Raw genomic sequence first — 72,089 nt, 5'->3', positions numbered from 1 at the left:
AGTTTTACAGTTGCAGGATTTTCAAACGCCCTACAGGCTTGACTATGCGTATAATAGTGATGTCCAATAAGCATAGTGTCTATTATTGAACAGGAATGCAGTAAAACAGTAAAAAAATTTTAAACACACAACTTGAGATCCTATAGGCATGCTTTCTAGTAATATTATTTAATGTGGTGTTGACGATGATTAAAGAAATGAGTAGGTTAGTTAATCTGATTCAAAACTTACAGGAATGAGTTAAACTGACTAAATTGGTTTTAGATCCTATAGGCATGATTTCTAATTGAACATAAGGTGAAGAAAGAAGAATTTATTTGACCAAAGAGAAATCCCTATAGGCATGATTTCTATTACAACTAATTTTAAATCCCATAGGCATGGTATCTAATTATTAAAAACAAGCGAAATTCATTGAAACCAAAGAAGATCCTATAGGCATGTTATCTAACAAACACATCTGAACCAAACGAGCCCATATAGGCATGTTATCTACCCAATTTTACCCACAATATACAATACCCTACCTTTTTCACTAATCACCGCACTGTTTGTTTACAATTAATTATTACAGACCAAGAATTGAATGAATTACATAAATAGAACAGAAATTAAGCTATAAAGAGCCTAAAGTAGGCCCAAAGTGGTTTCCAAGCCTCCAGTAGTCTCAAATGCCCAAAGTTCCATAGCCAATTTCATGTCTAGGTGTGTTAGAGTTCCCTAAGACCCTCAAGGATCCCGGGCAGTGCTCACACCTAGACCTTTCTCAAATAATAACTGATTATTGTGCAGTGTGGAAGTGCCAGTCCTGATATGTCAGAGTTCAGAGAGATCTCAAGGGTCTCTAAGCAGTACACATACCAGAGGGGCATAACTTAAATTATTTAGGAGTAAGTGAAAGTGCATAATGGTTTGAAAGAGTTTAATAGACAGTATAAAGAAAGGTCTTAGAAGTGAAAAGAATTTATGAAAACCAGTACTGATTTAGTGATAAAACAGTTTGAGGAAAGTATGAAAGAAAACAATTTACAATCAGACCACAAGTCATAGATCAAACAGTTTAGGAAGTACTTTGGCAAACAACTTTCACACAAGGAATGACGAGTTGGGAACACAGAGAATACACCTTGATGGAACACATAAACAACAGGATACATAGAGTTCTTAAGGGAATTTACATAACTTGTTAGATAGAATGCAGGTCATGCAATAAAGAATCACAGTAGAAATAGGTTGAGAACAACACAACTAGAGTCACTCTAGGGAGATTAACTAACATAGTAGAACAGACAAGGACTTAAATAATCATGCTAGGCAAGTATTAACAAGTGAAGGCCTGCTGATTACACAAAAGCAAAGTTTAGGCATGCTAGATAAATAGTAATCAATCAAATAGGCTAGTTACATATGTAGACATGTTAAACAAGATAGCAAACAAGCAGGTAAAAGTGGAAACATGCTGATCATAGATTTTAATAGGCAGTATTTGGCATACTGGGCAAGTAGTTAACAGAAGCAAGAATGGACTCAGGCCATATGAACTAAAGCAGTAAATAAACACATATGTTTAGATTCTTAAAATTAATCAGAAGCATACCTAGTTAAATAAATAAAACTCAAGATGTGAGAAAGGTATTGTGCAATTCCAGCCTTGGCTTGAAGCCGGCTAGAATGAAAGAGGTCACTAGTAGTAGAAAGACCAGAGAGAGCCTTTTAGAGTATAAAAGTGGTAGTTTCTAAACTATGATCGTGTTTTTGAAGTGAGAATAGGTAAGGGCATATATAGTAATCAAGAGTTAAAGAAAATAAGGTAAAGAATCAATTATGCAGCAATTAGGGAGATTCACAGAATCAGTCACACATGAAATCAGTAAGTCTTTCCCTTAATTAAGAGATAATCACTCAATGGCAAAAGTAGGACAGATATTAAAGGAAGGAAATCAAGTAACACTTGGGTACATAGTAGGTAATTTGGGGTGAATGGAAAGGAGTTCAATAAAGGAAATAATTATTAAGAATCAGCAAATAACAAATAAGGCAAGAAAAAACTAATTAATGCAAGAAGTTCAATCAAACTGAGTAGAGAAGCAAGAATCAAAGGTTTTGTTAAGGAAAAGAGTTCAAATAAACCAAAATAAGAACTTCAGAATAGTCAAGGGTTTAATTAAAAGAGAAAATCACGTAAAGAGTCAACAAATATCACAGACAATTCAAATAGGCAAGGAAGGAATAGTAAGGACTCAACACATAGGTTTCAACGAAGCAAATTAGTAAATCAAAAATTCAAAACAACCCTGCTTTAAGGAGAAAAATATAGGTTTACCATGAATAGCCAGAATAAATATAGACATATAGAGTCAGCAGAAAAGTTGAACCAAGAAACTTAGTAGAAGCGTATTAGGATAAAAAATCACAAGACATCTAATTGGCTAAAGGAAAAATCACTGGAACCAAATAAAGGAAAACGTCAGTACAAAAGTAAACAAAAAAAATGTCGAAAAATTAGGGCTTTTATCATAAACGAGTTAAGGTTAGAGCAAACCTTTCGAAATCGGTTAAAACATATAAGAAACAGGAGGTTAAACACTTAAAATTATCAAATGTTTTGGAAAAAGAAATTTCCGGAAAACCCTAGTTTAGAAAGATGGAAAACCATTCGAAAATCAGAGGGGTCTTATAAAAATCAGAATGTTATTGTAAAGCTCATATGAAATAGGTCCAAACCATCTCAGATCTATACAGATCTAAGAAGTTCGAAAGGATGAAATTAGGGTTTCGAGAAGAATAACATAGAGATGAAGAAGTAGGCTTAGGAATCCATAGATCTAAGGTGATATAGTAAGATCTTACTCGGAATCAAACAGAAATAGCCTGAAATAGGCGAGAAAGAGCCATAGATGCAAGCAGACTAACCCTAGTCCCTTGAGGACCCTAGAAATGGTAGTACAAACATAAGAGAGGCCATTAGAGGCCTGATGGTGGTGGATAATACCATGAACGGAAGCAGATTACCGGTGATGAGGGTAAGTAAGGGTTAGGGCTTGAGAGATTTTGAGAGAAGAGAGGATTAGACGTCGGCATGTGAGGAGGGAAATGAGAGGTTTAGGGGGGCTCATTGGGTTTAATTTTGGAAAGTAGGGGGATCTGGACCGTTGATCAAAATGATCAACAGCCAAGATTTGGTCGGGTATTGGGTCAGGCAGATGGGTATTGGGCCTGGGGTTCCTGGGCTAGTTTATAAATGGTTAAAATTGGGTTGGGCAATTTAGGCTAAATTTGAAAATAGGGGCCATTTGTTAAATAGCTTATTTAATTGATAAAAAAATTTTAAAACTATTTGTGATGCAATTTAGTGATTGTTTTATAAAATAATTGCAAGGAGAAATTAGTTAAAAATATTTAAAAATGCATAAATTGTATGAAAAATACTAATTGATGCCCAGGCATAGTTTTGAAAATATTATGGGAAAATTGTGTATCAACAGCTACCCCTCTTTCCCGAGAAGGATGAAAAGAGTTTTCGGGTATAGAAATGATGGCCAATTTTGACCGGATGGGATGTTTTGAAAGACAAATGAAGGACTCTGGTCTTTGAGCTGCCTACATATCCCTGGTTTTACAGGAATCATGCCACGTGTAGTTCTGGATTCATTGGAGAAATATACCAATGAAGTCATTACAAGAACGGACCCGAGATTTTGGAGTGGATACAAGAGTGGTTATGGTGAATGGTCCAGGTTTGAGATAGTTGAAGGAACTGGACCGAGTTCGCTCCTGCTAGGATAATGGTTGCTTGCTGGTCACCTACAGATTAAGAGATGTTACGAACATGTATTTGTGCGAAAATTTAAACATGATGCAGATTCCCTTTGCACCATGAAAGTTGTCTTCGGACGGTTAAGGATGACGTCCTTAGAACATGACGTCCTGGGCCATGAATTGTTTAGTGAAGGATTCGTAGGCCATGAAATGATGTTCTCGGGCCATAAAACTGGTGCCTCGAAACCATGACGCCTTTGAATAATGATGTGAAAATTTGAGATATCCTCAGGCCATGGCATGGTGTGTTTTGTCTTTGAGGATGATGTCTTTTAGACTATGATACCTTTGTATAGATTGGCGATATTTTAGCCCATGAGATGCAATAATATGATGCTACCAAGACAAGGCTTACTCTTGTGAATTGCAGGACAAGGCTTAGCCCAATTGAAAAGCAAATAAATAGTACTTAAATAGAGCAATATTTATGCAAGGAGGGACAATGCTTAGTCCCATGCAAATGTGGAGGTAGGGATTAGCCTCATGCAAATGTGGAGGCAGGAATTAGCCTCATGCAAGTGTGGAGGCAAGGATTAGCCTCATGCATATATGGAGGCGGGGATCAACCTCATGCAAATATGGAGGAAAGGATTAGCCTCATGCAGGTATGGAGGCAAGGATTAGCCTCATGCAAATATAGAGCCAAGGATTATCCTTATGCAAATAGGGAGGCAAGGATTAACCTCAAGAAAATATGGAGGCAAGGATTATACACATGTAGGTGTGAGGGCGAGGATTAGCCTCACGCAAATGTGGAGGCAGCGATTAGCCTCATGCAGGTATGGAGGCAGGGATTAGCCTCATGCAGGTATGGAGGCAGGGATTAGCATCATGCAAATATGAAGGCAAGGATTAGCCTCATGCAAGTATGGAGGCAAGGATTATCCTTATGCAAATATGAAGGCAAGGATTAGCCTCATGCAAATATGGAGGCAAGTATTAGCCTCATGCAAGTATGGAGGCAATGATTAGCCTCATGCAAGTATGGAGGCAGGGATTAGCCTCGTACAAATGGGGAGGCAAGGATTAGCCTCATGCAGGTATGGAGGCAGGAATTAGGCTCATGCAAGTATGGAGGCAGGGATTAGTCTCATGGAAATAGGGAGGCAAGGAGTAGCCTCATCCGGGTATGGAGGCAAGGATTAGCCTCATTCAAGTATGGAGGCAGGGATTGGCCTCATGCAAATATGGAGGCAAGGATTAGCCTCATGCAAGTATGGAGGTAGGGATTAGCCTCATGCAAATAGGGAGGCAAGGATTAGCCTCATGCAAGTACGGAGGTAGGGATTAGCCTCATGCAAATAGGGAGGCAAGGATTAGCCTCATGCAGGTGTGGAGGCAAGGATTAGCCTCATGCAGATAGGGAGGCAGGGATTAGCCTCATGCAAGTATTGAGGCAGAGATTAACCTCATGCAAATAGGGAGGCAAGGATTAGCCTCATTCAAGTATGCGGGACAGGGCTTAGTCCCATGCAAAGAACGAGTAGCAAATAAGAGTAGTATATTTCTTAGTTGGAAATATATTCGGTGTCTGATGGCCCACTTCATAGTGATTTTGTCATATGTATATACTTGCGGATGCTATCGTTACGTCAGATGTGCCTGCGTTCAAAGAAAAATTGTAAGTTTTATGAGGGGGAGGTTGGTTCGTGCTTCTATCCACTGGCCTTGCTTTGCTCCCTTCTGGAGGCCTTTTCAAGTTTCCCTGGGTAATACCTGACTGTTACGGAAATAGAGTTTTTGAAAATATGCAAATATTGATAAAAATAGAGTTGTTTTAGAAACGTATTGAAATATCAAGTAATTTTAGATGAACTAGTGACTGTAACACATTTCAGAGACACTGCAGCTTCCTCTTGTTAGAATTTTGAGGGTGTTTGGTAGATGATCCTTTGTCTATTTGCGAACTTTGTTGAACCTTCCTCGGATTTTTGAGAATTTTTCTCAAAATTCTGCCCCAGTTTCTGATTTTGGGGGAAGTGGAAATTTTATTATCATATGACCGAACTCATAAGGCTGCCTACGTATCCCTTCTTAAACGGGAATCAGGTCAAGCGTAGTTCAATTACATCAGATGAGTAAATGTAAATAGTCTAAGCATAATATCTCTTGACTGCGTCTGAATTGATAGGTTTCCAAATTTCTCCGGCCATTTCTGCATGTATGAGTGCTCTTCCTGTCAGCACCATGTGAACCATGTACGGACCTTTCCAGTTGGGAGAGAATTTTCGTTTGGCTTCATCTTGATTTGGGAAGATCTTCTTCAGCACTAGCTGTCCTGGTGCAAACTGTCTTGGTTTGACCCTTTTGTTGAAAGCTATGGACATCATGTTCTGGTAACGCTGACTGTGACATACTGCATTCATCCTTTTTCCATCTATGAGGGCCAATTGTTCGTAGACGCTCCTTATCCATTCTGCATCAGCTTCCTATATGATTCTTAAAGAAGGAATCTCTACCTCGACTGGGATTAGAGCCTCGGTACCATAAACCATCATGTAGGGGGTTGCCCCGGTTGATGTGCAAACCGTGGTGTGGTATCCCAACAGAGCAAAGGAAGCTTCTCGTGCCATTGTTTGTGGTTTTCTACCATCTTCCTTAGTATCTTCTTGATGTTTTTATTGGCGGCTTCTACGACTCCATTCATTTGAGGTCTATATGATATGGAATTGTTGTGTTTGATTTTGAAAGTCTCACACATGGCTTTCATCATATCACTGTTGAGATTGGCGGCATTATCCGTAACAATAGACTCGAGGACTCCGAATCGACAGACAATATGATCTTTGACAAAATCTGCGATGACTTTCTTGGTTACAGCTTTGTAAGAAGCAACCTCTACCTATTTTGTGAAGTAATCAATGGCTACCAGAATAAACCTGTGTCCGTTTGAAGCAGTGGGCTCAATTGGACCAATGACATCCATTCCCCAGGCAGCGAATGGCCAAGGTGAGCTTGTTGTATTGAGCTCGTTTGGCGGCATTTTTATCATATCGGCATGCACCTAGCATTGGTAGCATTTGCGGACATACTGGACGCGGTCTATCTCCATGGTCATCCAAAAGTAACTGACCCTGAGTATCTTCTTGTCTAATATAAAAACATTCATATGTGTGCCGCAGGTCCCAACATGTATCTCCTCAAGTAGCTTAGCAACCTCTTTTGCATCGACACATCTTAGCAGTCGCAAATCAGGATTTCTCTTGTACAAATTTCCTCCGCTAAGGAAGAAGTGATTGAACAATCTCCGTAGTTTGCCTTTTTGAGTATGGTTTGCATGCTCCGGATATTCTCCTTTCGCCAAATACTCTTTGATGCCATGGAACCAAGGTTTCCTATTTATTTCTTCTTCAACATGGGCCCAATATGCTGGCTGATTATGAATCCTCACCGGGATATGATATATATAATTCTTATCTAGATGCTATATCATGGATGATAAAGTGGCCAATGCATCGGCAAACTCGTTCTGAATTCTGGGCACACGTCGGAACTCTATATTTGTAAACCTCTTTCTCAATTCCTACACATGGTGCAGATATGGCAATATCTTCGAATTCTTGGGGGCCCATTCTCCTTGTACCTAGTGCACAAGGAGATCTGAATCACCGATTACCAGTAGCTCCTGAATATTCATGTCGATTACCATGTTGAGTCCTAGTATGCAGGCTTCATATTTCGCTATGCTGTTAGTGCATGGAAATCTGAGTTTAGTAGATACCGGATAATGTTGACCAGTTTCTGATACCAAAACTGCTCTAATGCCTACTCCTTTGAAATTTGCAACTCCATTAAAGAACATCCTCCAACCATCGTATGCTTCGGTAATGTCTTCTCCTACGAACGACACTTTTTCATCAGGAAAATATGTTTTTAAGGGTTCGTATACTCCTTTCACCGTATTTTCAGCAAGGTAATCTGCCAATGCTTGTCCTTTGATCGCCATTTGAGTTACGTAGACGATATTGAACTCACTCAACAATATCTGCCATTTGGCTAACTTTCCAGTCGGCATGGGTTTCTGAAATATATACTTCAAAGGGTCCATCCTGGATATGAGGTATGTAGTATAGGCATAGAAGTAATGCCTCAACTTCTGAGCCATCCAGGTCAAAGCATAACAACTGCGTTCCAGCAGAGACTAACGTGCTTCGTAAGGTGTGAACTTCTTACTCAAGTAATATATGACTTGCTCCTTTCTCCCTATCTCATCATGTTATCCCAGAATACATCCGAAGGCTCCATTAAATACAGATAGATAGAGTAGCAAAGGCCATCCCGGCTCTGGACGGACCAAGACTGGTGGTGTGGATAGGTACTTCTTAATCTTGTCAAAAGTTTTCTGACAATCCTCGGTCTAGCTTGTCTCGGCATCTTTCCTCAGCCTCTTGAAGATGGGTTCACATATGACTATGGACTACGCTATGAAGAGGCTGATATAGTTTAGACGTCCTAGGAAGCTCATCACGTCCTTTTTGCTCCTGGGTGGTGGCCATTCCTGAATAGCCTTGACTTTAGGCGGATCTAGCTCGATCCCTCGATGACTGACAATGAATCCTAGTAACTTTCTTGCGGGGAACCCGAATGCACACTTTGCGGGGTTCAGTTTCAAGTTGTACCTCCTTAATCTGTAAAAGAACTTTCTCAAGTATGTTATGTAATATGCGGCCCTATTGGATTTGATAATGATGTCGTCCACATACACCTCTATTTCTTTGTGTATCATATCATGGAAGATGGTTGTCATGACTCTCATGTAAGTAGCCACAACATTCTTTAGACCAAATGACATTATCTTGTAGCAGTATACCCCCCATGGTGTAATAAAAGTGATTTTCTCTGCGTCTTCTTAGTCCATCCAGATATGGTGATAACCCGCAAAGCAATCTACAAAGGATTGGAGTTCATGCTTGGCACAATTGTCGATCAGGATGTGTATGTTTGGCAGTGGAAAGTCATCATTGGGACTTGCTTTGTTAAAATCCCGATAGTCAACACATACTATAACGTTCCCATCTTTCTTCAGTACTAGAACAATATTAGCTAACCAGGTTGGGTTTTCAACAACCCTGAGGACTTTGGCTTTGATCTGCTTGGTAACCTCCTCTTTGATTTTCAGGCTCATATCTAGTTTGAATTTTCAGAGTTTCTGTTTCACCGACGGACACATGGGATTAGTAGGCAACTTGTGAGCTAATATGGACGTGCTCAAACCAGTCATGTCATCATATGACCATGCAAAAATGTCATCATACTCTTTTAAGAAGAGGATGTACTCTTCCTTCTCTGTTGGTGATAAGTGAATGCTGATGCGAGTCTCCTTTACAATCTCGGCGTCCCTCAAATTTACTGCTTCGATTTCATCCTGGTTGGACTTAGGCTTATTCTCAAAGTTTTCAACTTCCCTGCCAACTTCCTTAGGTATCTCATATTCTTCATCCGAATCACTATTCTCATGTTGCGTTGCCTTAATACATGTCACAGTCACCGGTTCATTAGGGAAAGTAACAATAATGTTGTAGAAAGAAAAATATGAAAGATAGTAATAAATAATAAAAAGCGATGCATTTGATTAAGACTTAAAACATCCAAGCGAGTACGACTCGATGAATCGAGCATTTATTTCGAAAAAAGTAAACAAAATTATTGAAAATTTTAAATGCCTAGAATGGCTATAGGAATAAAATCTGCCAAGCTACCCAAGGACTCGGCAGGCCTGGGATGGTGTAGCAGTCCAGTTCATGAGAACAACTCCCTTCTCCACAATCTGAATAGTGAGGCCTTCTTCCTCCGCCTCCTCAATTATTGCATTGTAGTCCATGTCTTCATCCTCCAAGAACAAATTCTTCAGCCCGACTAATGCTTCCTCTTCTGCAGTTCCCCATATGTATCAGCTTAGTGAAAAGTCTGATCCAAATGTGGCATTGGTTGCTCAAGAGGGTAATAAGTTCCGTGCTATGGAGGCGACCAATCATCATACTCCTGGCATGTATATTGATATCCGATCCCGAAGGTAGTACCGTGATGCTTCAGTTGTATTGGCTTAGTAATACCCTGGAGATTCTTTCCAAGCCCTTTGCTGGGTTCATACCAGGACCATGCCAGTATGGTTTCTATTTTGCTTCTCCACTATTTGTCCTTTTTAACGGCATTGACACGTTCGATGTGATGATAGGTTTCTCCTCCTAACCTTCTTCTATTTCCAATAACTAGGATGGTTTGACCGGTGTAAGTAGGGTTACTCCTATCTCTGTGAATGATCAATTCCTGATGGTTCCATTTGAATTTCACGACTTGATGTAGTGTGGAAGTCATGGCCAAGGTGGCATGTATCTATGGTCGGCCTAATAGAAGATTGTATGAGGCTGATATGTCGAGCACCTGAAATTCAACATCGAACCAAGTTGACCCCATTTGTAGACAAAGATTAAATTCCCCAATCATTGCCCTTTGGGACCTATCGAAAGCTTTCACATTTATGCTCCCTGCACGTATTTCATGGAAACCTTTGCCCAGTCTTTTCAAAGTATCCAACAGACAAATATTGAGGCTTGAACCTCCATCAACCAAGACCTTGGCAATGAACTTGTCCTCAAATTGCACTGTGATATGCAATGATCTGTTGTGATTCAACCCTTCAGGCGGCAACTCATCTTCGTAGAAGATTATCTTATGACTTTCCAGCACCTGCCCTACCATAATGGCCATCTCTCCATAGGTGATATTGTTGGGCACGTAGGCTTCACTCAACACCTTCATCAAAGCATTCTTATGTGCCTCTAAATTTTTCAACAGTGACAGTATTGATATTTGAGCTTGTGTTTTGTTCAAATGATCAATGACGGAATATTCCCTTGCTTGCACTTTCCTTCAAAGGCCGTCAGATCCTATTTTAATGATAGACTGCTCGGTAGTAGAATCCTTACTTGGTCCTCCCAAGTGTTCAAGCGTATAGATACTACAGGTCCTGGTCATTCCTTGCAAAACATCGGATTCCTCGATCTTTGCTTTTTCCTAGCCTTGGCAACATAATCCTAGGGTATTGCTTTTGAGTCGAAAGGAGGTGTGGTTGATACTATCACCGTGAAAGGTATGGATACTTCCACTTCAAATGGAATAGGGGTGGCCGCAAATAGAGCTACCTCTACTTCAAATGGAACTAATGTAATTATCTCAACTTTGATTGGTGACTGGGTTTGTACTATAATGGGAGTGAGTATGACTGCAATTTTAAAGTCATCGTGTTCTCAAATAAGCCCGATTGACCCCCTCAGTATCCCACTCTTCATTTGTCTCTATCACGTGTACCCCACCACTCCTATGATCAGGGAGGAGGTTGTTGTGGACATTGGGTGCAACTTCTTTTGCCTGTATAACCTTATTGTCAATCAGTATCTGGATCTTATCTTTCAATGTTCGACACTCGTCAATGGTGTGCCCTTTCATACCAGAATGGTATGCATAGGTTTTGTTTGGGTTGACCCATTGGGACGGATTCTCTAATTCCATAGCAGGGATGAAGGTGACATAACCAGCGGCTTTCAACCTTTCATACAGCTGGTCGAAGGGTTCAGCAATAGTGGTGTACTATTTGGGTGGCTTGCGATCAAAATTGGGTCATGGTCTTGGATAATTTTGGCGAGTTGGGGGTGACTGGAAATGTGATGGTTGGGAATTATAGGTATGATAGGTAGTGGCTATTTGGGAATATCTAGGAGATGGTGGTTGATATGTAGGTGGTGGTGCTTGGTATGTGGGTAGCGGTGCTTGGTAGGTGGGTGGAGAGTTGTTTGATAGGTGAGTGGAGATTTTGGGCCTTGAGCCACCATCACTGCTCTAACCTCCTTCTTCTTTGATATGCCGCCTGATTGCAATGCTTTATTTGTGGCCTGTAATGCCTCAAAATTCGTTACCATCCCACTTTTGATGCCTCACTCAATTCTTTCCCCAAGCTTGATGATATTAGAGAATTTATGGTTTTCAATAACCATCAATCTTTCATAATACTGCGGATCATGTGCTCTGATGAAGAACTTGTTCACCTATTCCTCATCCAAAGATGGCCTGACCTTGGCCGCTTTCGACCTCCAACGAGTAGCATACTCGCGGAAGGTTTCGGCGGGTTTCTTCTTAAGATTCTAGATGTAGAAAACATTTGGTGCATTCTCTGTATTGAATCTGAACCGGTCAATGAAATCTGACACCATACTCACCCATTGGACCATTTCTTGGGATCTTGGCTGATGTACCAGGACAAAGCATCTCCGGTAAGACTCCTCTTAAAGAGTTTCATCCGGATCTTTTCGTTTTTACCGACCCCGACAAGCTTGTCACAATAGGTCCTTAGATGAACCCTGAGATCACCTGTACCATCAAACATCTTGAACTTAGGAGGTTTGTATCCCTCCAGCAGTTCTACATCTGGCTGTATGCATAGGTCTTCGTAGTTCAAACCTTCTATTCCTTTGCCGCCTTCGACACCCTGAATGTGGCTCGTCAACTTCTTGAGTTCTTCAGCCATATTTTTAATGAGCAATTTCTTTACGGATGATTCTGGGGTATAGGAGATTGGTTGGATAGAGTGAGGCACTGTTTCCACGTATATGGGTTTTTTTTTGGTGAGTGCCAGGTGCCTGGTTGTAATGGTGGTCATTGATAGGGTTTTGAGGGTCAGAAATGGGTTGTGGGGTATTCTGGGGAGTATGATAAGTGGCGGTTGGTGGGTGATTAATTGGTTGATGGTGGTGTTGTGGCGTAGTTAATATTGGTAGGGGATTGAGATTTTGGGCTGGGGTTGCGTATTGATGCAGTGCAAGAGGGTTTTATGGATGTTGGTTTGGTGTGTTTTGGGGAGATGCGGGGTTCTTTTTGTTTTGTTGGTTGATGTCGGGGACATTCAGGGTGAGTGAAAAGTTTACCAAGTTGTGGACCTGCTCAAGTTCTCCCTGTTGTTTCAATATTTTTTGTTCCAATCTCCAGACTAGATCATTTGGTGATGGAGTACTCCGACCATCTGAAGCTTCTGCCTTCTCAGCATTCTGCTTTCGAATACCACATAAATCATCCATTTATGCTTTTCCTTTGCCTTTTTTATTGCTTAGAGGAGGAGGAGGTGGAGGGCCTCTCGATATGGTGTGATATGCTGATGATGCCAGTATGAGCGAACCAACTTTAGGGGATGGGAATAAGAAATAAAGAAAAACAAAAAGGTAAACAAGTCAGTAAGGATTCTGAAATGTTTGTAGTATTGAAACACATATTGTGGGAATGTGAATTCGCGTCCTAATTTGGGAACCTCGTTATGCCCGAGGTAGGCCTAGCGACAAATAAATTTGGAGAAATTTAGTGCCAGTAATTGCCTCATTTAATTAATGTAAAAGTAAACGAACCAAAATGAAACTAAATAGGATAATGTCACTAATGGCTCTTAGCCTTATTACATTTGAAAGGAAAGCAAATAAATCTAATCTACTTGGTCCCAAAGGGACCCTCTCCAGACTGGATGCTTTTGTCAATCAACTCTCCTAGCTCGCGCAGGTTCAACAGCAGAAATGCCCTTGCAAGATGCCCTCCTTCGTTTCCTTTAGCATTTTGGCAGTCAGTGACCCTTTTTCTCATTTTCCCTTCCAACTCCATTAAACTGTACTCCAGGTATTCCAGCGTCTCGCTGGATTTAACAGCTGTTTCTTTCCATTCGTTAATCATCTCCATGTCAGCCTTATGTAGTGCCATATGCTCGACTTCAAACTCTCGAACTCTTTTCGCAGCTTGTTGTACTTTACCTCTGCCTCAGCAACCTCGTCTATAATCCTGTTTCCTGGCCTAGCCCTTGGCTCAACGACCCCAATTATGTTGTCCTACAACCACGAAGGGTAAAGGTATGAGTGGCCCACGTGATATCGTTCTGGCTCAATAGTATCCTTCTCCATAATAATCATTAAGGTCCACATGTGTCGCACTTCATTCTTATACGAGATGGCGTCACCTTGGAAATTGGCTCTGAAGTGACACATTTTAGCAACCCGTGGTATGATTTGTCTCCTGCCTGCTTGTCTAATAACCCTAAGAGGAGCGTAAGGGTATATGCCCCTCAACCCAATCAACAACAAGTGTGGAAAATCCCTAGATATGATGATGAATTCATTTGTAGGGAACCACTCGAACATCCACTGGACTTGATCCTCGGTCAAATTTCTGAAAAGCTATACCCATCCCACAACATCCTTGGGCTGAGCAAACATGTCTGGAATGTAGTTCATTCTTTTGGGATGATGGAAGGCTATGTGATCATTCCACGGACTTCGTGGAAATTCTTGATGGTATTGCCCCTTTTGGAGATGTTCCATCAACTAGACCTGTAGTAGTATGTTGCAACCCTCGAAAAACCCGAACCCCTTCTGACATCGCTCCAAAGCCCGGTACATGTCTGCAACAATCATAGGGATGATAGTGTAGTTCTCCCCCTCTATCTCGTCCATCAGAGTTTTGGTTACCATGGCCAGCCTAGTATGGATCCTATCCCCTTGGTTTAGGAATACCAGCATGCCCAAGAAACACATAATAAACACGAAGACCCTACGATGAATCCAACCTAAAGAAGTGATTGAGAACTCATCATCAAAAATATGGTAGGAGTTGTTGTGACCGTATCTTTCATAAAGGAACTCAAGAGGTATGTAGGAGTCTTTTAGGCATTTCAAGTTGTTATTTTTCTTCAGCGCCCAACATTTTCAGAAATCCCCTAGCAGTGCGATTTTCAGGTGCTAAAAGATTAAGGCTATCCTAAGGCAACCCAACAAATCCTCCTATTTCTTCTAGAAGGGGTATCATTTCTATGTTCCCAAAACGGAACACAACCCTTTCCTTGTCCCAAAACATAGATGCAGCCTCTATCAGCATTTTGTTGAGCTGAAGATCCATCAGAGAAAGAAAGTTTCCTAAGACTCATTTCACATGGTTTTGGTCACATGAAGGAAGATCCTTCCACCAATTTAGCAAGAGTGAGGGTGTTGCTAACCATACCAAATATGTGGACCTCATGCCTCATTTTTTGCAAAACAAAGAGAGTTAGGCCCTTTCCCCCTTCAAGTTCGTCTATTTATACAGTAATGATTAGTATATTGGCACTTATTTCTCCAAATTAATGCACATAATCGTGGTTACATCTGTTGGGATTATGGAAAACCCGATGGATTTTTGGACAAGGCTTGTTTTAAAGGGCTATTATGCGAACAACACATTAACCCGGCTAGGTTTGACCATGATGCATGTACAATTTAATCAGAGTAAGGTTGCTATGGAGGTCTAGACTAGGACCCTCAAGCGGATAACTTGAGGGGAAAGGCACAGAACCGTCGAACACACCACGGATCGACTAGTTTTACCGCAAATACGCCTTTCTACATTTAAAGGGTGATATATAGGAAGAGCGCAAACACTCATCAAGCGTTGCTATAAGATTAATTACGCACAAGTGGAGTATGATGTTGAGCATGATTTATGAAATAATAAATAGTACGTTGCCAAGTATTTTCACATAAGAAAATGATAAATGCAGTACTTCAATAATTGAAAGACAATTACAGAAATGAAAACAAAGAGACAAGTCAGTTTCAGGAATAAAAGAATCATAAATGCTTGAAAATAGACAATTAAATTCAAATAAGGGGAAATGGTACGTGGGATAGAGCATGCTTTGACTTATTCACAAAATATAAGTCCGGTATGGTAAGAGCGTAAAAATATCCCCAGTAGAGTCGCCATGTTGTTGCGCCACCTTTTTTCCCTTCGCGGGGAAGTTCGGGTTTCGAGGTTCATGGGGGAATAGCTCGTTTCCTTTTTGGAATTTAGGTATTTGGAGAGTCGCCACCTAATGGATTATGGTGTGTTAGGGCACCTAGAGCGATTAACTCATGTAACTAGTTTGCATTACCAGAGATTAGGGTAAGGGCTCAAAATAACCTTGAGGGGAAGGTGTTAGGCACCCCCGGGGTCCACAACGGTGGGTCCCGACCTAACTTAAACTATGCGAATTAGTCAATTTAACAAACAAACAGTTTTAACACATACTCGCAAGTAAAGACATGTTTTGACATTCTAAGTGCATGTATGATTCAAGTAATGAAAACAAAGGAAAAGGTTTGAACAATTTGCACAAATGTAAAGAAAAGTAAATTCATTTAAACAACGAGAGTTGGGAAAGAGGGATCCTAGGTTGGTTAGCCTACAGGATCACACCTACACAATGCCGGATAATCACTCCTCAATGAGGGGCTACACGTGACATTAGCGCATAGTCATCATATCCTTATTACCCAATTCCCCCCTCCTTTGGTCATAGCCTAAAGCGTTCTAGCAACTTTGGAAGATATCCTATGTGTGCACTACCCGTCCCTTCTTTGTGGCCCTGGAGGTATTTGGGACCTCTAATTTAGGTAGTTCTAGACCATCCTAAGGTATTTTAAAGGAGAAAATCTAGGCGTCAACCAAAACAATTAGGACTGCATAAAAGAGGGAACAATTAAAGGCTCACATTTTACCTCCACAAACAAAGCAAGTAAGTGCACGTCTCAAACACCAGTTTCAGATATTTAAGAGGATCTCTAAAACAGGATATCTAGGTGAGTAGAGAATATGCAGTACTGAATTTGGACCAAAGTGTCAAAGACCTATTCAGCTTGCCTACTAATTTTAGACTTGTTGAATATGAGCAGCCACAGCTAATAGAGCATAGTTTTACAATTGCAAGATTTTTAATCGCCCTACAGTCTTGCTTATGCATATAATAGTGATGTCCTATGAGAATGGTGTCTATTATTGATCAAGAATGCAGTAAAACATTAAACAAATTTTAAACGGACAACTTGAGATCCTATAGGTATGCTTTCTTGTAATATTATTTAACGCAGTGTTGACGACCATTAAAGAAATGAGTAGGTTAGTTAATCTGATTCAGAACTTACATGCACGAGTTAAGTTGACTAAACTGGTTTTAGATCCTATAGGCATGATTTCTATTTGATCATAAGGTGAAACAAGCAGAATTTATTTGACCAAAGTGAAATCCTTATAGCCATGATTTCTATTAGAGCTGATTTTAAATCCTATAGGCTGGTATCTATTTATTAAAAACAAGCGAAATTCATTGAAACCAAAGAAGATCCTATAGGCATATTATCTAACAAACAAATCTGAACCAAACGAGCCCCTATAGGCATGTTATCTACCCAATTTTACCCACAATATACAACTACCCCCCCCCCTTTTCACTAATCACCCCAATGCTTGTTTACAATTAATTATTACATACCAGGAATTGAATGAATTACGTAAATAGAACAGAAATTAAGCTATAGGAAGCCTGAAGTAGGCCCAAAGTGGTTTCCAATCCTCCAGTAGTCTCAAATGCCCAAACTTTCATAGCCAATTTCATGTCTAGGTGTGTCAGAGTTCCCTAAAGCCCTCAAGGATCCTAGACAGTGCTCACACCTAGACCTTTCTCAAATAATAACTGATTATTGTGCAGTGTGGAAGTGTCAGCCTTGATATACCATAGTTCAAAGAGATCTCAAGGGTCTCTAAGCAGTACACATATCGGAAGGGCAGACTTAAATAATCTAGGAGTAAGTGAAAGTGCATAATGGTTTGAAAGAGTTTAGTAGACAATATAAAGAAAGGTCTTAGGAGTGAAAAGAATTTCTGAAAACCAGTACTGATTTAGTGATAAAACAGTTTGAGGAAAGTATGAAAGAAATCAATTTGCAATCAAAACATAAGTCATTGAACATATAGTTTAGGAAGTACTTTGGCAAACAGCTTTCACACAAGGGAAGAAGGGTTGGGAACACAGAGAATACACTTTGATAGAACACATAAACAACAGGATACATAGAGGTTGTACAAGACTAGTTAGATAGAAAGCAGGTCATGCAACAAAGAAAAACAGCAGAAATAGGTTGAGGACAACACAACTAGAGTCACTCTAGGGAGATAAACTAACTTAGCAAAACAGGCAAGGACTTAAATGGGCATGCTAGGCAAGTATTAACATTTGAATGCATGTTGATTACACAAAAGCAAAGTTTTGGCATGCTATATAAACAGTAGTCAATCAAACAGGCTAGTTACATATGTAGACATGTTAAACAAGATAACAAACAAGCAGGAAAAAGTAGAAACATGTTGATCACAGATTTGAATAGGCAGTATTTGGCATGCTGGTTAAGTAGTAAACAGAAGCAAGAATGGACTCAAGCCATATGAACTAAGGTAGTAAATAAACATATAGGTTTAGATTCTTAAAATTAATCAGAAGAATACCTAGTTAAAGAAAGAAAACACAAGATGTGAGAAAGGTATTGTCCAATTTTCAGCCTTGGCTTGCAGCTAGCTAGAATGACAAAGGGCACAAGTAGCAGAGAGAGCCTTTTAGAGTGTAAAAGTGGTAGTTTCTGAACTATTGTTCGTGTTTGTGAAGTGAGAATAGGTAAGGGCATATATAGTAATCAAGAGTTAAACAAAATAAGGTAAGGAATCAATTATGCAGCAATTAGGGTGTCTCACATAATAAGTCACACATGAAATCAGTAAGTCCTCCCCTTAATCAAGGGATAACCACTCAACGATAAAAGCAGGATAGATATTTAAGGAAAGAAATCAAGTAAAACTTGGGTACATAGTAGGTAATTAGGGGTGAATGGACAGGAGTTCAATTAAGGAAATAATTACTAAGAATCAACAAATAACAAATAAGGCAAGAGAAAACTAATTAAGGTAAGAAGTTCAATCAAACCGAGTAGAGAAGCAAGAATCAAAGGCTTTGTTAAGGAAAAGAGTTCAAATCAACCAAAATAAGAACTTTAGAATAGTCAAGGGTTTAATTAAAAGAGAAAATCACGTAAAGAGTCAGCAAATATAGTAGATAATTCAAATAGGCAAGAAAGAAATAGTCAGGACTCAACACATAGGTTTCAACGAAGCAAATTGGTAAATCAAAAATTCAAAACAACCCTGATTTAAGGAGAAAAATATAGGTTTACCAAGAATAGGCAGAATGAACATAGACATATAGAGTCAGTAGAAAAGTTGAACCAAGAAACTTAGTAGAGGAATATTAGGATAAAAAATCACAAGACATCTAATTGGCTAAAGGAAAAATCACCAGAACCAAAGCAAGGACAAGGTTAGTACACAAGTAAACAAAACAAATGTCGAAAAATTAAGGCTTTTATCATAAACGAGTTAAGGTTAGAGCAAACTCTTCTAAATTGATTAAAACATATAAGAAACAGAAGATTAAACACTCAAAATTATCAAATGTTTTGGAAAAAGAAATTTCCGGAAAACCATTCGAAAATCAGAGGGTTCTTGTAGAAATTAGAATGTTCCTGTAAAGCTCATATGAAATAGGTCCAAACCGTCTCAGATCTATACAGATCTAAGAAGTTTAGAAGGAAGAAATTAGGGTTTCGAGAAGAACAACACAGAGATGAAGAAGTAGGCTTAGGAATTCATAGATCTAAGTTGATATAGTAAGATCTTACTCAGAATCAAATTGGAACAGCCTGAAATAGGCGACAAAGAGCAATAGATACAAACAGACTAACCCTAGTCCCTTGAGGACCCTGGAGATGGTAGTACCAACATAAGAGAGACCATTAGAGGCTTGATAGTGGTGGGGAAACACCATGAACGACAGCAAATGACCGACAATGAGGGTAAGTTAGGGTTAGGGATTGAGAGCTTTTGAGAGAAAAGAGGATCAGATGTCGGTGTGTGAGGAAGGAAAATGAAAGGTTTAGGGGGGGTCATTGGGTTTAATTTTGGAAAGCGGGGGGATCTGGATCGTTGATCAAAATGATCAACAGCCAGGATTTGGCCGGGTATTAGGTTGGGAAGATGGGTATTGGGCCTGGGCTTCCTGGACTGTTTTATAAGGGGTTAAAAATGGGTTGGGCAATTTAGGCTAAATTTGAAAATAGGGGCCATTTGTTAAATACTTTATTTAATTGATAAAATAATTTTATAAAATAACTAATAGGCTGTAAAAAATGAATTTTGTGCCCAAAAATATTTTAAAATAATTAATTGATATTTTAAAAATATAAAAGGCTAATTTTCGGTAAAATAATGCAATATTGCATGGATAGGCTATATTTGCAAAGTAATTACAGTTGCATTCTAAAAATATAAGTGTGGCTATTTGTGCAATAATTACAACTTGGTAGAAATGCAAATAATAGAATTAAGACACAAAAATTATTACAAAACTATTTGTGATGCAATTTAGTGATTGTTTTATAAAATAAATGCTGGATAAAATTAGTCAAAAATATTTTAAAATGCAGAAATTGTATGAAAAATACTAATTGATGCTCAAGCATAGTTTTGAAAATATTATGGGAAAAATTAGGTATCAACATCGGCCATTGTGGGCAAAATTTTCAATGTATACCAGCTGATTAGGTGGTGATGCGTATATAATGCCATAACCTTTTCCCATATCCCATATACATATATTATTACATATATATATATATATATATATATATATATGTGTGTGTGTGTGTGTGTGTGTGTGTGTGTGTGTGTGTGTGTGTATGTGTGTATGTATAGGTGTGTGGTCATGGGTCAATGTACATGTATAAGTGCATGAAATGCATAAGAAATATGTTAATAAGATTTTCATAAAAATCAATATGCCTTTCGGATAAATTTTATCAAATACATATTTTTCTGAGACACGTGAATATAAGATATAATAATAATTAATATTGGGAATCAAGAATGTAGACACCCCTAATATTTCTATGAATAGAGTCATTTATGAAAGTTGGATATTTTGCTTGTTACATTTGTATCGTATGGATCATGCCAAAATAAAGAAGGGATAGCCTTAACATACCTAAGTCGATTCTCTTGACAATCCCTCTAACACGCGTCAAACGCGACAAAGAATGTAACGGTGGATCAAAGTAGGTAAAAATCAATATATTATATTCTTGGAAGAGGTTGCATTGTACTCCTTTAGAATCGAAAAATCTCACATTGCTTAAAATTAGTAACTCGAATGAATTTGCATTACCTTTTCCTCTTTGAACGTACAGTTCCAAATTTAAATCCACCGCAACAGAATACGAAAAGGTTATACACTTTGAATATGAAGTCTATACTATCAACAATGGCTTTGTCATGTCACTAAAACACAAATCCATGCTCTTGAATATGTCTAGCCAGCTTAAGTTGCCCATCTAATCCATCTAGTAAGGAATAAATCTCCCCTGAAGAGTGGTGATAATTATCACAAGCAGCAAACTGGTGGATCTTTTTCTCTGTTATTATTTCTATTGAAAAATCCTCCAAATAAGTTGTCCATCCACTCTTTTCTTGTGCATTGCAGTAACGTGGTGATCCTTTATTATTCACATATGAACCATCGATTATTTCCTAGTGAATATAGAGGAACCAAAGTTTATTTTCTCTTCTAAGTGTGACACATATGCTACAACTTTAAGAGTCATTAAATTGAATTGGGGGGTACTGCCACGTGGGGAGGGGGTTTAATCTTATCCAACAATCGCTTAATTAATTAGGTAATATCCCATTACGCAATAATTAACCAATTACCCACATAATTAAAAATTGTCTCAAACTACTCAAAATACTACTCACTTTTAACATACCTTATACACCTTACTATCATGGCCATATGGTACCTTGTATGGTACTAGACCATAAATACTGAGTATTTTAGCTCGGCCCGTATTTTATTCCAAAATGCCAAACTTCGACGAAAACTCATTTTTTTCTATTTGTTTACCTTCTCACCTTCACTAATTTACATATCCCTTGTTTGAAATAACATAATACTTATAATCTCAAAATAATCTCGTTCCCGAGCTTACATCGATTAACTTACGACGAAACTTTACCGTACAAAAATACGGGATGTAACACCTCATTTCTGAGCTTTCATCAATTTATTTATTTATGGCGCATTTTCACGTATAAAAAATATCGGATGTAACATCATTCCCTCCTTTGGAACATTCGTCCTCGAATAGTAACTGGTGCACTTATCAATCATTTTCATAGCCTATGTCTCCCGAATACTTTATTACTTTCCTTGCCATCTAGGAATTGTTCTATGAATAATTCCAAAGTCCAGATCATTCCCCGCTTTAGGCTTCTTTCTCACACCACGACTTATGGTCGGAATCCTTCCAGTCTCATAACAGTTGCTACTTTCTATCATGCAGGCTATACGAATCTGACCTTGTAAGTGTGCTTATGCGTCTCTTCTTTCCTTTTTCCTTCGATTTTTAGCTATTACTGAAGTTCTTCGCCTGGTATTTTGTCGAACTTACGAATATTGCTATATCTTATTTCATAGACCCGGTTATCCATCCGTATGACTTTACTGCATCTAAGTAGGTCATACTATACCGTAACTCTTACCTCGATTTCTCGTAACTAAGGTCTGCTATCAAATTCCAGGTTACTTTCATTGCTTATCCTATATATAAAATCTATGTCCTTTAATGCTTCCACATTACTATTTATCATAAGAATGATGGCCTAATATCATCTCATACTTTATAGCTTTTATCCATATGTATTGTTGATTCACTTCAATATTGATCTATAATCTACCCCAGATAAATTAACCTTTTATGTAACACTGCCGCTAGGGTCCATGTTTCATCGGGAACATCTGAAATGATTAGACTGATCCACCTGGGGCGATACCATTCTTTCATAAGTGTATCTCATAGCATCCCAATGTGATTCACCTTATGTGGGTATTTTAATTCTGTCCAATTCATGAGACCCCTTTCTTTTCTTCGTCAAATCATTACTCAATCAAAGGCCCAAACGTCATTCTTTATCTATCATGATTACACCCTCATTCTATTACCAAGGCGGCATTCCATCTCTTTTACATGTTATTAGTTTTAGACTCCTTTGAGTTTATTCAGGCTACAGTGAGCTTTGTATAACTTAGAGAAACTATCTGCTCTTCTTGTTTTCATGGGCTTAATCTTGAGGATTTATTCATTTTTGTTACCTTCTCACTTGCCTGTTCTTATCCTTACTCCTGTCTTCTAGAACCTTGTCGCTTCACCATACAATAGTTTGCGACTTACACATATCTTTATATTACTTGCAACCTTTCAACTTGCTTGCATCATAAACTTCTTTGTTTCATTTTGGAACATCAAGCGAGACATCACATCATCTCTAACTCTTCTTTACTCTCTTAGTCGGGCATTTCGATACCTAGACCATAGGCTGGAAGATATGCTACTAATGATGCCGCTATTATTCCTAGATACCGAATCCCCGCGCTTCTAGCCTTTATCCGACGTATGGACTATTCACGATCTTCTTCCTTTGAGTATCTCATACGTTGTTCATCTTTACCTTACATACCTTAAAATCTCACATCGTATCTTCTATCTCTTTCATGACCTCCCTTCCATCTAGGTGTAGTTCATATCCATAACTTGAAGCTCTATTATAATATTTGAACCTCTGGTACATAAATAATCCGCTGGGAGTTTTGTACTAACTTCTTATGAGGCTTACTTTTCTAACTGGCTTTATCGTAGGGCCGTTATAGAATATGGTTGTTGTACTATCCCTTTTGTACCTATGACATTAAGAGTGACCCTTTAATGTGCTCAATCACGATTTCTATAATTTTATGGGTCAAAAAATCGGATTCCTAATTTACTTTGTTGATGTAACTCTTTAGTTTCCTCCTTCTTCTAATCAGTCTTTATGTAGGCTTAAGCTATCTCCTAATCTGCGGTTCATGGTATTAGTTATTATGTTTAGCCTCTCATGGGCGTTGTGGAATATCCATGATATAATCCTTTAACAATTCGATCTATGACGTTGGCTCAATTCTTTCTTTTAACTTATACTGGAATCTTCCACGGCTGTATATGTTGCATGTATAAAACTCCAAACTCTTAATTGCGTCCATAACATAACTAACTCTGGATCATTGATCGAATAATTCCTTTTGTTCCTTCTCAACATTTGTTAAACGTAGGCTTTTACGTTTCCTGGTCTTTCTTCCCCCTTTCGCGTACATACTTAGCTTATCTTAGTGTCCACGAATATTGGAATTTCATACAACTCATATGATCTTGGATATCACTTCTGATTTTACTTCGCGTTCATTAGCCACGGTAGGTGCCATTTTCTTATGGAGTGAATACAATGTTATTGTGAGACAGTTGTTATAAGACCATTCCCTCCTTAGGTCACTGAGCTTAGGTTGAAGCCTTCTTCCTTACTTTCTCAGCTAGTATTTCATTGTAGTATTTAGGGAGGACCCTTCGACTTTTGTAAAGTTGTGAGCTTATTATAGACCTTTTGATGTCCTTCCTTGCCTATAATTATTCGTAGTTACTCATATCTACGCCCTTATGCTGGTAGAGTTGCCTCTGAACTAGTATTTGGGTTGTCTTCCTAGTGGCACTCTATTTTATTCCCGTAACATTCATACAGTGCCTTTAACTACCCCTACTCCTGTCTGAATATATCTCAAGTATTACAATGACATTACTGCGAGGCTGAATTCACTATCTTAGGTTTTACTATGCTTATCTTGCATGATCTGCTGATTTGTCTGTAACCTCTTGTCTAGCCATAACTAGGATCTTCTTGAATCAACTGCTAACTAATCGTTGGCCCATTCTCATATCAATATTCCGCGTAATCTTTCTTGGGTTATTTCCTTTGTCTTAACTTACATCTCGCACTGATCTCTTATCTATCAATAACATTTTGGGCAGGAACCCTTACTTCCTCTCCTTGACGTCGTGTTTGCATAATGTTCTGGATTCGTAGCAGATATGTAGGCTTTGGATAATTGCAATCTCATCCCTTCTTCATTTTTTCGCATTCTTCCTTTAACATTCCATAATTACTAGAACCACCTAGTTCTAGCTTAATGCCACATCATTCCATATTCCCCCCTTTAGGGGAGTACTAAGAGTTGGAGCTACGATGACCTACCAACAAACGTTTTACCTCTTCATCTTTGGCATCCTTTCACATCATTGATGACCCTTACTCGCCTTGCGGTAATCCTTCTGTCCCTAGGATAACAAAATTCCTTACTCACGAGGGTGACACTTAGTATAACTGGCATATACAGTCCCTTAAGCTGAACTTTGCTCACATTGCTTGCTTTGGGGAAACGTCTTCCTGAATGACCATTCTATGAATTTCTCATGAATCTTCTTCTGTTGTCCATTCTGTTATCTCCTGGAAAAAATCTGAACTTCTCATGATGCCGACCATCAATCACTCAGTTCGTACTCCATGTTTAGCTATCTTGTTCACCAATCCATACTGGTTTTATTACTCTGGGCCTAACTTTTCCTTTTGGTAATCGCGTTAGAGTTGCAAACTTATTTCTCGAAATGAGGACATAACTGTATGGTATATACTCTTTTGTTGTCCTAAGGCATCACCTCTTGTGTCTTCCTTCACTTAACTATAGATTCTGTAATACTTGTGAGCACGTGATTTTTTCCCGACCAAAATACTCCTGAAAATCACACAATAGATTTTTGTTGTCCATTTTAATTATTTATAGATTTTTTAGGAATATTTGTTTAATTGTTTGAATTTTAGTTGCATTTTTGCATATATTAAAAGCATAGAAAATACCCAAAAAAAATATTCAAGTTTCGTGCATTGCATTCTTAGGTTGATATTGGCATTTTAAAGTTATGTTGTTAATTAATTGCATCAAAAATCAAAAAATACAAATTATTCCACATTGTATTTTTACTTTTTAAATTAGTACATTTCTTTCATTAGTTCTAAATCAATTAATTTTTTAAGTATTAGAATAAGACAATTAAGTCAATCAAGGTTTTGTTTAGGATTTAAATTAGGTTTAATTAAGTTTATTAGTAATTAGTATGAAAATTGAGTCAAAATAATGAGAAGGGGATTATTGGGTTTTTAGACTCGTTTTGGGCCTCTGAAGTTTGAGACCAAACCTTTTTCTTTCCAGCCCAATCCCCTACCCGGTCTAGGTCCCCCACTTAACCAAAATGACGACGTTTTGGAATCCATCCATCCCAGCTGTTGATCTCCCATAATCAAATGGCTGGGAACTAACCATCCCCACCAATATATATGTCCTAACGAACCCCATATGTCACGACCCTGGGTCGCCCTCCATGAACCATCGTGACGACACCTAGTCTCTACGACTAGGTAAGCCTAAATTGCGGAAGATAACCAAAACTTGCAGAAGTAAACAATTTAAAAACAGAAATAAGGCAATAACAGTGTTTAAATATGCCACTCGGCATACACCATATATAAATCTCAAAACCAATATCCAAATCCAAGACCCGGAAACCCACGAATCACAAGCTAAGAAAATGAAATACTACATAGCTCTAACTCCGGAATTTGTCTAATAAGAACAGAAAGTACATAAGGGATAAATATAAAAAGGTAGGAATAGAAAGGGACTCCTCGGCCTGCGGACGCAGCAGATGTACCTCTAAGTCTCTAAGTAGTCGCCTCCCTCAAGGATGGTAGGCCTGAGTAGAAGTACCTGGATCTGTACATGAAAAACATGCGCAGAAGAGGCATGAATACACCACAGTGGTACTCAGTAAGTGCCAAGCCTAACCTCGGTTGGATAGTGACGAGGAAGGTCAGGGCCCTACTGAGATTAAATAAATATAAAGATGACAGGATAAGATAAGGAGTACAATTGAAATCTATAGTAAGAATATACACAGGATAATAAGAGCACAATAACGAAAACAGAGATAAAGGCAAACCAAAAGGAAAGTACCACTCATAACAATGATGATGACCGGGGATCTCTGGTTTCCCGAGGATCTCTTGGTATCCTCAATATATGCTAGGGATCTCTTGGTATCCCTAATATATACTAGGGATCTCTCGGTATCCCAAGGATCTCTCGGTATCCTCAATATATGCTAGGGATCTCTTGGTATCCTCAATATACGTGCCAGGAATCTCTTGGTATCCCGCACCTCAGTTAAGATAATAAATACGTACAGGGGATCTCCCAGGATGCCGTCCCGTAGTCCCATGGTAAAACACACAGCAACAACACAAGAATACCCAATTAAGCTAAATTTCGTACCAAGTAAACAATTAATCCTAGCCTAACATGCTTCACGTAATGTAATTAAGGCAGTTTAAGCAAATAGGCAATTAAGTCAACTAAACATGCTTTTGTAAACTAGCAACATGCAAAATTCACAAGTAGAATAAAACAGGAAAAAGAACTCAGTTGAAGTACTTTAAGGATAAACCGGATTTTCAACAATTAGCTCAAGTACGCGCTCGTCACCTCACGTACAAGGCATTTCAATTATCAAATATATCATATCCTAAGGGGAAAGTCCTCCACACAAGGTTAGACAAGCCACTTACCTCGAACCAGCTCAAAATCAACCCAACACCACGTCTTTGCCACAAGTACTCGACTCCAAATGGCCCAAATCTATTTAATTCAATTGCATAATGTAAATAAAACTTCAATTAACTGAATCTACAATTAATTCTAAGCTAATACGTGAAATTATGTAAAATGACCAAAATGCCCCTCGGGACCCCTTCTCGAAATCGGGTAAAATTTATAGTTTTAGAATCCTCACACTCTCACGAGTCTAACCATACCAAAATTATCCAAATCTGATGTCAAATCCCCAATCAAAACTTAATTTCTTGGCCTAAGAACTTTTCCCCAATTTTCATACAAAGTCCGAAATTAAAGGATGAATTCATGTTTAGATTAATGGGTTTACAAGCAAAAATGAGTTAAGAATCGTTACCCAATCTATATCTCTAAAAATCCCTCAAAATCTCGCTCAAATCTGAGCTCCTAAGATTAAGTTTTGATAAAAATGGCTAAAACCCTCGATTTTGAAATCTTATATCTACCCAGAAAATTCCTTCTTCGCGAACGCGGTCAAAGCCTCGCGTTCGCGAAGCACAAAATAACTTTGACCATTTGTCCTTCTTTGCGAATGCGTCTCTCACTCCACGAACTTGATGCCTTTCACAGACGAATCTTCGCGAGCGCGATGGGCACCACACGAACGCGATGCACAAAACTCAACTAGGCCAATTCCTCTTCCGCGAACGCGAAGCCCAATCGCGAACACATAACACAACCATCCATTCTCTTCACGAACGCGAAGGCCAAACTTTTTCCCCAGTCCCAGCTCCTCTTCGCGAACGCGAGAACCCATTCGCGAATGCGATGAAGGAAACCAGAACTGATTGCTGCAACATTTTCTGTAATTTTCCTAAGTTCCAAAAATGACCCGTTGAGCATCCGAAACACACCCGAGGCCCCCGGGACCTTAACCAAACCTGCCAACCAATCCTAAAATATCATTCAAACTTGTTCCAACCTTCAGAACGCTCAAAACAACATCAAAACACTTATTTTTCATCGGATTCAAGCTTAAAAATTCCAAAAACTCTAAAAACACACTTTCGATCAAAAAGTCTACCAAACCTCGTTCGAATGACCTGAAATTTTGCACACACATCCCAAATGACATTACAGAACTACTGCAGCTCTCAGATTTCCATTCTGACTCTCGGATCAAAATCTCACTATCGAACCAAAAACTTCAAAAATTTAACTTCTGGCATTTCAAGACTAAATTAGCTACAGACCTCTAAAACACACTCCGAACACGCCCCTAACCCCGAAATCACCCAACGGAGCTAACAGAACCATCGGATTTCCATTCCGAAGCCCTCTTCACACTATTCCAACTACGATCAACTTTCCAACACTTAAGCTCTTATTTAGTGACTATGTGTCCCAAAACTCTCCGAAAGTCAAAACTGAACATCCCGGCAAATCGAAATAGCAGAAATAAACTTGGGGAAAGCAGTTAATAGGGGATTGGGGAATTAATTCTTAAGATGATCGGCCGGGTGGTCACATCCTCATACACTTAAACATTCGTTCGTCCTCGAACGAGCATAAAGACATACCTAAAGTAGTGAAAAGATGAGGGTAATGACTGTGCATATCCTGCTCGGTCTCCCAGGTCGCCTCTTCGAGCGGCTGACCCCGCCACTAAACCTTTACAAATGCAATGTTCTTTGACCTTAACTTTCTAACCTGCCTATCCAATATTGTCACTGGCTCCTCAAAATATGATATATCCGTGTCTAACTGGACTGAACTGAAATCCAACACATGTGACGGGTCACCGTGATACCTCTGGAGCATCGAAACATGGAATACCGGATGAACTCTGGCCAATCTGGGAGGTAACACAAGCTCATAAGCAACCTCCCCAACATGTCTCAATATCTCAAAAAGACCAATAAACCTCATACTCAACTTCACTTTCTTTCCAAATCTCATAACGCCCTTCACAGGCGATACCGAAGCAGAACCCGCTCTCCAACCAAATAGGAAACATCACGAACCTTACGGTCTGTGTAACACTTCTATCTGGACTGGGTTGTGCAAAGTCTATCCCGAATCACCTTAACCTTCTCCAGAGCATCCTGAACTAAGTTTGTGCCCAATAATCTGGCCTCACCCTGCTCAAACCAACCCACCGGGAATCTATACCGTCTCCCATATAAAGCCTCATATTGTGCCATCTAAATCATGGACTGATAGCTATAGTTATAAGCAAACTCCACTAATGGCAAGAACTGATCCCAAGACCTTCCAAACTCAATCACATACGCACGGAGCGTATCCTCAAGAATCTAAATACTGCGCTCGGACTGTCTGTCCGTCTAAGGGTGAAATGTTGTACTCAACTCTACCCGAGTACCTAACTCATGCTGAACGACCCTCCAGAACCGTGATCTGAACTGAGTACCTCTATATAAAATGATGGAAACCGGAATACCATGCAGACGAACAATCTCCCGGATATAGATCTCCGCCAACCGCTCCGAGGAATAAGTAGTACACACAGGAATAAAGTGAGCGGACTTGGTCAGCTGATCCATAATCACCAAAATAGCATCGAACTTTCTCAAAGCCCGTGGGAGCCCAACAATAAAGTCCATGGTGATCCTCTCCCACTTCCACTCCGGAATCTCTATCTACTGAAGCAACCCACCCCGTCTCTGGTGCTCATACTTCACCTGCTGACAGTTGAGGCACCGAGCTACAAATCTAACTATATCCTTCTTCATCCGCCTCCAACAATAGCGATATCTCAAATCCTGATACATCTTCGCGGCACCCGAATGGATGGAATACCGCGAACTATGGGCATCCTCTAGAATCAACTCTCAAAGCCTATCAACATTGGGTACACTGATCCGACCCTTCATCCTCAATACCCCATCATCACCAATAGTCATGTCTCTGGCATCACCGTGCTGAATCTTGTCCTTGAGGACAAGCAAGTGAGGGTCATCATACTGTCGCTCCCAAATAAGATCAAATAAGGAAGACCGAGAAACCAGGCAAGCTAGAACCCGACTGGGCTCCGAAACATCCAATATCACAAACTGGCTGACTAAGGCCTGAACATCCATTGCCAAAGGCCTCTCCGATGCTGATAAATAAGCTAAACTCTCTTCCTGGCAACTCAAAGCATCGGCCACCACATTGGTCTTGCCCGGGTGATACAAAATAATGATATCATAGTCCTTCAGCAACTCTAACCACCTCCTCTGACGCAAATTTAGATCCTTTTGCTTGAACATGTGTTGCAAGATCCGATGGTCACTATAAATCTCATAAGGCACACCGTATAAGTAATGGAGCCAAATCTTCACGGCATGAACAATGGTAGCTAACTCAAGGTCGTGAACAGTATAGTCCTTCTCATGTATCTTCAATTGTCTGGACGCATAGGCAATCACCCTACCGTCCTATATCAACACCGCTCTGAGGCCAATCCTCGAGGCATCACAATAGACCGTATAAGACCCCGAACCTGTAGGCAATATCAAAATTGGGGTTGTGGTCAAAGCTATCTTGAGATTCTGAAAGCTCGCCTCACACTCCTCTATCCACTAAGACAAAGCACCCTTCTGGGTCAACCTGGTCATAGGGGCTACAATCGATGAAAACCCCTCCACAAAACGACGGTAGTAGCCAGCGAAACTAAGGAAACTGCGGATCTCAGTAGCTAAGAATGGTCTAGGGCAACTCTGCACGGCCTCTATCTTCTTCGGATCTACCTGAATACCCTCACTCGATACTACGTGGCCTAAGAATGCCACTGTATCCAACCAAAACTCACATTTCGAGAACTTAGCATATAACTTATTCTCTCGCAAAGTCTGAAGCACAGTCCTCAGGTGTTGCTAATGATCTTCCCAACTCCGGGAATACACCAAAATATCATCAATAAAGACAATGACGAACGAGTCAAAATACTGCTGAAACACACTGTGCATCAAATGCATAAAGGTTGCTGTGGCATTGGTCAGCCCAAATGACATAACAAGGAACTCATAATGACCATATCGAGTTCTGAAAGCAGTCTTCGGGATATCTGGCTCCCGAATCTTCAACTGATGGTAACCTGAGTGCAAATGAATCTTAGAAAACACTCGTGTGCCCTAAACCTTGTCAAACAAATCATCAATATGAGGCAAAGGATAACGGTTCTTCACTGTAACCTTGTTTAACTAGAAATAATCAATACATATACGCATAGAACCATCCTTTTTCTTCACAAACAAGACAGGACCACCCCAAGGTGAAACACTGGGTCGAATAAAACCCTTATCAAGCAATTCCTGTAACTAATCCTTCAACTCCTTCAACTCAGGAGGAGCCATACGATATGGAGGAATAGAAATAGGTTGAGTGCCCGGCAATAGATCAATGCCAAAATCAATATCTCTATCAGGCAGCATGCCTGGAAGATCAGCTAGAAACACATCGGGAAAATCCCGTACTACTGGAACTGAATCAATTGAAGGGGTATCAATACTGACATCTCTCACATAAGCTAAATATGTGTCTCACCCATTCTCAACCATACGTTGAGCTTTAAGAAAAGAAATAACTCTACTAGGAGTGTGATCTAAAGTACCCCACAACTCAACACGTGGTATACTTGGCATATCCAGCGTTACCATTTTGGCATGACAATCAAGAATAGAATAATGGGGCGACAACCAGTCCATGCCCCAGATAATATCGAAGTCAACTATATTGAGCAACAATAAATTGGCTCTGGTCTCAAAACCTCTAAGAGCAACCAAACACGACTGATAAACGTAGTCCACAACAAGAGAATCTCCCACAGGAGTAGAAACATAAATAGAGGAACTTGAAGAATCCCGAGATATACCCAAATGCGGAGAAAAATAAGAAGACACATAAGAGTAAGTAGAGCCTGGATCGAATAGAACCGATGCATCTCTGTGGCAAACCAATATAATACCTGTGATGACAGAATCAGAGGCAACAACCTCGGTACGGGCAGGAAGGTCATAGTATCTGGCTTGGCCTCCCCCTCGAGGGAGACCTCTACCTCCCCGACCTCCACCTCTAGCTGGCTGAGAAGGTGGGGTAGCAACTAGAACTGTAATCATAGCCTGAGAACTCTGTGGGGCACGCTGTGGCTGAGAAGTCTGTGGAGGTGCACTCCTCCCAAGTCTAGGTCAATCCCTCACTATGTGGCGTGTGTCACCACACTCAAAAAAAGCTCTAGGAGGACGTGGTGGCTGCGACTGGCTAGGGTAAGGTTTCCTGGACTGACCTTTGAAAGCACCCCGCGCAGGAGGCGCGCTAGAAACCGGAGGTGCATAATAAGGCTCCTAAAGCCTAGGAGGAGCTGGAGCACTACTGGCTACTGGAAGAGCTGAATGAGCAGGACGACTCATATAACCCCTACCATGACGACCTGCAACTAGGGTACGGGCACCAAAATAATGACCCGACTCTCGAGACCTCTTGGCCTCCCTCTCCTCTCTCTCTCTAGCATGCATACCCTCAATCCTCCTAGCAATGCTCACCACCTGCTGATAAGAAAGATCCATATCCAACTCACGAGCCATGTTAGACCTGATGTTGGGAATAAGTCTCTCAATAAACCGGCGAACTCTCTCGCGAACAGTAGAAACCAAGTTTGGTGCATGCCTAGCCAAACTAGTTTAACGGACAGCATACTCTGAGACCGTCATAGCGCCCTAGTGCAAATGCTTAAACCCTATGCGCCATGCGTCCCTGAGGCTCTAAGAACATACTCTCTCAAGAATAGATCTGAAAACTGAGTCCAAGTCAGTGAAGCAGCCTCATCTAGACTGTCTAACTCATAGGTGCGCCACAACTCATAGGTGGCTCCTTGAAGCTGGAAGGTAGTAAAAGAAACCCCGCTCGATCCTGAGATACCCATGGTACGCAGAATGCGGTAACACTCATCAAGAAATCCCAGAGCACCCTCCGATGCTAGACCACTAAATATAGGGGGCTTGTACTTCTTGAACCTCTCAAGCCTCAAATCCTCGTAAGTCGTTGCCCGTCCTTGAGATGAACTGGTACTGCAAGCGGTACAGGAAGAATCTTAGGGACCTGCCCAACATGCACTCGCTGCTCAGGAGTGTAGGCGGCGGGAGTCTGTGCTCCTCCCCCAGCCTGGGACGTAGCTGCAGTAAATGGAAGCACCCCTTCCTAAGCCAAAGTGGTGCACACGCTCATGAACTGTGCCAAAGACTCCTGAAGAGCTGGAGTAGTAGTAGCAGTAGGCCCGTCAGGTCCCTGGAGTCTAGCTGGAACTGCTGGTGGTACTTTGGCAGCAGCTTGCGCAGGTGCTATGGCTACACCACGCGTGCGTCCTTGGCCTCTGTCCCAGCCCCGACCTCTGACGGTTGTAGTAGGGGGCACGGGTGCCTGATCGTCTCCAGTAGCACGTGTCCTCACCATCTGTGAGAGAATAAAAGACAGAAGTTTAGAATTATGATGTCAAAAATACCGCACGACAAGGAAATCAAATGAAGTGGAATTTTCCTAAGAGTTACATAGCCTCTCGTAGATAAGTACAGACGTCTCTCTACCGATCAGCGAGACTCTAATAAATCGGCTTGTGATCCGTTACTCCTATGAACCTAGAGCTCTGATACCAACTTGTCACGACCCCGGTTCGCCCTCCGTGAACCATCGTGACGTCACCTAGTCTCTCCGACTAGGTAAGCCTAAAATGAGGTAGATAACCAAAACTTGCGGAACTAAACAATTTAAAAATAGAAATAAGGCAATAAAAGTGTTTAAATGTGCCGCTCAGCATACACTATATATAAATCTATAAACCAATATCTAAATCAAAGACCCGAAAACCCACAAATCACAAGCTAAGAAAAGGAAATACTACATAGCTCTAACACCGTAATTTGTCTAATAATAACAGAAAGTACAGAAGGGCTAAAAACAAAAAGGCAGGAATAGAAAGGGACTCCTCGGTCTGCGGATGCGGCAGATGTACCTCAAAGTCTCTAAGTAGTCGCTTCTCTCAAGGATGGTAGGCCTGAGTAGAAGTACCTGGATCTGCACATGAAAAACATGCACAAAAGAGGCATGAGTACACCACAACGGTACTCAGTAAGTGCCAAGCCTAACCTCGGTTGGGTAGTGATGAGGAAGTTCAAGGCCCTACTGAAATAAAATAAATATAAAGATTATAGGATAAGATAAGCAGTACAATTGAAAATCGATAGTAAGAATATGCACAGGATAATAAGAGCACAATAACGGAAACAGAGATGAAGGCAAACCACAAGGAAAGTACCACTCATAACAAGGATGATGACCGGGGATCTCTTGGTATCCCGAGGATCTCTTGGTATCTCTTGGTATCCCGAGGATCTCTCGATATCCTCAATATATGCTAGGGATCCCTCGGTATCCCGAGGATCTCTTGGTATCCTCAATATACATGCCAGGGATCTCTTGGTATCCCGCATCTCAGTTCAGATCATAAATACGTACAGGGGATATCCCGAGATGCCATCCCAAAGTCCCAAGGTAAAACACATAGCAGCAACACAAGAATACCCAATTAAGCTAAATTTCGTACCAAGTAAATAGTTATTCCTAGCCTGACATGCTTCACGTAATGCAATTAAGGCAGTTTAACCAAATAGGCAATTAAGTCAACTAAACATGCTTTTCTAAACTAGCAATAGGCTAAATTCACAAGTAGAATAAAACAGGAAAAAGAACTCAGTTGAAATACTTTAAGGAAAAACCGAATTTTCAAAAATTAGCTCAAGTATGCATTCGTCACCTCACGTACAAGACATTTCAATTATCAAATATATCATATCCTAATGGGAAGGTCCCCCACACAAAGTTAGACAAGTCACTTACCTCGAACCAGCTCAAAATCAACCCAACACCACGTCTTTGCCACGCGTACTCATCTCCAAATGGCCCAAATCTATTCAATTCAATTGCATAATGTAAATAACACTTAAAGTAACGAATTCTACAATTAAATTCTACGCTAATACGCGAAATTATGTAAAATGACCAAAACGCCCCTCGGGCATGCATCTCGAAATCGGGTAAAATTTATAGTTTCAGAATCCTCACACTCTCACGAGTCTAATCATACCAAAATTATCCAAATCCGATGTCAAATCCCCAATCAAAACACAATTTCTTAGCCTAAGAACTTTTCCCCAATTTTCATACAAATTCTGAAATTAAAGGATGAATTCATGTTTTAGATTAATGGGTTACAAGAAAAAATGAGTTAAGAATCATTACCAAATAGATATCTCTGAAAAATTCCTCAAAATCTCGCTCAAATCCGAGCTCCCAAGCTTAAGTTTTGATAAAAATGGCTAAAACCATTGATTTTGAAATCTTATATCTGCCCAGAAAATTCCTTCTTCGCGAACGCGGTTAAAACCTCGCGTTTGCGAAGCACAAAATAACTTTGGCCATTTTTCCTTCTTCGCGAATGCGACGGGTACCACGCGAACGCGATGCAAAAAACTCCATTGGGCCAATTCCTCTCCCATGAACGCGAAGTCCAATCGCGAACGCATAACACAACCATCCAGCCTCTTCACGAATACGGAGGCCCTCTCGCGAACTCGAAGGACAAACTTTTCCCCCAGTCCCAGCTCCTCTTTGCGAACGTGAGAACCCACTCGCGAATGCGATGAAGGAAACCAGAATTGACTGGTGCAACATTTTCTGTCATTTTCCTAAGTTCCAAAAATGACCTGTTGAGCATCCGAAATACACCCGAGGCCCCCGGGACCTCAACCAAACCTGCCAACCAATCCTAAAACATCATTCAAACTTGGTCCAACCTTCGGAATGTTCAAAACAACATCAAAACACCTATTTTTCATCGGATTCAAGCTTAAAATTTCCAAAAACTCTAAAAATACACTTTCGATCAAAACGTCTACCAAACCTCGTCCAAATGACCTGAAATTTTGCACACACATCCCAATGACATGACGGAACTACTGCAACTCTCGGAATTCCATTTTGACACTCAGATCAAAATCTCACTATCGAACCGGAATCATCAAAAATTCAACTCCCGGCATTTCAAGCGTAAATTAGCTACGAACCTCCAAAACACACTCCGAACACGCTCCTAAACCTGAAATCACCCAACGAAGCTAACAAACCCATCGGATTTCCATTCCAAGACCGTCTTCACATTGTTCTGACTACGGTCAACTTTCCAACACTTAAGCTCTCATTTAGGGACTAAGTGTCCCAAAACTCTCCAAAACTCAAAATCGAACATCCTGACAAATCGAAATAGCAGAAATAAACTTGGGAAAGTAGTTAATAGGGGATCGGGGCATTAATTCATAAGATGACAGGCCGCGTCGTCACACCATAAACCCTAGAGACCCCCCCCCCCCCCCATTTCTCACCCCGTCTCTGTTTCAAGCTAACCCTATCTGCGCTAAATTACTCTACACTTCAAACCACCTAAACCCTAGCTGCCACCCACCGAAAACCATTTCACGATGGCGACCGGTCTCCAAACTCACCTTATAACCACCCTTCCCCTTTCTTTCCAAATCCATGAACAACTTTCCCTAAATCCCCCTTGAACCCGTCGAATCTCAAATCTAAGAATCAAAAGCAAATCAATGCTTGCATTTTCCAGTTCCTCTGCGATTCCTTAGTTCGTGTAGTTCGAAACTCACCCCAAATGGATTTTTCATGACAAGAGCAATAATTTGGGGTCAATTCCGAGCTATCTCGACGTCTAGCTATAGATTCGACTCAGATTCTTCTTTGTTCGCTTAATATGTACATTTCTTGTCTTCATTTTAGGTTTAATTTCCTTCCTCTTAGTACTTTCCACACTAATTATTGTTGTTCCATTTTTATTCATTTATTTTTCTTTCATTTTATTAAATTTTGACAATAGTCTATGATTAATCTTTAGTTTAACTGTTAGTTTAATTGTTAATCATTAATTATTTGTTAATTTTAAGTGTGTAAGAAAATCGAATAAATATTCTTTATTAAGGTAGTAATTTAGCAATGTTTCTTTAGGGTAATTGTTGGTTGCCGTGTTTGTTTGTTCAACATGTTCTGAATTCTCAATGCTAGGTTTGTTTTTAGTGTTCATTCATGCATGCTTAGTTTATTTTCCAAAAAAAATTACTATTAGAGTTTGTTGTTTGTCAAATTAGTTAGGTTAGATTTTGAATCCTAATTAGTTTATTTTTCATTCATCAGTGTGGTTTTTATTAACTATTGTGACCTCAATCGGAATTTGTGAGGGGTAAAAGAATCAAAAGAGTAATTTAAGAGGATCATTGGAAGGGTGTGTAAATAGTAAATTGAGATAAGGCAATTAGAGGTTCTAGAACATGGGCAACTGGCCCTATTTGGCCAGTACAAATGTCGAAGCCAATTGGAAATGGCCAGTTGTCCATTTATGTTAAAAAGATGCTTTTTGAGGGTTGCTTTCAAATGGAATTATTCCCTGACTTGGAGAGCACACAATAGCTCTCTTAGGGTATATATAGAACCCTTTCCTCACTCATTAAGAGAGAGATTCAGACCCTAAAACACCCAAAAAGTTCAACTCTACTGTTTCACTAGTAGCTGATCCCTTTTCTGATTTTTGCCAAAGTTAGAACAAATTTCTTTGGAATTTTTGGTCTTCAAAATCGAGATATGGATTAAGTTTGAGGCTCTGTATTGCTGTTCTTGCTGTTGATCTCTACTAATTTCCTGGTGAAATTTCTCACCTTGTTTTGTTATTTATAACCAGGTATTCCTTGGACCTTGAATGACAAGTGGAATGCAAGCATGCTTTTCCTTTCAAAGATGTGTTTTGTAATATGAAGTTATGTTCAAATTTCGAGTTTTAGTTCTTCTTATATGTTTTCTGTTAAGTCAGTCCGATTTTTTTGTAATTTTCATTTAGCTTTTCTTTAAGCCATGGATCTACTATGCTAGTCTATGATTTAGTTTTGGCTCTCATATTTGAATGCTTAAAAATAGTTTAGCTCTTTGTGTATTGTTCAAGAGCTCAGGGTGATTGATGCTGTTTTGAGCTCGTTTGTTGTTTATTTGTTAAAGGGTGTGAGATGCCATGCTGGTTGTGGTATCTCATTTGAATTTTTGACATCCAAGTTCATCCTTGTTTGAAAATTCGGTTGTTTAATTGCCAAATCATGTTCAGATTGTATCTTAGAATTGCAATTATGGTCGAAATGGTTACATGTCTGATCTTAATGTGATTAATTGTTAGTTTAAGGTAGTTGAAGTTAATACTATATTACTAATATTGTTAATTAATTAAAACCCATGATACGGTTAGTCAGCATTTTAATTTCCAGGATATATTCAATCTTTTGTTATATGTGTATTTGAGAGGGTCGAGCTTCAATAGGGCTTTAGTAACCATTGGTCCCGGCGTTGGCCCAAATAAGGTGGCCTAGTTGAAATCACCCCTGACATGGTTTTTGGTGCTCAATTTCAAAGCCCAGACAGTGCCAACATCTTTATTCTTCAAAACTAGTGATCAAATGGCTTAATGGGCTCTCTGTTGGCCTAATTTTTTCCAAAATATTTAGAGTCAACATATCTACCCAATACCTATCTATAATTAGAAGTTTTTTATTGAATTTCGACTTAGTTTAAACACGATCCTTCGTAGATTTCTCTAGACATGTTTATAATAAAAATCATTATAGCTACGGGTACAGCTCTCGTGACGTAGTTGTGATACATAAATTTCAAATCCAGGTGCACATTTCATGTGACTCGGCCACAACTTCTAATAATGTTAATAAATTAAACATGTTATCGATCGTGGGTACGGTTCCCGTGACAAGATTTACAACACCAAACAAACAAGTGTACGACAATCGTAACTTGTTCCAGAATAATTCCATAAATAATTAAAAATAGTCAAAGGTTAAAAATGCACAATAGGTATAAAATATATAATTAATCAGACAATTAGGGCAATAATAATAGTTGAGCGAGCATGCAAAAACCACGGAACCCGGGAATGCCTAACACCTTCTCTGTGGTTAACAAAATTCCTTACCCGGATTTTTGAGTTTCGCAGACTGTAAAACAGAGTCAAACTTTCTTCGATTCGGGATTTTAACTAGTGACATGGGACACCATAAATTATCCCAATTGGCGACTCTGAATAAATATAAATAATCTCATTTTGGTTATTATCACTTTAATTGTAAAAACTCCCCTATACCCTTTCGGGTAGAAAAGGAGGTGTGACAGCTCTGGTGACTCTACTGGGGAAACAAACCAGAATCTCTAGTTTAGGGTTCACGAATTTGAGCTTAGAAAAATGGTTATATTTGGCTTTTATTTATTATCTGATTTTTATTACATGCTTGGGCCTAATGTGTTAAATGCCGCTTTTTACCACTTTGATATTATTTGAACTATACATAAACTGCTGCGAAGCCCTTCTCTTCTAATCTTCTGGGAAGTGCACGCTGGTGTGACTTCTTTTCTGTTAGTTTCATATCCTAATTTAGAACGAGGTTCGGATAAGTTGCAAAGCCGGATGATCTTTTTTTGTTACCGGTACGCTGCCCCCCCTCCGACTCGAGTTGTCTGCTCGGGTAAGCCAGGTCTATAACAATACACCAATGTTTTAAACCTAGAATAACACAGCCTCATGTCGGATCCCTAGTAGGAACACTTGTTTGCATTATGTGCATTTGACTTTGGGGACTCAACACAAGTGTTGGGTCCGTCTAAGACAGGTGTACCCGAAATTAAAAGACTATCCTGATGCATTTTTACATGATATTTGTGCATTTATTTGTTTCGGCTTGCATGTTGACCGGCTCTTAGATTAGGGAGGAAAATCAAAGGAAAATCGAGATTGGGGTAGGAGAGAGAAATTCATCCGTTTCCCAAAAATGGTGTTCAAAACATCCTGAAATCCTGCTGAAATTTTGAAAAAAAAGAAATTAAAAAGGGGAAAAGGTCATTCCAGAATGGTTCGTATTTTATTGTTGTGTCAAAACTGACCAAACTACGCGGGTTTTATTCTCACCGGATGTAGGATACGTAGGCAACCTTTATCGGGTCTAGCCCCATTTTTGCAAAATTAACCAAGAATATGAAGTGTCATCATTTTTGTCATAAATAAAGTGGGTGATGCCGGTTTTGGCTAAATATCCAAGTGTCCCAACGGGACGACGGAAGGTCGTTTTTGCAAGAATAGCTACCGATGGTTTCTTTGTCAATTTTTGGACACCTAGCAAACACAACCCTAAAATCTTCCCTTTTGAAGTGTTGAATGGCCGTATTTGCAAAAGTAGCCTTGATTTATTTGAATTTTTGCAAAATGAACCTTTTTATCAGCTTTTAAATAAAACTCACTTTGTTTTAAACCAATCACCCTAATCTAAATGTGCAGAATAAGATCGAGTCAAAATTTACTGTTGAAGGTTATGACTAAGATTCCGTTGGCACTTCACATGTGTTGGGAAGATTTAGGTGAACAAGGACGAGACACGGTCAACCATTACCTAGGGGCACTCACCAGATTATTAAAGATTAAGTCTAGGGGTGACATAATAAAAGCATTGGTGACATTTTGGGACCCAACTCACAACGTTCTGCATTTTTCGGACTTCGAACTTACACCTACCTTGGAGGAGATAGCGGGTTATGCCGGGAGTACAGAGGGTTTTAGACATAAATACCTGGTCGCTCCAAGAGCCGTCATTCCCCACAAGTTCCTAGACTTACTAAAAATAAGCAGGCGGGACCAGTGTGTAGATTTGGCAGGTGGATTTTCCACTCTACACTTCAGATACCAGCGGTATGGGCATGTAAGAGGATTTGATGACTCGGAAAGTGGAATCTGAAGTAAAGGGAACCAATCAAAGTGGGAAGAGCATAGATGCTTCACTTTCATGGTGGCATTCTTAGGTCTTCTAGTGTTTCTCAGGAAGGACGAGAATATTGATTTACGAGTGGTTGGGGTCGTCAATGATTTGATTACCAATGCCATGAGCACCCTCACACCTATGATAGTATCTGATATATTTCGAGCTCTCACATCTTGCAAAACCGGATTAGATTTTTTTGAGTGGTGCAATTTGTTACTACAAATGTGGATGATTGAGCACCTTTGTCATCGTCTTCGATACATGAACTACGGGTCTATAGGAAAAAGCTGCATCGAGGAGTTTGGTACAAGGGTCTCTGTGTTCAAAATGCCAGAAGGGGTCGGAAATTGGGTTTCTCGCCTTCGGACCATAAATACAGGTCAGATAGAGTGGACACTTGGTTGGCTTCCCATTGAAGAGATTGTGTACATGCCTGCCACCGGTCTCTACTTCCTCCTAATGGGTCTTCGAAGCATCCAGCCTATGCCCCATATCGGGTTTTGAGACAATTGGGAAGATGCCAGGTAGTTCCCCAAGACGAAGATCTTAGTATTCATGCAGTTGAAGTCCGCTCTGATGGCCAATTTCATGAAGAAGTGGTTCGCCATATTTGGAACGAGTGCCAATATTTGACGGCAAACACCCGAGTATGTGACTTTTCCAGGGGCGAGGTCTTGCCTAGTTATCTTGCTTGGTATAGAATGTAAGTCGCAGCAAGGGTCGAACCTAAAAGGCCAACCAAAAGGCCTCACATCCAAGAATTTGTTGAGGCATTGCAAGAACAATGGGCTTGGTTGACCAATGAAAATGAATATAGGGCCACCATAAGCAAGTTATAAGGGCTAATTAGAGACCTTAAATTTGATAATGGATTGCAAGCCACTACGGATAAAGGTGAAAAGAAGAGGTCAGCCCAAGAAAATGAAGCCCTCCAAGCCCAGATCTAGAAGATGAAAATAGCAGCTGAGAACCCGGTCAGAAGCGAAAAAGATGAAAAGCTCATCCACAGCCTTAGACAGAAAGTGTGTGATGATGGGGCTGATTTGGAAAAAGCCAAAGGAGATTAGTAAAAGCCCAAGCAAAGTTGGCCAAGAATGTAGAAGAACGAGCGAGTTTCGTTCAGCAGTTGAAGGAAACGTACGACAAAGGAATCACGAGTCTGAAGAAAAAGATCAATACCCTTGAGAGTGAAATGACCAAGCAAGCAATGAACTTCAAAGTAGAAAGAGAGCACTGCTATGCATTGATGTCGCGTCTAAAAGAGGACCTGCAACAATTGCAAGAGCAAAATCATACTGCCACACAAGTTTTGGAGACCATATCTCAACAAATTGGATGCCTGCTCCAAGAGAAGGGCGTCATTACGGAGAGGATTAGAGGGATTGCTGATTATGTCATCATGAAATTCCATGAGTGCGAGGATATGACCAGATACATGTTCTTCGCCGCTGTGATAATTTTTGTCCGTCAGATAATGGACGACCTATATCGCCTCTAAGAAGATATGGCACGTAGGCCCGCGGTGAGACCGACTGATGTCCCGCGGGCTCTTGGAGTAGTATTGGAGGCACTTATGTTTTCCTGATTTTGTTTTCGAGTCTATATTTCAATTTTTTTAGAGTCTGTTAGTCTACTTTGAGTCTATTTTTGTTTTTCAGTTCTTAAGCCTGTATGTCGGAGTCGTTGTAATCGAGGAAAATCAGAAGTTTTTATTTTAAAACCCAAAAATATTTCTTTCTTTTATTTCACATTATTCTCTTGAACTACATAATGATCTAATTCATGCAGCGTCATGATACGTAGGCAATTCCAATAGGATTCTATCATAACCCTAAAATGAAAAGAGTAGAAAAAAACTAAGTGGAAAGAAAGAATGAAAAAATGAGAGAATAAAAGTGAGTGCAAAAAATAAAAGGGGAGCGACAAGAACCAAGTGGGAAAATCAATAGTGACTAAAAAAAGGCAGGAGTGAAAAGGAAAAGCGAAAGAGAGACGAGAAAGTGCAAAGTGAAAAGAGTTAGTTAAGGTCGGGATGAAGCATGCAACCGTTCAAATACACGATAAAAGTATTTAACTGTTCAGGTGCATTGAATCCCAAAACGTGCGGTTGCCTACCTGTTAAACTCTTAAACACTAACAAGTTCGATGTTGTTATTGAGCACAGAAAGGTGGTTAGTTTGTTTGGAACTCTGGAAAGCCACCCATATAATACCAGGTCTAAACACAAAGCGATCATGGCTAGCAAAGAATTGGACGCATGTATTATTGACTCGTCGAGAGAGATGGAGGAATCCGAATCTGGTTTGAAAGAAGAGGTACATAAGCTGAAGCACCATGTAACGACCTGACCGGTCGTTTTGAACTCTAGCACGTCGTTCAACAGTTTGGGGCCATGAGCAAATTCACTTCAGGTATTATGACTTGTACGCATGGTCGGAATTGAATTCCGGGGAATTCGGAGTTGATTTGGAAAGGGAATACTCATTTTTGAAGCTTTAAGAAAGAATTGACTAAGATTGGATTTTAGAGTAAACGACCTCGGGATCGGGATCTGAAGGTTCCAGGAGGTTCGTATGATGATTTCAGACTTGGGCGTATGCCCAGATCGGGTTTTGGATGACTCGGGAGCATTTTGGTGCCTATTGTAGAAGTTAGCATTTTGGAAAAAATTTCATAAGTTTGGGTTGTAGTGCATTTCAGTGTTATCGATATCCATTTGGGATTCTGAGTCTGGGAGTAGCTCTGTATGGTGATTCTGGTGTTGGGAGCGCGATCGGAAGTGAATTCGGAGGTCCGTAGGTCATTTTGGAGTCATTTGGCTAAAGTTAGAAATTTGAAGGTTTTTGAGAAGTTTGATCGGAAGTGGACTTTTTGATATCGGGGTCGGATTCCAATTCTGGAAGTTGGAGTAGGACCGTAATGTCAAATGTGACTTGTGTGCAAAATTTGAGGTAAAACGGACGTAATTTGATATGTTTTGGTGTCGAATGTAGAAGTTTGAAATTTCAAAGTTCATAAAGTTTGGATTGGAGTACGAATCATGATTTCGACGTTGTTTGATGTGATTTGAGGCCTCAAGAGAGTTTGTATAATGTTTTTGGACATGTTGATATAATTGGTTAAGGTCCCGAGGACCTCGGGTGGATTTCGAAAGGTTAACGGAATGAATTTCGGACCAAAGAGTTGCTGAAATTTTCTGCAGAAAGTTGTTTTGACAGCAACTAGTGCAATCGTGGAGCTGAATTTGGAAGCTTATATTTCCAAATCTATAAGGAATCCAAAAATTTGCAAAACATAAAAATTGTTGCTCTTGAATTCTAGTTTCAAGAAAGTTAAACCATTCATGATTCGGACATTTGGTCAGAAAGTTATGGTCGATTGGAGATGGCTGGTGGAGCAGTTTCGACAGAATTTTCTGATGCATGGAGCCGATTTTAGAAGCTCATATCTCAGAATATATAAGAAGTTATATGGTGTACAACCTATCAAATGAAATATCTTCGCGTCTAGTTTCTAAATCTTCAAACCATTCGTCATTTGGATATTTCCACAAGGAGTTATGGGCATTTTAATAGAAGGTGTACAACAGGGGAAAATTGTAATAGGATGTGCAACATGCACAACGCAAGGTACAACTCTATGAAGCCTGAGCAGATTGTTTTAAACACGAGTTTTGGCCCATTTCTTACATTTCTTTCATATGGGTTGGACGATTTTGGAGAGCTCAAGGAGGGATTTTCACCAAGCAACACTAGGTAAGTGATTTCTTCCTATTTTTGAGTTAAATATGTGATCTTACATGGATTTAGACATGGAAAATTAGTATAAATTTGGGATTTTAGGGGAAGACCTAGAATTTGGAATTTTGGACTTTTACCTTGAATTTGAGCATGAAAATTAGAGCAAATTGTATATTTGAGTTGGTAAAGCTATGAGTAGAATTTATCTTCGAGAAATTTCAGAATCGGGGCATGTGGGCCCGAGGAAATTTTGGTTTACTTTAGAGCGTAGTTGGTAACTTATATAATTTGAATTGTTACAAGTATTAGAGTTAATTTATATTGGTTTGCCCGCTATTTGAATAGTCTTGGGGCGTTGTGCATTAATTGGAGTCGTTGGAAGGGCTTGGAAGCCGGTTATGGAAATTTCGTAGCGAGGTGAGTCTCCTTTCTAACCTTGTAAGAGGAAATTGTCCCCATAGGTGAAATAATTGGTTATGTGCTTCTATTTGGTGGGGGGCTACGTACGCACGAGGCGACGAGATTCCGTGCGTAGCTACTATTATATGTATATCCGGGTAGTCTAGGACCCAAAAGCATGCTATACTTGGAATATTTGTAATCTTGTTGGCAGTTGAATTCCTTAAATCCTATCGAATCGGTAAATGAATTGCAAAAAGGATTACACTTCATTTTCTTAAATTGCTAAAAGAGAATTGGCTTTTATTTGGACAAATGTTCCCCGATAAATTCTTAATTGGCTGTTTGAGCATGTATTTTTATGTGTACTTGCGTCACATGTATAATTCGCGAGCGGCGTAATAGATGCATCTATGGTTCGCGCCGTTCGACCCTCGGCAGTGCATATTTTACATTTATGTTGAATCAGGCCGTATGAACTCGACATGATATGTGCATGCTTGTATTGCTTGCATGGGAATTTTAAATGTTGATAATTGCCTTTCCGGGCCAGAGATAAATTGATAAAGACAATGAAAAGTAAATCTTTGGAAATCCTTTATTATTTGAGAAGTTGTTTACCTGCTTTCCGACTTCATGAGGTTAATTTTACTTTATGAAATCCATGAGTTCCTCACACTTTTGCAATATTATCATTAGACTAATAGTAAGTGTCGAAGTTGACCTCTCCTCTCTACTTCTTCGAGATTAGATGAGATACTCATTGGATACATGTTGTTTTCATACTTAGGTGACCATATACCATATTTAAATGTGAACATGAGCTGTATTTATCGAGACGACCCGCAACTAGCAGAGTCCTTATTAGAGTATTTTACGGTGTTTTTCATTTCTATCCACCTTGTATTCCGGACAATTACTGTATTTTATTTCATGCCCTAGTAAATGCTCTTGCAGTAGTGACACCAGGTTCTGGGATGATTATGGGGTATACTATATTAACTCCTTAACATTCATATTTGATTTGAAATGATTACCTTTTACTAATGAAATTGAAGGAAAATCATAGTTTCAAAATTATTAAAACAATAACTTAATCAAGTATTTTAGTTGGCTTGCCTGACAGCGGTGTCCGGTGCCATCACGACCCTTAGTGGAATTTGGGTCGTGACAACATGGTATCAGATCGCTAGGTTCCCTTAGGTTTCACGAGTCATGAGCAAGCCTAGTAGAGTCTCGCGTTTTGGTATGGAGATATCTGTACTTATATTCGGGAGGCTACAGGGTTGTTAGGAGTACTTTCCTTCTTGATTCCTTATCGTGCGGTTTGATTCCTTTGAGGCTTTTATTTTCTACTCAATCTTATGCGATGTGAGGCGCTTGCTATATTGATCGAGAATTTAGAAATTTTGATGGTACTACAGATATGGTACAGGATGTTCCTCCCTACGTATTTGATTGGGCTATTATCATTGCCTTGCGGAAGGTCGTTTTGGCATTTCTATTAATTATTAGTATTACCAAAGGTTTTGAGATTTGGCATTAATTGTTATGACGATCCGTGCGCTGCTATCACACAATATTGGTGTAATGGTAGGATGCTTGTCTGTGCGTCGAAGCAGTGAATGACTTGAAAGGATGTTTACTCAGTGCATGATTTAGAGATTTCGTATTTTATTCCCGATGGGGGAAAAACAATCGGGCTAAGAATGTTCCGATTTGGGTTGATGGAGTAACAAGGCTTGGTATATGTGAGCATGGTGGAATTTTCATCTGTGATGAGATGTCGTTGGCTTTGTTGAATGTACTATGCTCGCTGGTGTTAAGACCTTTTACGATTCGCCCTTAGGGCAGGATATTGTAAGATAGTATTGGAGAAGCGACTGTCAGAGATTGCGGGGTGTGGTGGTTCAGGATTGAATGTGTATTTCTAATGTCGATGGCTCGAGAGAGACGATTCTTCAAAAAGGTTTAAAAGCTAGTAACGGTCTATTGGTTCAAGTGCTACCGAGACAGATTTTGATCTAAGGCATTAGATGAGCATCAAAGGATGAGGAAGGACGTGTGGGAAGTGTCACGCGGTGGTTAAACTTATAGAAGGCCAGGTGTAAGAAGTGGAGGTCTAGTAGTTTCTTAAAGAGGTGAGTCTGCCCAAAGTGGGAGAGTGGCAGGGTAGTATATGGATTCAGTGGCAAGATAACTACACCCTTGTGGAAAGTTTGGAGTTATTTGGAGAGCTTTGGTGGACAGTGGCTAGGTCTATGAACTTAATTTGAAATATCGTCTATTATTTGGCAGGAAATTTGATATGACAGAAAGGAGCTCTTGATATGAAGGAGGATACAACATAACTTTGAATTGGAAGATATTGTCACACATTTAGTTGTTGTCCACGAGGAGTGAATGGACCTGTGCAACTGGTGAATGAGCACGGGCTCAGGTGGGTTATATATTGTGAGCAGGTTAGCGGTCGCATGGTTGGTGAAGCTCCTACGAAAGATTTTACTGGCTATCTGGTAAGAGGCCTAATGTGTGAATGTTGCTAGAGATTCAGAGTGTTCATAAAATGCTAACGGAAGGATTTCGAGGAATTTGGCGGTTTAATTACGCAAGGTTATGTCAATAAGAGATAAAGAATCTTAGTGGGTTCCAAAGTTGTGTAATAGTGGCTTCAAGCTAAGTGGGAGAGTCCCATTGCCTACAGTTGGATTTCATGGTCGTCTATTTATGAGGTTTCCGGTTAATAGCATATTGATGGGTTATTTCAGCTAAGGTAAAAAGCACATAAGAGGTAATTTAAGCAAAGGAATTGTTAAAGGTGTGCTAGGGCTAGCCTCATTGGCTCATGTTCGGAGTTGGGGAAGGATTCAGGATTTACGCCTTGTATAGATGTGGGTTTCAAGGGAAGTGATTCTGTCGGGTGCTTCGTCGAGAGGGTATTCACGTGCTAGAAGATTCATGGAATTGATTATACTCGGGGCCAAGTCAAAGCGGGTGGCTCTCAACAACGGTCCTAGTGGATCCAAAGGGGTAAAATGTGGTGCCTAATGATTTCGAGCCTATGGGTACGATTAAGAATCAAGCCTTGTAGCAGCTTAAGAGAAGAGGCCCAGAATGTTCTATGTTGTTTTGACTTGCAGTGTAGCATTTGGGAGGTATGAAATGGTTCGTGGGATTTGAGACAGCATAGTCTCGTGATTCAAGGTCACTTGGGATGAGTGCGGATGGGGTGTGTTATATGTTGAATTGAGTTATTATTATTTCTAAGGCAATCAAGGATAAATTTGAAGAAGATAGATTGGTTGGCCATAGTTGAATAGGCATATTGGTGGTAGTGATCAGTTCCTTCTGCGTGATCAAGTTATGCAAGTGATTTGTGACGATACGTTTGAGGCTTGTCAGCCGCTGTGATTGATGTCATTCAGAAGTATTCTACTGTTATGGCCTGTTATGTGTAGGTGGATTCTGGAAGGTCTATGGTGGCTTAGACCACTACTTAGAGATTTGCATGTTCTACGATTATGAGAATTCACTTGTGTGTTGTTATGGTTCTCCTGAAGTGATTTAAGTGAAAGGTTTTTATATGATGAAGTTAATCTATTAGTGGTTCCAGAGTTATGATGAAAATCCTGTTCTATCGTATATTGGCATGTTGAGTGCAGTGAGTGGTTTGGACTTTAAAGTGAGGATCAAGGTCGCAGTTCGGTGTTGACAAGGATCTCACGAGCTTAGATGAGCAGGGAAAGGAGTTTCGATGTTTAAAGTAAGTTGGTATTGTCTTCAGCATCACCTGAGATCGGTGTTTTGTGAAAAAGGCTTTGCATCCTGGTTAAGGATTTTTTATCGCTTTTTAGCATTAGTGCGGTCAGTGATTTGGATGTACAAACAAGTTATCTATTACGGAAGGTTGTGGGAGCGTGCCCCACGGGAAGGTTGTATAAGTGTGACATATAGTCACTTGATCAATTGAAGAGTTAAACCCAGTATGAAGATTGTGGTGATGTCGTTAAATTGAGAATTGATGCTTGGAGGGCACTCGGTTTATTGGGTTGTGGACTCTAGGGGATTTCTCTGGTTATGATGGTTGTTCTTGTGTGTTATAAGAAAAAGGGGAGTTATTATCGACCTTTGAAAGGTTATTACCCTAGTTCAGTGCGATCAGAATCAGCTTGAGGTCTATGGATAGATTTAAATATGAATCGGCAATGCTCTCCTTACGAAAGAGTAGTCGGGGTGTTATTTCATCGTCAACTATTTCATGTTATGATATATTGCATCGTGTCAGTTGTGAGACGGTTTGGTGAATTTCTTATGTGTTGAGGTTCCGCGTAAAGATGATGTTATATGAGCAGAATGACTCTTGAGATTGAGATCGTATATCACACCTCAGTTGTGCTTGAGTTTGTAGCTTATAGCGCTATGTCTCCCCGGGGATAGTATTATGCACTTAGCATGCTTGTGACCGACATTCGGTATTTTGTTGTAATGAGTAATCTGGCTCGATGTGTATCTCCTTATGTGAGTTTTATGGGTGGATCGGGTGGCACGCCGCTATGGGTATGTTGTTTGGATCGGGTGGTGTGCCACAACAGTGTGATGTTGAGTACAGATTCCTAAATCTACTTTTATATGTTTTATTTCCTATCTTTTTGAGGAAAACTCATATTAGTCGTGTGGCCGCGTTGCATGTATGATTCGCTAGCAGAGTGTTTGTTTAATTATGTTAACCACGTTGCATGTATGATTCGTGAGCGGGGTAATTGGATTTCCTTTTTAGAGTTCATTTTCCTTTTGTATCACGTTCGAATTGGTAGCCTATTGGCACATTGTGGCATCATATGAGACTGTTGATCATGTCATGGGTGGCTTATTGCCTAAGAAGTTCGTACTGGGTGAGACGAGATCATTGGATTTAGGATCAGTGCAATCTGATTATATGAAGTATGTTAATGAGCTAAGACCATTATTTGGTTCAGAATGAGGTGATGGTTCTTGTCAGGAGTATAGACCCAATGATTTGTTGATTCAGCAGTTGGTTATAAATTTCCACACATCTCTTCCATCGCGGCAGTATTGTAAGAGTTAGAGCAAGACCTATGTATGTCATGAGGAGCAATGTGAGCATCAGATTCGTGGAATTTCGACTAATTTGATCAGAGAATGTTATTGTGGTCCAGTGAGTAAAGTGGTGCAAGGCGTGAATTCAGCAAAGGTATGCAGTCATGCTTTGGTGCAGAGTGTAGTGATTGATACGGTGAGCGTATTTTAGAAACTGGCCTGGCAGAGGATTCCGGATGTTGGAATTGGGCTCTAAGGCTTATTTGCTTAAGTGGAAAAAGGATATCTTTAGATTGATCAAGCTAGGGTGCCTAGCTGAGTTATGGTAGCACGGGTAGGTGGTCGACGGGTTAAACAGTGATTGCGGACAACTCCAGCACAGTTCTTAGCACGTTTGAAGACGAACGTATGTTTAAGTGGAGAGAATGTAACGACCCGACCAGTTGTTTTGAGCTCTAGTGCATCGTTCGATAGTTTGGAGCCATGAGCAGCTTCACTTCAAGTATTATGACTTGTACGCCTGGTCGGAATTGAATTCTGGGGAATTCGGAGTTGATTTGGAAAGGGAATTCTCATTTCGGAAGCTTTAAGTTGAAAGAATTGACTAAGATTGGATTTAAAAGTAAACGACCTTGGAATCAGGATCTGAAGGATCCAGTAGGTTCGTATGATGATTTTGGTACTTGGGTGTATAACCGGATCGGGTTTTGGATGACTCGGGAGCGTTTTGGCGCCTATTGTGGAAGTTAGCATTTTGGAACAAATTTCATAAGTTTGGGTTGAAGTGCATTTCAGTGATAGCTATGTCCGTTTGGGATTCCGAGTCTAAGAGTATCTCCGTATGGTTATTCTGGTGTTGGGAGCGCAATCAGAATTGAATTCGGAGGTCTGTGGGTCATTTTGGAGTCATTTGGCTAAAGATAGAAATTTGAAGGTTTTTGAGAAGTTTGACCGGAAGTGGACTTTTTGATATCGGGGTCGGATTCCGATTCCGGAAGTTAGAGTAGGTCCGTAATGTCAAAGGTGACTTGTGTGCAAAATTTGAGGTCAATCGGACGTGATTTGATATGTTTCGGCGTCAAATGTAGAAGTTTGAAATTTCAAATTCATAAAGTTTGGATTGGAGTACGATTCATGATTTCAACGTTGTTTGATGTGATTTGAGGCCTCGAGCGAGTTCGTATCATGTTATGGGACATGTTGGTATAATTGGTTAAGGTCCCGAGGGCCTCGAGTGGATTTCAGAAGTTTAACGGAATGAATTTCGGACCAAAGAGTTGCTGAACTTTTCTGCAGAAAGCTGTTTTGACAGCAACTAGTGCAATCGCGGAGCTGAATTTGGAAGCTTATATCTCCAAATTTATAAGGAATCTGAAAATTTGCAAAACATAAAAATTGTTGCCCTTGCATTCTAGTTTTAAGAAAGTTAAACCATTCATGATTTGGACATTTTATCAGAAACTGGTGGAGCAGTTTCGACAGAATTTTCTGATGCATGGAACCGACTTTAGAAGCTCATATCTCGGAATATATAAGAAGTTATATGGTGTACAACCTATCAAGTGAAAGATCTTCGAGTCTAGTTTCTAAATCTTCAAACTGTTCATCATCTGGATATTTCGACAATGAGTTATGGGCGTTTTAACAAAAGGTGTAAAGCATGGGAAAACTCTAATAGGATGTACAACCTGTACAGCACAAGGTACAACTCGATGAAGCCTGGGCAAATTGTTTTAAACACGAGTTGACCCATTTCTTTCATTTGGCTTGGACCATTTTGGAGAGCTCAAGGAGGGATTTTCACCGAGCAACACTAGGTAAGTGATTTCTTCCTATTTTTGAGTTAAATATGTGATCTTACATGGATTTAGACATGGAAAATTAGTATAAATTTGGGATTTTAGGGGAAGACCTAGAATTTGGATTTTAGACTTTTACCTTGAATTTGAGCATGAAAATTAGAGCAAATTGTATATTTGAGTTGGTAAAGCTATGGGTAGAATTTATCTTCGAGAAATTTCAAAATCCGAGCACGTGGGCCCGAGGGTATTTTGGTCAACTTTTCGAGCGGAGTTGGGAACTTATATAATTTGAAATGTTACAAGTATTAGAGTGAATGTTTATTGGTTTGCCCGTTATTTGAATAGTTTTGGGGCGTTGTGCCTCAATTGGAGTCGTTGGAAGGGCTAGGAAGCGGTTATGGAAATTTCGGAGTGAGGTGAGTCTTCTTTCTAACCTTGTAAGAGAGAATTGTCCCCATAGGTGAAATAATTGGTTATGTACTTCAATTTGTGGGGGGGGGGGGCTATGTACGCACGAGGTGACGAGAGTCCGTGCATAGCTACTATTATATGTAAGTCCGGGTAGTCTAGGACCCAAAAGCATGCTATACTTGGAATATTTGTAATCTTGTTGCCAGTTGGATCGCTTAAATCCTATCGAATCGGTAAATGAATTTCAAAAAGTATTAAACTTCATTTTCTTAAATCGCTAAAAGAGAATTGGCTTTTATTTGGATAAACGTTCCCCGATAAATTCTTAATTGACTGTTTGAGCATTTATTTCTATGTGTACCTGTGTTGTATGTATGATTCAAGAGCGGGGTAATAGATGCATCTATGGTTCGCGTCGTTCGACCCTCGGCAGTGTACATTTTACATTTATGCTGGATCGAGTCGTACGACCTCGGCATGATATGCGCATGCTTTTATTGCTTGCCTGAGAATTTTAAATGTTGATAATTGCCTTTCCTGGGCAGAAATAAATTGATAAAGACAATGAAAAGTAAATCTTTGGAAATCCTTTATTATTTGAGAAGTTGTTTATATGATTTCCAGCTTCAAGAGTTTAATTTTACTATATGAAATCCATGAATTTCTTACACTTTTGCTATATTATCATTGGACCACTAGTAAGTGTCTAAGTCGACCTCTCGTATCTACTTCTTCGAGATTAGACGGGATACTCATTGCATACACGTTGTTTTCATACTTATACTACACTTGATGTGAATTTTTGTTGCATAGGTTCATATGTGGATAGTGGCATATCGGCTTGATTGATACGGAGACTTAGGTGAGCTACATTTATCGTGACGACCCGCAGCTAGCAGAGTGCCCTTTAGAGTATTTTACGGTGATTTTCATTTCTGTCCACCTTGTATTTCGGACAATTACTGTATTTTATTTTATGCCCTAGTAAATGCTCATACACTTATGACACCGGGTTCTGGGATGATTATGGGGTATCTTGTATTAACTCCTTAACATTCATATTTGATTTGAAATGATTACCTTTTACTAGTGAAATTGAAGGAAAATCATAGTGTCAAAATTATTAAAACGACAACTTAATCAAGTATTTTAGTTAGCTTGCCTGACAGCGGTGTCTGGCGCCATCATGACCCTTAGTGGAATTTGGGTCGTGACACACCAAATGGCCGAAATGTACCAGGCATAGATTAAGGGGCATCCTCCACCGTCATACCTTTCCAACCCTGCTTTCATCCCACCACTAGCTCAATCTCAAGATCCCACCATTGTCGATCTATCCCCGCAACACGCACCAAGCGTCACCCCTTACCACCACTATCATGGCACCACTTCCCAAACCATTCAAGCTCCACCAACCAAAGCAACCACATATCCTGTTCCGCCAGTTACCCCTGTCTTCATAGCAACTCCGCGAGCTACCTTCCATCGATCTTCTAGTGAGCCGGCATTCCAAGCCCAAGATAACCAGTACTATGCCCTAGAGCCCACCTTCAAAGTCTAGGATCACTACTCCTACACTTCTCACTTTGAAATTCCTATCGAAACTGAGATGCCACCCAAAAACACAGAGAAGGAGGAGATATTTAGGAAGGTAAAGAGCTTGGAGCAGTCGCTGAGAAATATGCAAGGGTTAGGTGGCCAAGTAAGTGTGGTATATAAGGATCTGTGCTTGTTTCCCAATGTCAAGCTACCTGTCGGATTCAAAATGCGCAAATTTGACTTGTACGACGGGCAAATTTGACTTAAGAGGATTTTGAGTAATGCAGCATTGGAATGGTACACCCGCCAAGACAACAACAGGTGGTATACTTGGGATTACTTGGCTCAGACTTTCTCTCGACATTTCCAGTACAACGTAAATATTATTCCAGATCGCCTATCCTTGACTAAGATAGAGAAAAATCCCAGTGAGAGTTTAAGGGAGTATGGTGTCCGATGGAGAGAATAGGCGGCACGAGTCAACCTCCAATTGAGGAAGATGAAATAGTGGAGTACTTTCTTCAGGCCTTGGAGCCTACTTACTTTGGTCATTTGATCTCAGTCATAGGTAAGTCTTTCAATGAAGTGGTAAAAATGGTAGGAATGGTAGAGGAAGGACTCAAATTAAGCAAGATCATGAGTTACTCTGCCTTCAAGGCCACTAAACAAGCGATCCATAATGGCACCGGGGGCATGTTAGGGAAAAAGAAGAAAGAAGATGTTGCTATGGTCATCTCAAAATCCTGGCATGGCCTAAGGGGTTCACCTCACCATTACACCCAGCCTCGACCCCAACCTCAAACCTATACCCAAGCTCCATATAATCCACCCCAACACTACTTCCCACCCCTAGACCCTCAATATTCATTCAGGCCACCGCAATACCACGTCCACCACGCACAGTCATATGCTCAACCCCCTCCTTACCCGCAATGGCATGCCCCAACTCCACAAAACCCTTACCTACCTCCACAAACATATCGAAACCCTATTGGTCCCAGTTTTTGACCCAGGCCAGAGTATAAAAGGGAAAAACAGCAACGGAAACAAACTTTCACCCCGCTTGGAGAGTCTTACGCTAGTCTATTTCAGAGGTTGAGGCAATTGGACGTTCTAAGGCCGATTGAGTCAAAATTACCAAATCCCCCTCCAAAAACTTGGATTATTCCCTCAGATGTGCATATTGTCCTAATGCTCTGGGGCACGACACAGAAAAGTGTTGGCATTTGAAGAGCGCTATCCAAGAGCTTATTGATACAAACCAAATTGTTGTCCAGAGCCCGAAAGCGCCAAATATCAATCAAAATCCATTGCTAGCCCATGTCGAAACGCACATGATTGAGATAGTGCATAAGGATGGGCAGCCCAAGAAGCCTTCAAAGTCTGTTATGATGATCCGTTCCAGTTAAAGTAATCCAGTCAAAACTCCAGTTGTTACAAGGCAACATCTTTGACAGCTGAAGGGCTGACAGATAAGCTAAGCACGTCCAATGATAAGTCGCCTGTGGCAGTCACGAAGGGGTTCCAAGATGATATTAAAATAAAGCTAGGAAAGCTGAAAGTGATCGTGTCGGGGGTAGCAAGTAAGCCTGTCATAATTGTGGAAGGGGCTCGCATTGCCCCTGTTATTATTAAACCTGTGACCCAGTTGCCGATCAATAACACCAAGGCCGTCCCATGGAATTACAAGCAAGTGATAGTGACCTATAAAGGGAAAGAAGTGGAAGAGAAAGTTAATGAAACACGGGGGTTTACTCATTCGGGGAGATGCTTTACCCCAAAGAACTTAATGAAAGCTAATCCACTCAAAGATAGTCCAATTCTAGTAAAGAAGCTAGTCACAAAAGAGGAGGCGGAAGAATTTTTTAGAAAAATAAAGGTGTAGGATTACTCCATCGTGGAACAATTCAGGAAGACCACCGCTTAGATTTGGCCGCTCATGAAGATTCTGAATGAAGCTCATGTCCCTGATAAGATCATAGTGAACCATTTGGAGAATATTGCCAACAAGATATTCGAGGCAAACATAATCACCTTCTCGAATGACGAGCTGCCTTTGGAGGGTACGGAACACAATCGGGCTTTTGATCTCCCATTGAAATATGAAGATTCCATGGTCACAAGGGTGCTAGTTGACAATGGTTCCAGTGCAAACATTTTCCCTCTATGCACTCTGCAAAAGTTGAAAATTGATACTGAAAGGATCCACAAGAACAATATATGTGTTCGAGGTTTTAACGGAGGGGGAAAGGATTCTGTTGGCGATATCATGCTCGAACTGACAATAGGACAAATTAAATTTACCATGGAATTCCAGGTACTAGATGTTGTTGTCTCCTATAATTTTCTATTGGACAAGCCTTGGATACATGTTAACAAGGTAGTCCCGCCTTCTTTGCACCAGATGGTAAAGTTTGAGTGGGATAGACAGGAAATTATTGTGCATGGTGATGAGAACTTATGTTCTTTCAATGATACATCAGTCCCGTTTATTGAGGCCGAAGACGAAAAGGGGCCTTGGGTCTACCAAGTTTCCGAAACGGTGTCAGTTCAGAAGATTCTGGAGGGGGAGTTTATTCCAGGTCCAAAGTTAGCCTCTGCATCGGTCATAGTAGCAACTAAAATGCTGAAGAATGTTTTTGTGTCGGGCAAAGGTCTGGGAGCATCTTTACAAGGTATCGTGCAGCCCGTGTCTCTACGTGAAAATTTGGTTGTGTTTGGTCTGGTATTCAAGCCCATATAGGATGAGGTAAATAGGGCTAAAAAATTGAAAAAGAAGGCATGGTCACTCCCTAAGCCTATCCCACGCCTCTCCAGGTCCTTCGTCAAGCCAGGGGTCGTGAAACGCCCAGTGTCAGCAATACCAAAGCACGTGGTTGACTTTGATGAAGAGTTGATTGAAAGGTTCCAGAGTCTATTTGATGAGGTGAACATGGTGGAAATTGGGGAAGGTTCCAGCAAAGCAGATGTGCAATTTATTCCAAACGTGAAGCTTAACAATTGGAAGGCTACTCCTCTCACTACTCGGAAAGAGTTTTGGTAGTTTTCTTTGTTTTCCTTTCTATTATCTAGATTATTCTAGGGTTGTAATCCAATTTTTTATTTTTCGCTTGTTTTGATGTGCAAACCCTTCTATCCTTTATTTTCAATGAAATGCAATTTCCCTTTTTTCCATTACTCCTGATAGTGTCATTTTTGTTTTTCTTTGTACAGTTCTTTTTATGCTGGTTTTAATGACATGACATGCATGAGGAATTTTCAGCCAAGTCTTAAATGCCAATCTAACTCTGAAATAATAATCCAAGAAAGAGAGTGCAATGATGAAATAGAATATGATGAAGAAGCGGCATTTGAGGAAATTAGTAAAGAACTAAATCATTTTGAAGAGAAACCCAAGCCAAATTTGAATGAAACTGAAGCAATCAATTTAGGGGATCCAGATAATATGAGAAAAACCAAGATAAGTGTACATCTGGAACCACAAATCAAGGAATAAATAATCAAAGCACTGTTTGAATATAAAGATATTTTTGCATGGTCATATGACGACATGCCGGGTTTGAGTACTGACTTGGTAGTTCATAAATTTCCAACTAATCCGGCATTCCCTCATGTCAAGCAAAAGTTAAGGAAGTTCAAGACTAACATGAGTGTGAAGATCAAGGAAGAAATCACAAAACAGTTGGATGCAAAGGTCATTCGAGTCACGCGATACCCCACTTGGTTAGCTAATGTTTTGCCAATGCCAAAGAAGGATAGTAAGACCAGGGTGTGCGTTGATTACCATGACCTCAACAAAGCAAGTCCAAAGGATAATTTCCCATTGCCGAATATCTACATTTTAATTGAAAACTGTGCCAAGCATGAGATCGGGTCTTTTATGGATTGCTATACAGGATATCACTAGATCTTAATGGATGAGGAAGATGCAGAAAAGATAGCATTCATCACGCCGTGGGAAACATATTGCTACCGGGTAATGCCATTTGGTTTGAAAAACGCTGGGGCAACCTACATGAGGGTAATAAATACCGTGTTTTATGACATGATACACAAGTAAATTAAGGTCTATGTGGATAATGTGATCATAAAGTCAAGAAAGCAGACCGAACATGTCGGAAACTAGAGAAAGTTTTTCCAAAGGCTCTGTAGGTACAACCTCAAGCTCAACCCTGCAAAATATGCATTTTGGTGTTCCGTCTGGGAAACTGTTGGGGTTCATAGTCAGTCGGAGAGGCATTGAGTTGGATCCGTCAAAGATCAAAACCATTCAAGAATTGCCACCGCCAAGGAATAGGACTGAGGTGATGAGTTTCCTCGGGCGTTTAAACTACATCAGCAGGTTTGTAGCTCAACTCACGACAACTTGTGAGCCCATCTTTAAGTTTCTGAAGAAGGATATCGCGGTCAAATGGACTGATAAGTGCTAGGATGCATTTGATAAGATCAAGGGTACCTGTCAAACCCACATGTGTTGGTCCCGTCGGAGACTGGGAGACCTTTAATTCTCTATTTGACAATCCTGGATAATTCATTCGGTTGTGTGTTGGATCAACATGAAATCACTGGCAAGAAGGAGTAAGTCATCTATTATCTCAGCAAGAAGTTCACATCCTATGAGGTTATGTATACTCTCCTTGAAAGGACATGTTGCGCCCTGACTTGGGTGGAACAAAAGTTGAAACATTATCTGTCGTCCTACACTACTTACCTCATTTCTCATATGGATCCTCTAAAGTATATCTTTTAGAAGCCTATGCCCATAGGAAGACTTGCAAAGTGCAGATTTTGCTCACACAGTTTGACATCATCTATGTGACTTGAACCGCGTAGAAAACCCAAGCATTGGCCGATCATTTGGCCGAGAACCCAGTGGATGAAGAGTATGAGCCATTGAGGACTTATTTTCTTGATGAAGAGGTGATGCATATTGACAAGGTGGAGCAGGGTGAAAAGCCAGGTTGGAAACTTTTCTTTGATGGAGCCGCTAACATGAAAGGTGTCGAAATAGGGGATGTGCTCATTTTTGAAATAGGGATCCACTACCCAGTTACGGCCCAGCTTCGTTTCTATTGTACCAAGAACATGGCTGAGTACGAGGCATGCATTATGGGTGTAGACATGTGATTTTTGACCCTTCCCAAGATTTTATATATTTTAGAGTGTAAATATTTAGTTTAGGCCTAATATAGCTATTTCAACTCATTTTGACTCTCTTACCTTATTTTATTACAAGAAAAATGAAAATCACAAAAAATATTTTAGTTTATGTATTTTTCAGAATTTTTTAAAAAAATATATATAAAAATGGTACCTTATTTTTATCTTTAAATAATTTTGAAAACACAAAAATAGTTTCATGTTTAGTTTAATTAATTATGATTAGCTTTGGATTGTGTAGTATTTTTATCTTATTTTAAAAGGAGTCAATTAAGGTGTTGGATCACAATTTTAAAAGTTTTAGAGCTTAATTCTTGGCCCAATTTGGATTAGTCCATTAAGCCTAGGGACCCTTCTAGACTTTTCTTTGGAGCAAAAACAAATAAAAAAAACCCTAAGGACCTAACACAAAAAGACATAGGAACTAATTGGCAAAATATGCAAAAATACACCTAAACCTAGACTCTACATATAAAGTTATACTTAAAAATCTGAAGGAAAAAAGGTAAAAAAAAAATCCGCAGAAGAAGAGGGTTGCGCGCCGCAATACACATAAGAACCCCCGCCCCCAATGTCTTTTTCTTCACTTACAGGCAGCAGCAGCCAAGAACGGATAGCAACTCAGCGTCACCATCAAACACCCCCTCCCCTCGACGGAGCTCCTTCTTCTTAACCACACCCCTGAACATCACAACAACCAACCCATCTCCAATCATCACAACGACCAGCCAAAAACTAGCCACCAGCTCCATCAACGAACACCCTTCAGCTCACCATCGTCGGAAAACGACCACCCCACATGTCGAACCCAATAACCAGCAACCCCGGCCAAACTCTCAATCTCTGTCATCAGTCACCACCAGCAGCAGGTCACCGGAACACAAACACCACTCTTCAGACCGTCTATCAAACCCCCATCTCTGACCAAACCAACAGCTAGCTACAAAAGAAGGGAGGAAAGGGAGTTCGAAAAACAGTAACGACAGCAGAAAAGCAAACAAAGATGACCTTGGCTGCCTGAAACTACCTGGAAAAATGAGCTCCAGCAGCTCATTGGATTAACGAGTTCCAGACGCGACAAGCAGAACCAAGTGACTTCACCCCAGCTCACCATCGCCATTGTTTCTTTCCATTCCTCCACCCCCTACTATCTTTGTATTGTCGGAGTCGCATCATCGACGATGAACGGGTAGTAGCGTCATGGGTTTGGCCAGAATCAGTTCTTTGGCATTCCTTCGTGTGCGTCGTCTGGCTGTGGTTCCAGTATCGCCATTGTTACGGTAATAGCATCATGGGTTCCGGCGAGTGTCGAGGTTTGGATCGTAGTTCCGTCGAGGTTTCCATTTTGGTCCGGTGATTAATGTTGTTTATTCAGCATGAAGATTCAATGTAAGATTCACTTGCTTTGCTTTCATTTTGGTTTTATTCTGATCATACGTTGTTGAAATGCATTTCTTTTTGCATCGTGAAGTTTTACTAATGCTATGTGTCGGGATTAATTGGTAAATGAATAATTTCTAATTGGGTTATACGCTAACATTTCAAGGGGTGATTGGAATCTTACTTGATTTTTGTTTATGACCATTGTGTTCCAGAATTGGTTCTTTGAAATATCGAGTCTTAACATGGAATCACGGTAGTTTGCATTAGGCACAATCGTGATTGTGTATACGTCCGCGTAGCATAATTACGATTCCAAAAACTAGTTTTGAGTATGCGTTCGCGCAACTTCGATCAAACTCTTCTTAATAATAAAATTGATTTTCATAGGCTACTAATTTAATCTGAGGTGTGCCATCTACGATTTAATTATTCATGGCCCACAGTATAAAAAATGACAAATGTTCGTAGTTTGCTTTAGGCACGTTAATATACCATCTTGGTTGCGAACACATTTGCGTGACATGATTGCGATTTCAAAAAAACAAAGCCGGGGTATTCGTTGGGTGCCTCGACTGCTCCATTCGCCTTGGGGCGATATGGGGTGGAATTGCGATGTGCAATCTTAAACTATTGACACATCTCTTTCATCAGATGACTATTAAGATTAGCCTCATTGTCTGTAATGATCACCTTTGGTATCCCAAACCGGTAAATGATATTTGAGTGCACAAAATCGACCACCGCCTTCTTAGTTATGAACTTGAAAGTTTTGGCTTCCATCCACTTGGTGAAATAGTCTATGGCCACTAGAATGAACCTGTGCCCATTTGATGCAGATGGCTCAATTGGTCCAATGACATCCATTCCCCAAGCAACAAAGGGCCACGGTGCAGACATCGTGTGTAATTCAGATGGTGGAGAATGAATCAAATCTCCATGCACTTGGCACTGATGACATTTACGCACGAAACTGATACAATCTCGCTCCATAGTGAGCCAATAATAACCTGTCCAGAGAATCTTCTTTGCCAGCACATACCCACTCATGTGCAGTCCACAGACTCCAGAATGTACTTCGGTCATAATAGTTGTGGCCTGCCTAGCATCTATGCATCTCAACAATCCAAGATCTGGAGTCCTTTTGTACAAAACCCCTCCGCTGAAGAAAAAGTCGCTTGCCAATTGCCTAATTATTCTCTTTTGATCGCTTGTGGATTGTACTGGATACACCCCCATCCTAATATATTCCTTGATATCATGAAACCAAGGCTCACCGTCAAGTTCATCTTCCACCACATTACAATAAGCATGCTGGCCATGGATCTGAATATGCAACGAGTCAACATAAGCCTTATCCGGATGATGTAACATTGACGCCAGAGTAGCCAAGGCATCAACGACCTCATTATGAATCCTCGGAATATGCCTGAACTCTATTGATTGGAATCGCTGACAAAGATTATGTAAACATTGTCGATACAGTATGAGTTTTAAATCCCGTGTTTCCCACTCTCCCTGAATCTGGTGCACCGGAAGGTCCGAGTCACCCAAGAGCAAGACTTCCTGGACACCCATATCCACAGCCATCCTCATACCCAAAATGCATGCCTCGTACTCAGCCATGTTGTTAGTACAGTAGAACTGAAGCTGAGCCGTAACAGGCTAATGATGCCCTATTTCAGAAACAACTACCGCACCTATCCCAACGCCTTTCATGTTAGCACCCCCATTAAAGAAAAGTTTCCATCTCGGCCTTTCAACCTGTTCCAACTCATCAATGTGCATTACCTCTTCATCAGGGAAATAAGTCTTCAAATGTTCGTATTCTTCATCCACAGGATTCTCAGCCAAATGATCAACCAATGCTTGTGCTTTTATCGCAGTCTGAGTCACGTAAACAATGTCAAATTCTGTGAGCAAGATCTTCTGCTTTGCGAGCCTTCCCGTGGATATATGCTTCTGGAAGAAATACTTCAATGGGTCCAAGCGAGAGATGAGGTAAGTAGTATAAGATGACAGATAATGTTTCAATTTCTGGGCTACCCAAGTTAGGGCGTAACACGTCCTCTCAAGATGAGTGTACTTAACCTCGTAAGATATGAACTTCTTGCTAAGATAATAGATGGCCTGCTCCTTCCTGCCAGTGATGTCATGTTGTCCCAAAACACATACAAATATATTGTCCAAGACCGTCAAATACAGAATCAAAGGTCTCCCTGGTTCTGGCGGGACCAACATAGGTGAGTTTGACAAGTACCCTTTTATCCTATCAAATGCTTCCTGACATTCATCTGTCCACTTAACCGTAGCATCTTTCTTTAACAATTTGAAGATGGGCTGACAAGTTGTCGTGAGTTGAGCAATAAACCTGCTGATGTAATTCAATCTCCCCAACAGACTCATCACCTCAGTCTTGTTCTTTGGGGGTGGCAATTCTTGGATAGCTTTGATCTTTGACGGGTCTAATTCAATACCTCGATGGCTGACTATGAATATCAACAACTTTCCAAACGGAACACCAAACGCACATTTTGCAGGATTGAGCTTGAGATTGTACCTACGAAGCCTTTGGAAGAACTTTCTCAGATCTCTGACATGGTCGGACTGCTTTCGAGACTTGACAATTACATCATACACATAAACCTCGATCTCCCGGTGTATCATGTCGTAGAATATGGTTGTAATTGCCCTCATGTAGGTTACCCCAGCATTTTTCAAACCAATTGGCATAACCCAATAGTAGTACGTTCACCATGGCATGATGAATGCTGTCTTTTCTGTGTCCTCCTCATCCATTAAGATCTGGTGGTAACCCGAATAACAATCCACAAAAGAACCAATCTCATGTTTGGCACAATTATCGATCAATATATGGATGTTCGGCAGTGGAAAGTTATCCTTGGGACTTGCCTTGTTGAGATCTCGATAATCAACACACACCCTGGTCTTTCCATCCTTCTTCGGCACAGGTACAACATTAGCTAACCAGGTGGGATACCGGGTGACCCGAATAACTTTGGCCTCAAACTGTTTGGTGACCTCTTCCTTAATCTTCACACTCATATCAGTTTTAAATTTCCTTAGCTTCTACTTGACAAGGGGAAATGTCAGGTCAATGGGCAATTTGTGAACCACCAAGCCAGTGCTTAGACCCGGCATGTCATCATAGGACCATGCAAAAACATCTTTATACTCGAACAGTGCTTTAATTATCTCTTCTCTGAGTTGTGGTTCAAGATGGTCGCTTACTTTAGTTTCCCGGACATTATCTCGATCCCCTAAATTGATTGCTTTTGTATCACTCAGGTTAGGCTTGGGGTTTTCTTCAAAATAGCTTAATTCTTTACTAATATCTTCAAAGGCTTCATCCTCATCATATTCTGATTCATCATCACACTTTATTTCTTGAATTATTATTTCAGAATAAGATTGGCTTTTAAGAATGGGCCGGAGATTCCTCATGCATGTTATATCATTGAAGTCAGCATAAAAACAACTGTACAAGGAAGAAAAGAAAAACAAAAATAAAACTATCAGGAAGGGAGAAAAGGGAAATTGCATTTCATTCAAAATAACAAGGTTTATACATCCAAACGGACGAAACATAAAATCTGAATTACAACCCTGCAATAATCCAGATAAACTGAGAAGAAATCAAAGCAAACTACCAAAACTTCTTCCTGGTGGGGAGAGGAGTAGCTTCCCAATTGTTAATCTTTGCACTAGGCCCAACAAGTTGCACATCCGCCTCGCTAGGACCCTCTCCAGCTTCCACCATGTTCACTTCGTCGAATATCCTCTCGAACTTTTCCATCAAATCTCCATACCTATCAACCACCGGACTGGGAACCGTCGTCACTGGGCGCTTCCTGGTACCAGGCCTGACAAATGATCTGGAAAGACACGGGAGTGGCTTTGTGAGGGCTCATGCTCTCTATTTCATTTTTCTGGCTCTTCTCACGTCTACGACTATGGGCTTGAACCCCAGCCCAAATGTATACAAGTTTTTAGGAAGAGAAACCGGTTGTACGATACTTTGCAGAGATGCACCCAAACCCTTGCCCGGTACAAAACCATTTTTCAACATTTCAACGGCTATCATGACTGATGCAGCGCTACCCTTGGAGTTGGCACGCACTTCCCTTCTAGAATTTTATCTACCGATACCATGTCAAAATCCTGATAAACACATGGTCCCTTGTCGTCTTCAACCTCTATGAGCGGAACAATGGCATCATTTGGGACACACAAATTATCTTCACCGTGCACAACAATTTCCTGTCTATCCCATTCAAACTTGACCATTTGATGCAGAGTAGATGGGACCGCTTTGGCAGCATGAATTCAGGGGCGCCCCAGCAAAAGATTATAAGAGACTGCCACATCCAACACTTGAAATTCCATAGTGAACTCAACAGGCCCTATGGTTAACTCTAATATTATATCACCCACTGAATCTTTGCCCCCGCCGTCGAATCCCCGAACACAAATGTTGTTCTTGTGAATTCTATCATCGTCCACTTTCAGCTTGTTCAACATGGAGAGAGGACAAATGTTCGCACTAGACCCATTGTCAACCAGTACCCGAGTAACCATGGAATCTTCACATTTCACCATCAGTTAGAGGGCTCTATTGTGCTCAGTACCCTCTACGGGCAACTCATCATTAGAAAAAAGTGACTTTGTTTACCTCAAATATCTTGTTAGCTATCTTTTCCAAGTGGTTTATTGAGATTTTATTAGGAACGTGGGCCTCATTCAAGATCTTCATCAAAGCCCGACGGTGCTCGTCTAAATGGATCAATAATGACAATAGCGAGATCTGAGACGGTGTCTTCCTTAACTGCTCCACAATGGAATAGTCCTGCACTTTCATCTTTCTCAGAAATTCTTCTGCTTCTTCCTCGGTCACAGCCTTCTTCACCAACACTGGGTTATCTTTGGAGGTCTTAGCTTTTCTCAACTCTTCGGGGGCAAAGCATCTCCCTGATCGAGTCAAACCATGGGTCTCACATACTTCTTCTTTAACCTCTTTCCCCTTGTAAGTCATTATCACTCGTTTATAATTCCATGGGACTGCCTTGCTGTTGACTATCGGTAATTGAATTACCAGTTTGATAATGACAGGATCTGTGCGGGCACCCTTCACAATAACCACAAGCTTGTTTGTCACTCCTGGCACAACCACTTTCGCTCTTTTATGTTTTCCTGCAACGTCACTTGAGGACCCCTTCTTAACCCCCGCAGATGGTTCACTATTTGCCCCGTTCAACTTGATCACAGACTTTGCACTTGTTGATTTTTCAAATAGCCTGGCTTCACTGGACCGAATCATCATGACAGTTTGTGAAGGCTTCTTAGGCTCCCCTCCCTTATGCATTATCTCAATCATATTTGTCTCGTGATGGGCTGGCAATGGGTTCTGGTATATATTGGGTGCCTCCGGAGCTTGTACCTCAATTCGATTAGTATCAATGAGCTCTTGAATAGCTGTTTTCAATTTCCAGCATTTCTCTGTGTCATGACTCGGGGCCCCTGAACAATACTCATAACTCACCGAGCAGTCAAGATTTCTGGGAGGGGGATTTGGCAGTTTAGCCTCTATCGGATTCAACATACCCAACTGTCTCAATCTGTGGAATAGATTGGTATATGATTCTCCCAATGGAGTGAAAGTTTTCTGCTTTTGCAACCTCTCATTTTTGAAGGCTTGATTTGGCCGAAAACCTGTTCCAGGGGGATTTCTGTAGGCTCTTGGGGGTGGGTTGGTATTTTTTGGGGCTAGGTATGGATTTTGTGGAGCTGGCGCATGCCATTGTGCGTAAGCAGGATGTTAGGTATAGGTTTGTGCGTGATGGACGGAAAAATGGGGATTTGGCGATGGGTAGTAGTGTTGTGGTGGGCTATATGGAGTGTGGGGATAAGTTTGATGATAGGGTCGAGGCTGGTTGTAGTAACGTGAAGGGCCTCTGGATCCGACCCAAGCTTCCGACTCAATTGTCGCAACATCCTATTTCTTCTTCTTCCCAAGTACACCCCCAGTACCATTTTGGATAGCCTGGGTGGTTGCTTTAATTTCTGAGTAGCTCATTATTTTATTAGACTTGAGTCCCTCTTCAACCATGCCTCCCATTTTTACAACCTCATTAAAGGACTTGCTCACTGCTGACACCAAATGACCAAAATAAGTGGGCTCCAAAGCCTGCAAGAAATAATCAACCATCTCACTTTCTTTCATCGGAGGGTCAACCCCTGCGGCTTGTTCCCTCTAACGGAATCCATATTCTCTGAAACTCTCACCAGGCTTTTTCTCAATCTTTGTTAATGACAGACGGTCTGGGATAATTTCAAGATTGTACTGAATATGACAGGCGAAGGCTTGGGCCAAATCGTCCCATGTGTACCACCTATTGTGATCTTGTCTGGTATACCATTCCAATATCGGTCCGCTCAGACTTTGGCTGAAATATGCCATCAATAATTCATCTCTTCCACCTTCCCCTCTCATCTTGCTACAAAATCGTCTTAAGTATGCTACTGGGTCACCATGCCCATCGTACAGATCAAACTTAGGCATCTTGAACCCTGCTGGTAACTGAACATCTGGGAACATACATAGATCCTTATAGGACACGTTTACCTGACCTCCCAAACCCCTCACATCTCTGAACGATTATTCCAAGCATTTGACCTTTCTGATCATCTCCTCATGTTCGGGATTTTTGGGTGGCTTCTCGGTCTCTGCCGGGAGATCAAGATGAGGGGTGTAAGAATATGGTTCCGGAAACTTGAAGGTGGGTTTAGGGGGATAATACTGGTTGTCATGAGTCTGGAATAGTGGTTCACTGGAAGATCGATGTAATGCAGCAGGTGAAGGTGCCACAAAAACAGGTGTGATTGGTGGAGGAGGGTGCGGGACTTGTCTGGGTGGAGGAGCTTGTGATGTATGAGAAGTGGTGTCGTGGCATTGATGGTAAAAGGGAAAGGCCAGCGATGATTTCACAGTGGGAGGTTCCTGAGGTTGAGCCAATGGTGGGATATAAGCAGGGTTGGCGGGATAAACCGATGGTGGATGCCCCTTTGCCCGGGCTTGGTAAAATTCAACCATTTGCTACTTTAACTTATACATCTCTTCCTCATCGCATTAATATCCAATTCTTCCACCTCTTTTGACGGGTCGACAATACTTGCCTCCAATTCTTGGTTGGCCATGTTCCGCTTGTCTTTTGATCGGGTGTTGTATGAGTGAGTTGCCAGAATCCCAATCAACTAAACACCCGCCTGGACTCAATATATCTACAACAACCTTGTTAGTGATTAGGGCTTTAACAAATTGGTAACCACATATTTTGGGGAATGAATGCACCTAAGCAGTTAACAATTTCTATTATGCATTTGATCGGCTGCTTGCGTCATCCTCGCTTTTTCTTCCTTCTTTTTCCTTTTCTTTTTCATTATGGCCTTTGCTTTTCTTTGTTTTTATCCTCTCGTTTCCTCATGTTTTGCCATTGTTTCTTTCTCTTATTTTCTCTCTTTTATTTTTTTTTCCTCTTGTTTTTTACTCTTTTTTTTTTCTTTTCTTCTTATTTTTTTTCTTTCTCCTTTGGTTATGGTCGAATTCTATAGAGATTGCCTACGTATTATGACCCCGCATGAATTAGACCGAGCGTAGTTTTGGGAGATAAGTGTGAAAGTAAATAATAAAATATTTTTGGAATTTTCGATTCTTCATAAAAGAAAATGCTTTGATTACAAAGACTCAAAACTAATAGACTCCAAGAGAAACTAACAGACGTTGACGAAAAGATGAAATACAAACTCCAAAAATAAACTATCATACTCCAACAAAAGAAAATACTGTCACGCCTCCTTTTTCACTACACCTCGTAAGGGGTATATATATAAGGGAGTTTTTCTAATTAAAGGACAATCAAGATAGGATTGACTCTGGTGTCCCAAGTTACCGGTTCAAATCCCGAGTCGAGGAAAAGATTGACTCTGTATTACAGTCTGCGAACCAGAAATCCGAGTAAGGAATTTTGTTAACCCATGAGAAGGTGTTAGGCATTCCCGAGTTCCGTGGTTCTAACACGTTCGCTTTGATCATACTTGGCTTATTAAAATTGTTTAATTACTGACTTTAGATCCTATGTGCATTTACCCTTTACCGCTTTTTAATTAAGAAAATTATCTTGAAATGGGTTACGCGTATGTATACCCATTTGTTTGGTGCGTCAAAAATCATGTCATGCGTACGTGTCCACAATTAATAACACTTTGTTATTATTAAGAAAGTTCGGGCCAAAGTTGCGCGAACGCATACTCCGATTTTGTTTTTTTAAGATCGTAATCATGTCATGCGAACGTGTACACAACCACGGTACGGAATTGAGTGACACCTAGAACAAGTTAGGAATTTTGTGCATTAGAATAGCTTCTTAGCGTTCAAGAACCATCGGCTCTAGGTGTAAGAGGATTTATAAAATCCCATCTTAATGCCAAATGAAATCACTATCCATGAAATCAAACTAGGTAGTGAAAGCAAGACCAATTGAGCCCAAGACATGAAACTTATTTTAAATTAAGATTCAAATCACCCTTACTAATTATGAACCTGTGTTTGATAATACCAGATACTTTAATTAATAAAAAAATTGGGCTAGCGACGAGCCCACTTAATTCGATGCCTGGTTTCCTGAAGTCACGTGATCTACGTGACTTGACTTTTTGGGCTCAAGGCCTAAGTGCTCAAGTCCATACCCAGGGCTTTATTTGGGCCACCCATAACTTAGCCCAATTCATTTTACATGCGCGCACCACATTTACTACAGAAATCGGCGTTTGGGGTACAAGATCAAACAAGAAATTTTATCACATGGTAATCCAAGGAAACATTAAGACCCCAAATCATGCTGAACTATTTTTGAATCCACAACTAAAGGACATGATCAAATATATACCAAATGACTACAACCTGATTTCCAAAGAACGCTAAAATCCGATCGGGAAATGATTTAAAAACCTCATGATTTCATATGTTTTCAAAAGCAGGCTTAAACAATAGAACTATGATAAAGGCTAACTGGGAAATCACCACTACTAGAATAACCCAACTCAAACAAAATCCAACACAAGGAAATGATTCTTGTCTAAGTTAAAACCTGCAGTACGGCAGTCCAAACACAAGTATTCTAGGTGAATTTCTGATCAAATCTAACATTAAAGTAACAAGTTAAAATCCAAATATATTCTGAAAATACACTGTCGATATATTACATTTCAAATAATAAAAACCAAGGCAATAAGGGAAACACATCTAGTCTTTAAAGGATGGGGACTGGCGTTCAGCCTAGTTCTCATTCATCCACAGGTCCAAATTGATTCAATAGCTCCAACAAGCAATTCACACGTTAGTGAGATCTAAGAAGTACCTAGTTTCAGCAAAGTAACAAAGAAATCAGGCCCAAAATTAGGGAGGAGCAGCAGCAGTAAGTTAGTAGCAAAGGGAATCACGCAATAGCTCTCAAGCCAAACTATGCTTCAGCTTTTGCAAACCACACACCCAGGGATTCCAAAACAGGTCTCTTATTTGGACAGCAGGATCGAGAATGAAAACAAATAGTCCACTAGTGCAAGAATTCTGATGTATTTTTAGAATATTTTCAGCAATTTTAAACTAAGAAATGCAGGAAGTTTTTGGTATTTTCAGAGTTCAGGATTTTAGGGATTTCTTAACTCTTGGATCTGCCTTGAAAGGCAAGAAAATCTACCTTTACAGGCAAGTTATTAGGGCAGACTTATCTTGAACTTTGCCCCTTTTGAATTTTGTTTTTTGCTTAAGTGTCCCTAGCTTAAATTCCAGAAATTCATTTTAATCCCTACCCCCAACTTCCTGGAAGCTTCCCATTCAGTTACACTCAAGATTCCTTAGGCCAATTCCCTAGACTACCCCTCGAACCCTGATTATTCACTCTAGGAACCCAACCTAGCAGAACCTCTGTTGATACTAGACAGACCAAATGGGACATGGGTCAATTTGACCCAACTGTTCAACCCAAAATGAGACGGAATAGACCTAAAACCCAACCCTCAAGATCAAAAATCTATTCGGCCCAACTAGCAATTATCTGATTACCAAATAACACAGAACAATTAAAACTTTAGCCTAAATGGTTTACTAGCTAAACTTAACCAAACTAACAATTTTAAAACTCACCTAACAAGACTCCAATTACTCATGCATGAATGAATAGACTCCGGAAATGAATAATGATTCGAGAAGAGGAGAAGAAACAGAAAATTTAAAAACAAACGAAGAACAGATTAAACCAAAAGAAGAAAAGAAGAATACCTAAGAAAAGTTCAGAAAATGAAAGGGGGAGCCTGGGTCTTTAGATCCTAGGATTTTCCGGCCAAATCTGATGTTAATCGTGCGCTCTTACGAAGAACACACGAATAAAATCGGATTCGACACGAAATTTCGCCAAAACTTGACTTGGGATTTTGGGGTTCGTTTATGATTAAGATTCCTGAAACTAGGGCAATATTCGAGCGTAATGGAGTATGGATTAGGAAAGAGGGGAGTGAGGAGGCTATAGGGTGTGATTTGGGTGGCGTTTGGAGGTGGCGCTGCCACCAGAGGCCGGGGATTTGGGGACGACTAGCTAGGGTTTCAGGGGTATTTTCTGATGAGGGTGATGAGCAGAAGGGAATTCTGAGGGGGGGGGGTAGGGTTATCCGGACACTTAAATAAACCTGGAGCTTCAGTTCTGAGCTGTTTGATCAAGGTGAGATCAACGGCTTAGATTACACAATCCAAAACGGCGTCGTTTTAATTTGGGGGGGACAGACCGGGTATTAGGGGTGAGTCGTGGGCTGCCTGAATGGGTTTCAGGGCAAAATATTTGGGCCTATGGATTTTTAAACAAGAATGGCCCAAGCCCAGGCTTCTTATTTAATTCTTTTCCTTTCTTTCAAATTAGTTTTTTTCTAATTCCTTTTAAATTGAAATTAAAATTAAAATTAAACATAAACCTAAATTAATTCCTAAATAAATTATCTCAACAAATTAAATTAACTAACTCTAAATAATTATCATAACTACGTAATTCCCAAATTAAAGCAAGCGAAGAAGTTCAAATGCGCAAAAATAAACTATTTTTGTGGTTTTCCTTTTTATAAAACAACTTAATTAATTAATTAATCCTAAAATGTCAAATTAAATCCTAAATGCAAATGTACGTATTTTGTATTTTTCATTAGTTAAATAAAATAAACATGCACAGTCAAAAGCAAACATTTAACATAAAATGCCACAAAATTCACAAAATTGCAAATAATGAAAAGAAATTATTTTGTTTTGAAATTATGGGAGTAATTCGTGTAGGGCAAAAATCACGTGCTCACAGCT

Source organism: Nicotiana tabacum, chromosome 16 (genome assembly GCF_000715075.1).
Source record: "Nicotiana tabacum cultivar K326 chromosome 16, ASM71507v2, whole genome shotgun sequence".
In the NCBI taxonomy this organism is placed as follows: Eukaryota; Viridiplantae; Streptophyta; class Magnoliopsida; order Solanales; family Solanaceae; genus Nicotiana; species Nicotiana tabacum.
Note: the sequence above shows the minus strand (reverse complement) of the source record.